Here is a 70,283-nt window from a genome sequence, read left to right on the forward strand (position 1 = left end):
CAGGAGACTTTCCTGCAAAGCGCCAGAGGCTAACTTCGCAGGCCCCATGGGCGAGGTGGGTGAGCCGGGACAGCGCGTAGACAGCACATAGGACTGCGCTCGCTCAATCCTTACGCTCCAGGGAGAGGCTCCGGGGCTATTTTGCTATTCCTGGCCAGTGTAACAGACGCATGTCCTTCCTCTTCCCAGTGCCTCCTTCTACTTTGAGAAAACACTTCTCCCCCAAGGGCAGTAGCCTATCCTTCCCCCATTTTCTTTCCTTGTTTGTTTTAAAATACTTTAAAAACACTTAAAATCTTTTTTTAAATTTAATTAGTATTTTTATTTTTACAAATTTCACAAAAGAAAAATAAACATTGAAAATAACTATACAAATTCAAATTGGTATTTTAATTTTTTTATATTTTATTTAATTGATAAAGAGTGAGAAGAGGGAGACAGAGAGAGGGAGAGAGAGAGAGGGAGAGAATGGGCACAAAATGTTTTATTTATTTGTTTGTTTATTTATTTTTGATTTTTCGAGGTCAGGTCTCACTCTAGCCCAGGCTGAACTGGACCTCACTGTGTAGCCTCAGGGTGGCCTCGAACTCATGGCGATCCTTCTACCTCTGCCTCCCAAGTGATGGGATTAAAGTCATGTGCCACCACGCCCAGCTACTTACTTATTTATGAAAGAGAGAGAGGGAGAGAGGGAGAGAATAGGTGCCTCTAGCAATTGCAAACTCCAGACACATGCGCCACCATGTGCATCTGCCTTACATGGGTCCTGGGGAATTGAACCTGGCTCCTTAGGCTTTGCAGGCAAGCATCTTAAGCCATGTCTCCAGCCTTAAAATACTGTTTTAAATATATTTTACTTACTTAATTGAGAGAGAGACAGGGAGGCACATAGAGCATGAGAACAGGCACGCCAGGACCTCTAGCCAGTGCAAATGAACTCCAGACACATGTGCCGTCTTGTACAGCTGGCTTACAAGGGTAGTGGGGAATCAAACCTAGTCCCTTAGGCTTCACGGGCAAGCACTTTAACCGCTAAGCCAACTACCCAGCCTCCACCCTCCCATTTTCAAATGTGTAAGATATGTGGAGCTGACTTTCCATGACCTACTTGGCCCAAGCCCGTCCGGGTGTTATGCCTTCCCCGTGCCTCACCTATGGTTGGCTTCTCAGGAATAGACCTCTGACTCACTGTGCATGGGTGAGAGTCAGGGTCTTTGTTCAACACTTGAAGGAAGAGACTATCTTTTTTCCTACGAGACGATACTTCTAGACTCCTGCAGCCATTTGGCTTCCTGAAGAGCCAGTTCTGACACTGCCTGTGGGCCACTGTGTGGAACCGGAGGTGGAAGGTCAAGAAACGCTGGGCGATACCTTCTCTCTGGAAGCATCACCTGAGCCACCAGATCAAGCCTCAAGGGAAGCCTGAATGTTTTTTGCATGATTTATTGTGAGCTGACAAATTCCCGTTATGACAAGCTATTTGACCACGGTTTCCCACCACTCACAACCCCTACCCCTAAAAGATATATCAGCTTTCGCTGAGCCAGGGCAGACCCTCACTCAGCACATTGAGAGGGTTCTGTAGGCTTGGGATGGTCTGTGGTCACTGGTTTGTTAGAGCCTCCAGCAGCCCAGCCTCCAACATGTCTTACTTCCCAGGACAGCCTGAAGGCAGACCTTCCTGAGACATCCCAAGGGCACTGGGGTTTGCCTCCACTCAGGGAAGGACTTTGACATTGGGTCGGGAAGCCCAGATTCTCCGTCTTGTGAACTCTGCAGTGCTCTGCAGCGGAAACATCTGGGCGCTGGGCTGGCCCCTGCGTGCACGCCGCTCAGACTGCAGTAAGTCACGACAGCACGTCGAGCGGTTTATTGCTCGTATGAATTATGGATATGGCCTGAGCCATGCACTTCTCATTATTTTTTTTTCCCTACTGCAATTAAGCCACAAATCATGCTTGAGAAATGGGAGGGTGACCGAATTAGTCAGGATTCGTTCATAATAGGCTGACCCTGGAAAAGCCATCCGGGAAGGGTCAGATGTTGGCCAGGTCCCGGGAGCCCAGGGCCAGGAGACGAATATGTCGCCTTACCTGGGTTTCCAACTAATGGCCTTCGGTGCATCTGAGAGGTTCGCCCTGCCTGTCCTCAGTTAACCCGCTCGGTGCCTGCGTGAGTGGACTCAGCAAGCCCTGTGGGGGAGGACAGGGGCCCACAGCACCGGCAGTTGAGCAACGAATCCTGTGAGCAAGTGCACTAGAGGAGGAGCATTATTTTGGGGTTTGAAGACACTTTGTACTACTGGAACCTCTACATGGGAAAATTCCAGGAGTGGAGGGGAGAGGGAGGAGGAAGTAGAAGAGGAAGAGGAGGAAATAAGAAGAGGAAGGAGGGAGAGGAAGGTGATGGTAGGAGTGGAGGGGATGAAGAGAGGAGGGCAGTACGTCGCTATACTTACTCTATTTTATCAGCACTGGCCATTGTTAATTTCTTACTGTGTCTCCTTTATAAGTCCAACTTCCTCATGGGTGTCGATAGGGAAAAATCGGTATATACAGCATCAGGCCTTATCCAAGGTTTCGACATCCACTGGGGATTTTGGAATGTGTCCCCTTCAGATGATGTGGGACTATTGTGGATGTTGATGTTACCTTTTGATCAGAATATAATGCGCGTATAGGAAAGGCTCAGAGCTTGATGGATTTTCAGGCTGCATAGCGGGTACCCCGACCAAGCGAGGATTTGCTGCTGTACAGAGGTTTAAAGGCCCCAACTCCCACCCTGGAAACTCACAGGCAGCCAGAGGAAAAGATGTAGAGAAAACTCATCACAGCTATGTTGAAGTCAGGATGCAGGTATGCTGCTGTGCCGATGGGACACGCCCGGCTTACGTATCCTGCTGCTCCTAGACCACAGTGTGTGTGTGTTTGTGTGTGTGTGTGTGTGTGTGTGTGTGTGTGTGTGTGTGTGTTGGGGGATTCTGTCGTGGTCATGTAAGAAAATACAGCTGCCGTGTCCTATCTGGCTGGTAGCCCGTGTTCAGTAAATGTAGTACTGCCATCATCATCATTATTATTCCATTTCTCCTCTTCTTTTTCCTCCTCCTCCTCCTCCTGCACTTGGAAGGTCAGCGGTGGATGACGGATAAAGACAGCGCTGGGCGTGGGGTGACACCATACAGCAGCCCATGGAAGCCCATGACATTACCAGGCCCCTCACACCGTCCCTTAGAAAGCCTTTGGGTCCTCGAGTCAAGTCAGCTCCCTTGTGTGGCATTCAAGTCCTACATTTAGTCTCTCTTATATCTTTACCCTTAGCTCCACCTGCCCCTCCAGGGAGGGTCTCACTCTAACCCAGGCTAGAATTCACTCTGTAGTCTCAGGGTGGCCTGAACTCACGGCGATCCTCCGACCTCTGCCTCCCAACTCAACTGCTGGGACTAAAGGCGAGCACCACCACGCCCGGCTTACCCTTAGCTTTCTTTATGTTCTCACCCTGGCCCTCAGAACCCTAGATTGCAAGCAGCAGGACTCCCTCCAGTTAGTGTAGAGAGAAAAGGCAACCTTAAAAGATCATTAGCACTGTTTAGAACCTTGGGGGAAGCCAGGGGTCCTGGTTTGCAGGCTCATGAAAGACCGCCACTGAAGTGAGACAGCAAGCTGGTGCTGACCTTGCTGGTCACCGTGTCACCACTGGAGCTGGTACCACCCTGGACAAGCTCAAGTCTGCGGGTTGAGTTTACAAGCCATCTCTCTCCTCATGACATGGCTGTGTACGATTGGTTGATTCAAGGTCATACGATGATGTCCTAGCTTCAAAGGAGGCTAGGAAAGAGTTGCTGGTGTCCTCCATGGAAAGGCTAGGATTCCTGAGAGAAAATTCTTAAATAATGAAGGGGTTCCAAGCTCACTGGGGACTTACAGAGCACCACACACGCCCTCTGTGCTCACTTGGTCCTTCACAGTTCTGGAAGTTTCTGACAGCTCTTCCCTGCCCTGGCTCCTCTATGGCCTGTCTCTGCTTCCTGGTCAGCTCCAGTCTCTCTTCCTGCTTCCGCCTCCTGACCCACTTTATGCCTCATTCCTCTGTACATATGTCCACCACAGACCCACAGCAGCCAATTGCGCCAGTCTGTTCCTAGGTCTTCCTTTCCCTTGACTGGCCACAGGTCAGCTGTTTCATCTCAGAAGCTAGCATGTGTTCAGTGAGTGGACACACAGGCGGGGCTGGGAGAGGAGTGGATGACAGAATTCACACACCCTAGATGTTCAAAGCTTGCTGGGTCTAGAAGCCCAAGGCCCGTCAAGAAACCCACATCTGGAGCTGGAGAGATGGCTTAGCGGTTAAGCGCTTGCCTGTGAAGCCTAAGGACCCATGTTCAAGGCTTGACTCCCCAGGACCTACATTAGCCAGATGCACAAGGGGGTGCACACATCTGGAGTTCGTTTGCAGTGGCTGGAGACCCCGGCATACCCATTCTCTCTCTATCTATCTGCCTCTTTCTCTCTCTCTCTGTCACTCTCAAATAAATAAATAAATAAATAAAAAGAAACCCACACCTGTCACTCTCATTTTCTTTTCAATCGCTGCCCCCCCCCAAGAAAACAGCATGCCAAAAGGTCTTCCATCCAGAGCTGCACTTTTGGACCCACCGCAGAAGGGGGTGACCCCGTAAACAATGGGGGCTGGCTCCCCCCTCCGACGGAAGGCGACCCTGCTTCTCAGACTAGGCACGCTTGGAGGCAGCAGGTCGGGGCTCCTCGGCCTCCTGTGAAGTCATCCACGCCGGCGGCGGGCCCGTGTGGGAATTTGGCACCGGGTGGGTAATTAGAAGTGAGGCCTGGGATGTTTCCATTACGAGCCAAGAGCGCTTTCCACCGTGTCATTTCGCTAATCAGCATCGTCTTCACATTTAATGACAGATGACAGTGTTTACACGAAGGAGAGAGCGAGCCGAGGCATATGGGACCCACTCGCCCCGCCGGCCCGCTCGCCCGGGCTGCTGCCCCGCCTCCCTCGCCTTCGCTCATGAGTGGGCGGCGCTGGGTGAGAATTTGGACCCCAAAGGCAGCAAGGGTCAGGTGAGGGGTCAGGATCAGAGAATGGAGGCGTGGGGGACGGGTGGAGGGTGCGTGCACGCGCACATAGATGGGCGGAGTGTGCGTGCACGCGCACGTAGACAGGTGGAGTGTGCGTGCACGCGCACGTAGACACGATTGTCTGTTACTGCTTAAGTGATGCTTTCTTCACACTGATTTCATTTTCTTTTCATTTTTTTTTTTTTTTTTTTCCTGAGGTAAGGTCTCACTCTAGCCCAGGCTGACCTGAAATTCGCTATTTAGTCTCAGGGCGGCCTCGAATTTATGGCAATTCTCCTATCTCTGCCTCCCAAGTGCTGAGATTAAAGGCGTGCGCCTCCACGCCCGGCTCTTCACACTCGTTGCAAATGTAGTCCCTGATCCAAAGGGAAAGGGAAGCACGAGGACCTGAGTTCTGGTCCCCAGAGTCCGTATGAGCTGGGTGTGGTAGCAGGTGCCTGTAATCCCAGCAGGATGAGGGGAGCCCTCAGGGCCTTCTGTGGGATCTGTGAACCTGAGTCTCAGTAGGGAGCTCTGTTTCAAAAAAAAAAAAAAAAAAAAAAAAAAGAGGTGTTAGACACCTCTGTCACACCCTCCAAGGCTCAGGGACCACAGTGAAGAGGTGTAAAAAACTGTGAGAGTTAAAGGTAAAGAGGGAATGCTTTGCAGTCCTGTCTTCCAAATGCAAAGTGACCTCACAGGGGCTGATGCTACCCACATAACACCTGCTCAACAGGAGGGGAAAATGACAACAAAACAGAAGTTGGAAAGAGGAAGGGATTCAATGGAGGGGATTCATTCCAGATGGAGACAAGAGAGAGTGTTGGGAGGGGATTATGATCATGGAATGTTGTCTATATGGATGGAGGGTGTCAATAAAAAGTTTTTAAGGGGGCTGGAGAGATGGCTTAGTGGTTAAGGTGCTTGCCTGCAAAGGACCTAGGTTCAATCCCCCAGGACCCACGTTAGCCAGAAGCACATGGTGGCGCATGTGTCTGGAGTTTGTTTGCAGTGGCTAGAGGCCCTAGCACATCCATTCTCTTTTGCTCTGACTCTTCCTCTCTATCTCTCAAATAAATATATAAAATTTTAAGCCGGGCATGGTGGCACATGCTTTTAATCCTAGCACTGGAAAGGCAGAGGTAGGAGGATCGCTGAGAGTTTGAGGCCACCCTGACACTACATAGTGAATTCCAGGTAAGCCTGAGCTAGATTGAGACCCTACTTCAAAAAACCAAAATAAATAAATAAAATAATTTTTTTTAAATGAGGTGGAGTGCTGGGTGTGGTGGCACACACCTTTAATCCCAGCACATGGAAGGCAGAGGTAGGAGGATCACTGTGAGTTTGAGGCCATCCTGAGACTACATAGTGAATTCCAGGTTAGTCTGGGCTAGAGCAAGACCCTACCTCCAAAAAATAAAAAAAAAAAAAAATGCAGTGGAGAGCAACTGAGGACACCTGAGGTCAACATCTGACCTGCACACCCCCATGCATTCTTGCATACACATATGAACGTGTACACACACACACACATACACACACATACACACATACACACACATACACACACACACACATACATACACACACACACACACACACACACACACTGTGGATCCCTCCCATGCCCTGCCCTCAGTCTCTACTCTTCCCCTCTAACTACCCTCATCCCTCTTTCAGTGGCTGGACCAGATGCCTCTGCACACAGAAGTGCTCTGGATGCTCCCTTCTGCTTGCCTCGGGGTCCCAGAGACACACCTCTCTCCGCCTTCCTTGGGACCCGCGTACTGATATCACTGGCTGCCATGCAAGGAAAAGCTGCTTCAGCCTACTCGATGTTCCGGGAGGAGCTGGTCTCTAGGGCCGAGGCCACTGCCGTCTTTCCTGACAGCCCTTCCTCACCCATGCTAAGCGCTCCTCCAACTGCCCCATGGGCCAGGGGAGGAAGGGGAAAGCAGAGGGCTATGGGAAGGTTTCCCTTGAGAAGCACTGTGGTCTAATTTTGGTGGTTTCTTTTTTTTAAATATATATATTTAAATATTTTATTTATTTAATCGAGAGAGAGAGAGAGAGAGAGAGAGAGAGGCAGAGAAAGAGAATGGGCACTCCAACGGTGGCCACTCTATCAGCCACCTCTGCTGGTCCTGACCATTCATGGCATGTGATCCACCTTTAGTCTCAGCCTTGAATTCTGCCAGCCAGACTCACTGTGGGGCATCTGGCCCCTTCAGGTGCCCTATGGACAAAGCTCCTTCCAGGATGATCCAGGCCAGCTCCTAGGATACAGTGGACTTGGTTTGTAGGGCCAACACATTCACACTGCACCTGCCTTAAGTCCCAAGCAGCCCCCTTACTGCCCACCTGTGTTCCTCTGCTTCTGGCTGGCTGGACCCCTCTCAGCTTCAGCTTTCACATTCCATAGGTGTGGGACTGGCACCTGCCAGCCAGTTCACCCATGGACACTGTGGGACACACCTTGAGTAAGAGGCAGGGTTATTCCTTCATGAGGGAGAACTCTCCCTAAAAATTTCCCTCTCTGCCTGTTCTGTCTGGCTGCTGGGCATGGGTTGGAGGACGCCAGCCAGGGTTCCTCCCACTGTCTCTGCAGAGGAGAGTTGCCTGAGATATGTGGATCTTCATTTTGGCCTGCCAGCCTCGGGGAACTACCAGGCAGTGACTCATGTGCTGTCTGTGTAGAAGTCAGAGCGGCTGTTTGTCCTTCCATCTCTGGCTTCGGCATGGCAGCCTTCCCCAACCATGCTCACTATTAGCAGTGTAGTCTCCAGGCCCTTCTTTTTTCTTTTATTTATTTTTTTTCCAAATATTTATTTATTTATTCATTTATTTATTTATGAGAGAGAGAAAGAGAGAGAGAGAGTGAGTGAGCACCAGGGCCTCTAGCCACTACAAACAAACACCAGGCGTGTGTGCCCCTTGTGCATCTGGCTAATGGGGGTCCTTGGGAATTGAACCTGGGTCCTTTGGCTTTGCAGGAAAACATCTTAACTGATAAGCCATCTTCTCTAGCCCTCCCTCCCTGCCCTTCTTGATGGCTGTGAACCTGGAGCATGGCCCAGAGCAGTTCATTTTATTCCTGTTTTACAAAGGAGAGTGATGGTTGGAGAATCAAGGAATTTCCATGAGATCTTACACCCAGGCCACTCAAAGTCTTGACCTAAACTCTGATCTCCTGACATCCACACTCACTGACAGAGGTGCCTGTGGGGCTTCTTGGCACCACATCATGGCTCTGTTTTCCATGGGATTCCAAGTGGATCTAGGACGAGACTCTCGCATGAGTGAATTATAAGTGATACCAGCCAGTATCTTTGCTAGGTTTCCTTAGCTGGTGGCTTCACTCATTCACCGTGCTGGGTGTGGTGGGACATACCTGAATCCCAGCACTTGAGAGGTAGGAGTAGGAAGACCAGGAGTTCAAGGACACCCTTAGTTATATAGTTTGAGATAAGCCCAGACTATGGGAGACTATCTGAAAAAACAAAAACCAAACAAAAGACAAAAGTAATTCCCATTTAATTGCATGCCAGTGGGAAGGTGCTGAGTGAGGCCCTGGGAGCTGCAGGTGAATCAAGCCCAGTCTTCATCTTTAGGAGGTTGGTGGTTTGAATGTATGGCCCTGCAGACTCACCCTGACCTCGTAACTGACTGTCCAGCAGCCCAGCTGGAGGAGGTGCCACTGGGGCAGGTGTTGGAGTGCATCCCTAAGGTGCGTTCCGAGCAGTCAGAGCGCTGGCTGTTTGATGGTGTCTCTCTGCACGGATCTATGGAAGTGAGCTAGTGTCTTCCACCATTGATGGTGTTCCCCTGGAATTTGTAATCCTGAGATAAACTCTGTCCTCCTATAAGCTGCTTTTGGTTGGGTGTTTGTCCAGCATAGCAAAGCTGACTGCAACAGGGGACACTGTGTGACTCAATCTGCCCAAGTCCCATGAAGTAGGAAGCTGGTCTCTGTTATGCCCAGTTCTCGGCACCCCCAGTGACCACCAAGGACAACCAAACACGTATGCAAGGCAAGGAGCTTTTAATTCAGGCTTAAGCTTGTTCTCTTGACTTCACCAACGCAGTGGATCCATACAAGAGCACAGAATAATGGGAGGGAAGGGTTTTTATAGGGATTTGAACATAGAAAAAGGGGATGGGCACATGGATTTGAACATAGAAGAAGGTGATGGGTACATGATTGGTTGATTTAAACAGTGTACTCTTCTGGTTGGCCTAGGATTTTGGCGGGTAAGGTTGGCGGCCTAGAGCTAGGGGAATTGAATTTATCTTATGGCATAATCAGTTTCCAGTAACTGTTAAACCCACCCTTAGATCTTGCCAGAAAACAGAAACTTAGGCCTACTGAGGACTCTGAAGCCTGTCATGGTGTCCATCTGGTTCCTGAGTCCTTCAGTCTCCCAGCCTTGTAGGTAGGAAGGCTGAGGTCTGGGTAGGTCAAGTCTGAGCCAGAGCCACCAAGGGGAAAGGGAGCTGCTCCCCCGCCTCCCTCTGAGAACCCCGGAGCTCGCAGTTCCACTGTGGAGGTGGCTTAGCCTGGGTAAGGTTGTTCTGCCCTAACCTGATGAACACACCCTCACAGAGAGAGACCGGAGCACTGAGTCATCTTGACAGGGACAGTTCAGCCCTCAGCCTTGGGCATGAGAAACAGAAATGTCGCAGTTCAGTGGTTTCTCCATAGGGGGGAAAATTATTTTTCTTATTTATTTGAGAGAGAGAAAGAAAGAAGTAGATAGAGAATGGACATGCTGGGGCCTCCAGCCACTGCAAACAAACTCCAGACACATGCATCACCTTGTGCATATGGCTTATGTGGGTCTTGGGGTCTCAAACCTGGTCCTTTGGCTTTGTAGGCAAGCACTTTAACTGCTAAGCCATCTCTCCAGCCCTGTTTTGCCCTTCTTATTGAATAATTCTGCTATTCTAAGTTTTTCCTTTTGTTTTCTTTTTTCTTTTTCTTTTTCTTTTTCTTTCTTTCTTTTTTTTTTTTTTTGATGTTTTCAAGGCAAAGTTTCACTGTAGCCCAGGCTGACCTGGAATTTACTCTGTAGTCACAGGCTGGCCTCAAACTCACAGAAATCCTTCTACCTCTGTTTCCCATGTGCTGGGATTAAAGATGTGCATCACCACCCAGCCAGGCTGGTTTTAAACATACTTTTATATTTCTCTGCAATGTTTTACACTTTTCTTCCTAAGGATTTTTTCCATTATCTTTTCAGTCATCCTTAGAGATCTTACATTTTTTTATTGTTATTAAAGAAGGAATTTTCCCCCCTTATGTCTTATTTATTATACTGGTGAGTAAAAAAAGTCTATTGACTTTGGCATACTCAGCATAGATCTGGCTACGTTATTGGACTCTCATTATTTTTTTAAAATAGTTTTCATATTATTCTCCTGGGCTTTCTTGATATATCTTAATGTTTGAAAGTCACATGATTTCATCTCTCCTCTTCTAGCTCTTATCTCTGCTTTATACACAAGTGTATTACATGGGAATCCAAGAGTAATATGACCCAATACATCTAGTCCCTGGTATCTTTTTCCTGTCCCATTTTAATGACAGTGTCTGTGACACTCCTCCATGAAATGTGAGATTAAGTTTGATGCATTGCTTTTCTCAATTTTCTAAAATAAATTTAAATTGAGAATGAATATACTAAATCTTATTAACTGCCTTGGTGACATTTGTGAAAAATTTTTGAATACATTTTATTATATTAATAGTTGAGTTACTATCTAAGATTCTCTGCTTAGTCCTGGAGATGTTGTTATAAATAAATTTGATATTTTGGTTTGTTAAAGCTTACCTGTTATTTCATTCATATTTTACACAAATGAGGTGTGTGTGTATGTGTGTGTGTGTGTGTGTGTGTGTGTGTGTGTGCATGCGCACACCCAGAGGTCTCTATGTGTAGGTGATAACATTTACAAGCTCAGGGTGATACTATAAAGAGAGGTACTGTGGGAAGAGCATAATGACCCTGGTTCTTTCCCCCAGGACCCATGTAAAGCCAAATGCACTAAGAGGAACATGCATGTGGAGTTTGCTTGAGGCCCTGGAGCATCCATTCTCTCTGTCTGTCTCTCTTGTCTCTATCTTTCTCTGCTAGCAAACAAATGAAGAATCAAAATAATATAATTTTTTTAAAAGTATGATCTTATAAATATGACTGGCAGTAAGTGAAATATTTAAGGAAAATGGAGTCAAATCATTACAGGACTGATAATCTGACTGCTCTGATGATGAGCAGTCAATGTTTGGCTTCATAACATAATACATGAACACAAAATTCTTAAATTACTTTATTTTGCAAACATACTTTATTCCTTCACATCAGGAAAAATCTGCAATTATGCTACTATAATAAATGTTATTACATGATATTTTCCATTGATAGTAATGAGTTAAATAATTAATAAAATATGATAGAATTCAAAATACTGTACATAAAGCATATATTTCCACAAAAATGTAAATTAATGTTTTATATATACATATGTACATATTTGTTGTGGTCTGAATGTAAACTCCACCCCCCCCTTCCGTAGGCTCCTGTGTTTGAACACTTGTGTGGTCCTTAGCTGATGGTGTTCTTTGGGAAGGTTGTGGATCCTTTAGGAGGTAGAGCCTTGCCGGAGGAAGGGAGTCACTGGAGGCGGGCCTTGAGGTCTTGTAGTCCATCATCCCTTCCTATTTCCTATTTCCTGACTATGGATACGGTGTGGCTAAATGACCTTTTGCTTCTGCCTTCATGGTTTCTCAGACATGCCCAACTGTCTCCCCTCCAACTGTAAGCCAAAAGAAATCCTGTCCTTTCTTAACTAAGCTGCTTCTGGTCACAGAAATGAGTAAAGTAACTGATACAGTATTTTTTAAAGCATATTTTTCTTCTAAAATATTTAAAATCTGTTTCAGTTAAGGTTTGCATTGCTGGCAGAAATCACCCAACCAAGAGTAGGTTTTGGGAAAAAAGGGTTTATTTTTGGCTTACAGACTCAAGGGGAAGCTTCATGATGGCAGGGGGAAATGATGGCATGAGCAGAGGGTGGACAATAGGAACAGGAGAGTGTGCCAAACCCTGGCATGGGGAAACTGGTTGTAATGCCCATAAGCCCACCCCCAACAATACACTCCCTCCAAGAGGCCTTAATTCCCAAATCTCCACCAGCTGGGAACTTAGCATTCAGAACACCTAAGTTTATGGAGGGCACCCAAATCAAACCACCACAAAATCTTTTATTATATTTTATTTTTATTGAGAACATTAATAAATGAGCATATGGCAAATTGGTTATGTTCCCCTCAGGTTATACTCTCATGTCTCCTCTCTCCCTCTTCTGTTCCTCTGAGGGGCCTCCTTAGTGTGGTTTATTGGTACTCACTGGGGAGTCATGAATGCACCAGTCAGTCTCTGGTGGTGGGGGTGGACAGTGCCTCAGAGTACACCTTTCCAACCTTTTTTGGGGGGTGGGGGTTCGATGTAGGGTCTCACTCTAGCCCAGGCTGACCTGAAATTCACTCTGTTCTCAGGGTGGCCTCAAACTCATGGCAATCCTCCCACCTCTGTCTCCAGAGTGCTGGGATTAAAGGTGTGCGCCACCACGCATGGCTGCTGCTGCTGCTGCTTCTCCTCCACCTCCTCCTCCTCCTTCTCCTTCTTCTTTTTTAAAAAAGAACTATTTATTGGGCTGGAGTCATGGCTTAGCAGTTAAGGCACTTGCCTGTGAAGCCTAAGGACTCAGAATCAGCTCCCCAGAATCCAGGTAAGCCAGATGCACAAGGTGATGCATGCACACGTCACACATGAGTGCAAAGTGGCACACATGTCTGGAGTTCGATTGCAGTGGTCAGAGGCCATAGTATGCCAATTCTCTCTCACACACATACACACACTCTTGTTCTCTCTCTCATAAAAACTATTTATTAACAACTTCTATAATTATAGACAATATATCATTTTCATAATCTGCTCCCAATTCCCTCTCTACAGAATTCCTTCTTTTTTCCAACTAGTCTCTCTTCTACTTTGATGCCATAATTTGTTTCCCCTCCTATTATGCAGATCTTGTGTAGGTAGTGTCAGCCACTATGAGGTCATGAATATCAAGGCCATTTTGTGTGTAGATGACATAATTGTAAACAGTCCTCTCTTTAGTTTGGCTCTTATATTCTTTCTGCCTCCTCCTCCACGAAGTCCCCTGAGCCTTGGAGAGCACATTGTAAGTCTTCTTTACTGTTGAGCTCTTGGCAGCCTCTGATTTTCTGCTTTGATGGGTTTTGAGTTTCTTCCCCATGCACCGCCATCTCCCTGGAGGAAATGCTCAGGCAGGCAGTGAGGGAAGCTCATACTGAATCTGCCACTTCCTCTGTAATGTTTCTTGGGAATTGGCAGATGAGATAGAGATGGCTTCCTAGTGCTATATTTCTCTTTTTGCAAGGTAGGGTCTCGATTTAGCCCAGACTGATCTGGAATTTACCAGGTAGTCCCAGGCTGGCCTCAAACTCACAGTAATCCTCCTATCTCTGCCTCCTGAGTGCTGGGATTTGCCACCACTCCTGGCTTTTTCTTATTTTTGACTATGTTTTTCTTCTAACCTATTTTAAATCTTTTATTAAGTGAAGAGATGCAAATTATGAGTAATGTAAAGCTTAAGATCAGAATACTGAAACTATGTAGAACTTAGTTATTGATAAATGTAATTACTTTGTAAGTATCTTCATCAGGGTAAAGCCACCTGCAGTAGCTACACAGCTGCCAGCGTTAGGACTCTGTCCTGTGCCTCATGCGTAGTTTATACAAACTTAGCTGACTTTTCATATTGAAAAATATTCCTGAGCTGTTTTGCGCAATTGTTTGGGAATGCTGTGTGGTTGTGACTACCTTCAGAAGCACACAGTGTAACACAAGGGCAGGGAGAGAGATGTTTGTACTTCCAGAATGCATACACCATTGAGCAAGACTCTTGTGTTCTTGATACAAGAAAGACTGGCAAGTCAATATATTTGGCTTTCTTCTTACCCAAGCGTGCATTCCTTCCCAGACTCTGAAGCAGGGTCTATCTCCAAAATCAACAGAACAGCAACCTACACTCCTTCCTGGCATCTGGACTCACTTATCTTCTGCTCAGATGACAAGGACAAGAGATGTGGAGGAACCTTCCTGTTTCCACAAGGCCTGGACAGTGTTAGAGGAACGAATGTGTAAGGCGGTGCTGACCAATTCCCAAAGCCCCTGACTCTCAGGGATGCCCACCTGTGTGTGTGCACATACAAGTAGTACATATGTGTAAGTTTCTTTGATGTTTAACTTTCACATGGATTAGCAACATCCATAATGTGTGTGTGTATGTTGGGTGGGGGGGAGCAAGGGAGAGAGAGAGACAGGCCAGCATTACAAAATGTCCATGACTAGTGAACCTAGAAGGATACCTGACTGTTAATTGTGCTATCTTTAAAGACACTTGAGAGAGAAAGAGACAAGAGAAAGAGAGAGCAAGAGAGAGAGAAGATGGTCGCACCAAGGCTGCTAGCCACTGCCAATGAACTCCAGATGCATGTGCCACCTTGTGCATCTGGCTTTCTGTAGGTCCTGGGGAATCGAACCTGGGTCCTTTGGCTTGCGGACAAGTGCCTTAACCACTAAGCCATCTCTCCAGCCCCTACTGTGCTATCTTTTAACTTTTCTACATACTTGACATTTTTCAAACTAACAAAGAAGGGGTACTTTACTTCTTTCTTTCCTTTTATTTGCAGAAGGCTAGAAACTTCTCATTTGATTTCAACAATTTCATGAAGAGCACTGAATCTCTAAGCAGTGATTGGGTCCTGGGCCCTGTTTAGGGTGCCACTGGGATTGGAAGTTTTCTAAGTGCAAACGTTGGAAGACGAGGGGGAAGAGCCTGGTTATTCATGAGACAGGAGGGACAGGGGCCTGAGTGCAGCCAGGCAGGGGGAGTGAGCCAGGATGCCCTGCAGCGCCCCGTGCTGTTACAGGAAGACAAGTCCAGCATTCTGTAGGTACAGAGGACGTGGCCAAGGGCAAGACGCTCAAGCCCCTGAGGGCGTCACTTGAAGGCAGGTCACCCATTGGCTGTCACCAAATCCAGGAGGCAGCCATGAGCATGGGCAGGCCAGGAAAGAAAAAAGATGTTTTTTTTAAAAAAAACTATTTTATTTATTCATTTATTTGAAAGAGAGAGAGAGAATGAGAGAGAGGCAGATAGAGAAAAAGAGAAAATGGGCGCACCAGGGCCTTTAGCCTCTGCAAACGAACTCCAGACGTGTGCACCCCCTTGTGCATCTGGCTTATGTGGGTCCTGGGGAATCAAACCGGGGTCCTTTGGCTTCACAGGCAAATGCCTTAACTGCTAAGCCATTTCACCAGTTCTTTTTTTCTGGGAGGTTCTGAGGTAGGGTCTCATGCTAGCTCAGGCTGACTTGGAATTCACTATGTAGTCTCAGAGTGGCCTTGAACTCTCAGGGATCCTCCTACCTCTGCCTCCTGAGCACTGGGATTAAAGGCAAGCGCCATCACACCCGGCTTGGAATCATTTCTTTAATCTGACATAGATGTCCTGTCTTGGGTAAGGAGACCTTCGTTCATGTCTCCCCAGAAAGCAATTACCAAAATTCAGCCATTTTTTTTCATTTACAAAAATAGTGATTTCATAGAGTTTAGTCTAGTAGTATAGCTTTATTCTTTTCAATAAAGCACATTATTGTATTTCCAATGCAATATTGTCGAATAATTCCCAGAGCTGTGTTGTAAATTTTCTAATTTGGGGGTTGTAAACATATTCACCAAGGCCTTAGAGGCCCACATTGCTTCAAATACACATGCCTGTCTACAGGGCTCCCCTCACTTGGGGCTCAGGGGCCTTGTGGCTGGGCCTTAGCAATTGGTTTCTGCTAGCCACAAATGGGAGCCATTACCTGTAACTTGGTCAGCCTTGGCAGTGGCTCTCACAGGCTGGGGCTTAGGTGATGAGCTATGCCAGGTGGCGGGAAGCCAGAGCTTCAAAGGGCAGGAGGAGGGCCCTGCAGAGGCCTTGGAAGGACAGGACAGCCTGTCTCATGACCACGGCTTCTTTCGCAGAGGGCTCTGGGTCCTGGGAACTTCAGAGTGACATTGTTTCCCCACTGTTCTGGGGAGTGCCATGGACATGGGGTTGCTATGGGCACAGGATGTCCTTGGCTTGCCATTTTTCTATTTATTGTTCCATTTCCTCTTAAATTTCCCTGTCAACATGCAACATCAAATAAGAACTGGAAAAGGAAATGTGTCTCTGCATGAAAGTTTTGCACCGCTGGGCAGACGGAGCCCCGTAGCCACGCAGGGGGCGGTGTCAGCTCGTGGTGCTGTGACGCTCGCCGGGTTTGCTGCACTTTGGAGTCACTGAAGGAGATGGTGATGAGAAGAAGGTGGGCGTCCTTTCTTGTAGCTCACTCCAGTATATGGGAGGAGGCAACTGTTAAGTACTAGGCCTCAGGGGGCAGTACAGATGAGAGATACCAAAAAAAAGCAGTGAAGGTAGCCGGGGCTGGGGAGATGGCCCAGTGGTTAGGAGCTCTCGCCGCTTAAGCCTGAAGGCCGGGGAGGGCCCGAGACCACTGGAATTTGATGCCCCCATGTAAAAGGCGGGTGTGGCCATGCACATCCGTAATGTCAGTCCACAGGGCGTGGGGAAGGAGAGACCTAAGAACCACTGGCTCACGGGGGCTCGTTGGCTGAAAACGGCAGTTCCGTGTTGAGGGAGAGACCTCATCTCGAGGAAGCCCACAGTGGAAAGGTCGAGAACGGCACCCTACATTCTCCTCTGGCTTCTGCGCACACGTGCACTGCACGCACATCTTTATACACGCATGCACACATCCCCCACACATATTCTACACACATGCAAAAAAGCAGCCGTAGATTATGCAGCCTACTGGGCTCTCAGCACGGTGTGACCCACTCTTTTTCTCTCTGGTCTCATTTAACACACAGTCCTTTTGAGTCGTAGGCGCAGAAGATGCGGGACTTTAAGACATCCAGTCTGATACCTGCTCTTGAATAAGTCTCTCATATTGGTCTGCAGCATTTGAAGGGCCTTGGTTCTGAGATAGAGGCACACAGAGGACATTCAGCGTGCTACGCAGGTAATGCCATAAACTACCCACTAAGAATGCAGTTTAGAGGCTGGAGAGATGCTTAGCAGTTAAGGTGCTTGCGTGCAAAGCTTAAGGATCCAGGTTTGATCCCCCAGGACCCACATAAGACAGATGCATAAGGAGGTGCGTCTGGAGTGTTTGTAGTGGTTAGAGGCCCTGGCGCTCCCATTGTTCCTCTGTTTCTCTCTCTCTCTCTCTCAAGTAAATAAATAAAGGGAAACAAAGTTAATTTTTCTTTTACTTAGGAAGCGAGATTTTATTTTTGGTAAAATGCTACATATCATATAGCCAAGAAAGAGAAGGATAGTGAGAGAGGGAGGGAGGGAGAGAGAACATTCGCTGCAGATGAAACAGTGGCTCTCTGGCTCTGCTTCTGGCTGCCTCAGTTCAGTGTTTCCTTAGGGAAACTGAGGCAAGGCGAGCCTGTCGGCAACCATTTCTTCTCCCTGGCAGTGGGAGCTTCTGTGTCATGACTGCTTCTTCAGTTTGTGGCCCACGGTCCGCTCGTGCAGGCACGGGGCTCTTCGGGGCGACACGGGAGGGTCGTGATTCATTTTAGATGCACGTGTCCTGGCAAAGAATGGGCTTTCCCAGCGAGGGCCAACGGCGTGTAGGGGAGCAGAGCCGCACAGCCGGGTGTGCTCATTCTGGAATGAGCCTTGGGAACCGCAGGGGCGGCGGCGAGAGGAGCGACCCTTCCCGGGCGGGGCAGGGGAGGGGAGGCTGGCCGCTGTGCTCCATTCCCGGTGATCCACGGCCCAGCGCCCAACACACAGGCAGGCACGGGAGGACCGTGCTGTCCCCGCGGAGGCCTTCTATGTCGACCCCCTGGGACGTGCGGGCTCCGCTCTGGACCTCCGCGTCCTAGAGCCCCTTCGCCCACGGACCCTGCTCTGGAAGGGCGCGACGCAGGCCCGGGCGGCGGCCCCGTCTTCTCTTCCCGCGTGCAGCGTTTGCGAGCGGGCGGGCGCGTGCGCGCCACGCGAGACTGCGCGTGCGCAGGTCGGCGGATGACGTCAGGGGTCGCCCTCCACGTGGGTGACCTAGGCAGGTGCAGGCTGGTTGAGCTAGTCTGGCAGCCAGCCTGCCCCAGTGCCGCCCGGTGTCTGCCTCCCCAGCCCTGGGGCCACGGGCAGGCTGCCAGGTCCACCCGGCGGGTATGCGGGTTCGCGGATCCAAACTCGCCTCCTCGGGCTCCCACACCAAGGCCGTTGCGGACTGAGTCACCGCCCCGCCCTGCCCTGCCCTGCCCTGCCCTGCCCTGCCCTGCCGTGCCCTGCCCCGCCCCGCCGCGCCCAAGCCTCTCAGGTGCCCACTGTGCGGCGTCATCCTTGTCAAGTATCCCAGGTGGAGTCTGTCCTCAAGCAATGAGTGATTTAGGAGCACAGAAAATTCCCTGCTGGGGCAGAGGCTGCTCTGGGCTTCTGGGAGCAGTTTTTACGGGAGCTTCCCTTCCAGCTGAGGGCATGGAAAATCTATCTGCCCTCTTGGAGCAACTGGATGGCGCTAGTCAGAAAACAAACAAGCGGGACCCCGTGACAGAAATGGAATCGGAGTTGACCTTCTAAGCATTTTTTTGCTGTTGTTGTTTTTGTTGATCTTACTGTTTTCTGAAGGAATGTCTTCTCTTTCAGAAATACGTGAAATTCAATGCAGCAGGAAATTATGGTCAATTGCCTTGAACCTTGTTGGTATGAGATTTCAGATATATCTAGGGTTACATAATTGTTTCCAATACTTGGAGACACATAAACACATAATTTCATTGTTTAATGCACCCTAGCTGGGGTCTTGTGCCAGAGCTGGCTACATTCTGAGAGTTTCTGGTTTTCCTTCTTTCTTTTTCCTTTCTTTCTTTCTTTTCTTTCTTTTCTTTTCTTTTTTTTTTTTTTAACTGTGAGTTCTGCTTGTTTTTGGGAAAAGGTCTCACCGTGTAGCCCTGACTGGCTTGGTGGTAGTTACGTAGCGCAGGCTGACTTCAAGCTTAGGCAGCAGCGCTCCCGTCTCAGCCGCCTAAGCACGGCCGTTACAGGCACGTGCCACGATATCCGGCTTAAAATTGTGTTTTAAATAGGTTAACCCTTTCTCCACACCTTTCTCAGACACCAAAGTCCCTTCCCCAAGGCAAACATAAGTAGCTTGAATTTGTTACTACCTTCCTACAATTCTGCCCTGGTGCTTTCCATGCATGTTACATGTATTTTATATGTTTTTTAAAAGGATCTTTCCCTATAGATCACAAAGGGCTCTTTAATCACTTCTGTTGTCATTAGCTTCACTAGGTGCATGACCACCATCTATGAAAGCAGCCGTCCTTAGAGATTAATGATATCCCTATTGATCTTCTCTTTTCTTAGTTTCCAACGACACTGCAGTGAACAGCTTACTGTAGCACGTGCCATTTCTGACCTGAAAAGTAGACCTACGGTGAACCCCAAGATATAGAATTCAGGTCAAAGGGCATGCACACCTTTGTTTGGAGAGATTTTTTAAAACCCTTTAACAGAGTCTGTTTCAAAAGAAAAGGATGAGATTCCTTCTTGCCCACACTTCATATCAACATTTAAAAATTATTTAACAGGGCTAGAGAGATGGCTTAGCAGTTAAGGTTACTTGCCTACTGTTGCAGTCCGGTTCGCATTGCTGGTAGAAATCACCCAACCAAGAGTAGCTTCTGGGAAAAAGAGGTTTATTTTGGCTTACAGGCTCGAGGGGAAGCTTCACGATGGCAGGGGAAAACGATGGCATGAGCAGAGGGTGGACATCACCCCCTGGCCAACTTAAGGTGGAACACAGCAACAGGAGGGTGTGCGAAACACTGGCAAGGGGAAACTGGCTATAAAGCCCATAAGCCCGCCCCCAACAATACGCTCCCTCCAGGAGGCATTAATTCCCAAATATCCATCAGCTGGGAACCTAGCATTCAGAACACCTAAGTTTATGGGGGACACCTGAATCAAACCACCACATTCCGCCCCTGGCCCCCATAAACTGATATCCATACATGATGTAAAATACAATGCTTTCAGTCTTACTTTAAAAGTCCCCATAGTTTTTATCAATCTCAATGATGTTCACTTATCCCCATAATTCAAGATCTTTTAACTGAGCCATAATACCAAAACATAACCTCAAAAAAACCCAGAATGGCACAGAATAAATATTCACACTGCAAAAGATGGCATTGGGCATAGCAAATAAACATTCAACCAATACAAGATTTAAAATAACTAGGGCAAACATCAAACTCTATAGCTGCAACTCCAGCCAGTGACAAATCTTCAAGTCCGATAATTCTAACCAGCAACAAGTCTCTGGCATTCCAATTCCACCCCTCCAGCTAGGCTACTCACAGTCCTGGAAAACTTCATCGGGGCCGGCAGCTCCTCGGCAGCCATCTCACGGTCCCGGCATCGCCACTGGGTCTCCACTGCAAGCCACGGTTCATCCTCATGGCCCCATGGGGTCTCTATGCAGGCAACCAGCAAACCTGCTTCACACTGCCCATGGCCATTTCCAAAATACAAGACCGTGTTGCAAACTCAATGACCCTCTTTCCAGCATTTCTTATACTCCACAATACCAGGTAGGGTGCCAATTTGTTAATCCAGGGGGGATTAAAGCAGACTTTGAAGAACAGGACACTCCTTGAGCACTCAGACCCCTTCAAAAGAGTTGACATTCTTCTTGTTGCCCCAGCGCAGGTCAGCTAGCCCAGTCTCAAAGGTTGTAATCTCTCAGTTGCAGCTGAACAGGCAGCAGTTCACCCAAAGATGTTCCTGTCTGTGCCATATCCCTCTGCACACACCAGTTCATTTCTATGCTAAGCAACCCTGCACAACTTCTCAGGACATGGGCACAAGAGCAAGCTTCTCACACAAACTGCTAGCCCAGTCCAGGCACAGCTCTTTCTCACCCTCATAAGCCAAACCTCACAGTCCATAGTTCTTACTGCCTTCAGGTCTTTCAGCTCTGACCAGGATAGACCACCAAGCTGTACTTACAGCACTGCAAGGCATCTCTTAGGCCAAGGTTTCAACTCCTTCCATATTCCTCTTGAAATTCAGCTACAAAAGGCTGAAGCCACGTAGTCAGGTGTCTAACAGCAACCCCACTCCTGGTACCACTTTACTGTTGCAGTCCGGTTCGCATTGCTGGTAGAAATCACCCAACCAAGAGTAGCTTCTGGGAAAAAGAGGTTTATTTTGGCTTACAGGCTCGAGGGGAAGCTTCACGATGGCAGGGGAAAACGATGGCATGAGCAGAGGGTGGACATCACCCCCTGGCCAACTTAAGGTGGAACACAGCAACAGGAGGGTGTGCCAAACACTGGCAAGGGGAAACTGGCTATAAAGCCCATAAGCCCGCCCCCAACAATACACTCCCTCCAGGAGGCATTAATTCCCAAATATCCATCAGCTGGGAACCTAGCATTCAGAACACCTAAGTTTATGGGGGACACCTGAATCAAACCACCACACCTACATAGCAAAGGACCCAGGTTCGATTCCCCAGTACCCACATAAAGCCAGATGCACAAGGTGGCACACGTGTCTGGAGTTTGTTTGCCGTGGCTGAAGGCCCTGGCAAACCATTCTTATCTGCCTCTCTCTCTCTCTCTTTCTATCTCTTTACCCCTCTCTCAAATAATAAATAAGTAAGTAAATTAAATTTTTAAAAAAGACCTTTAAATTTTTTTGACAGGGGCTGGGGTGATGGCTCAGTGGATGAAGCGTTTGCTACACCAGCGTGAGTGCCTCAGTTCTGATCCTAGGGCCCACGTAAAAGCCCAGCACTGTGGTGTGTATCTGCAATCCCAGTACACCTGTGGGTGAGAAGGGAGGCAGATGGGGAGGATCCATTGGAAGTCACCCTGATGAATAGAGAGGTGACAAACAAGTGACCCTGCCTCAAGTGAGGTGGAAGGTGAGGACAGACACCAGAAACTTGCCTCCTGATCTCCCCATGTTTGCTGTGGAATGTGCATGCCCACCCCCCACACTCCTAAAATAATTGACCAACAGATGAAACAGGCTTTCATTTATACCTTTGATTTATATGTCTCTCTGTCTCTTGGTTTATTTTTTGAGGTAGGGTCTCGCTCTAGCTCAGTCTGACCTGGAATTCACTATGGAGTCTCAGGGTGGCCTCAAACTCATGGTGATCCTCCTACCTCTGCCTCCCAAGTGCTGGGATTAAGGCGTGCGCCACAATGCCCGGCTCCTGTATTTTTTTTTTTTTTGACCCGTCTTTCATTAAAACCATACAGACAGAAGTAAGGTCTCTCATGGAACCCAGAGCTCACTGACTCTTGCTGGTTTGTCTTCAGGGTCTGTCTGTCTCTGCTTCCCGAGTGCCGGGATTACAGGCGTGTGTCACCACACATGGCATTAACGTAGGTGCTGGGGATCTGAATTCAGGTTCTCATGCTTGCATGGAAAGCACTTGACCAACTGATCCATCACCCCAGCTCTGGCTTCAGGTTTTATTCTTGGTTATAAAGGCATTCCATACTCCAAGGCTTTAAATCATTCTCTCATGACTTCCTCTAGTGGTCTTAGTTTCATGGTTTTTAATTTTTTAATTGGGGATTTTTTTTTTTCCAGGCAAGTCCAACAGACTGGGCTTTTAAATTTTTTTATGAGAGAGAGAGAGAATTGGTATGCCAGGGCCTCCAGCCACTGTAATCAAACTCCAGATGCGTGCGCCCCCTTGTGGGCATGTGTGACCTTGAGTGCTTGCATCACCTTTGTGCTTACATGTAACCTGGAGAGTCGAATATTGGTCCTTAGGCCTTGCAGGCAAGCGCCTTAACCTCTAAGTCATCTCTCCAGCTCTTAATTGGGGATTTTAATACATGAACATTAGTTTTGTTTTTAACATTAATTTCTTTGATGACTGTATGATTCATCCTGGTGTGGGCTGGGATGTTAGGACCAGCCAGTGTGTACAGTAACAACCAAGGACCCCTTTCCTCTGTCTGTAGTCAAAAGTGGCAAAGGTTAATTCCTTGCTCATGTTGCATGCCTACGGTTGAGGGCTCAAGGACCCCAGTGGACAGAGCATGTCACAGAGAGCACTGCTAGCCATTGGCAGAGACACAGAGAGAGCAACACCGTCCCCTCCCCTGGTTCCAAATGCTCTCTTGGAGACAGACACACTTCTCTTCACATTTCCTTGATGGAAGACATGTTCAAGAAGCTCTTATGATTACTTCAAGAATTACTGATTCAGCTTCTTTTTATTTATTTATTTTTGTTTACTTTTATTTATTTATTTGAGAGCGACAGACAGAGAGAGAAAGAGGCAGAGAGAGAGAGAGAGAGAGAGAGAGAGAGAGAGAGAGAGAGAGAGGAGAGTGGGCGCACCAGGGCTTCTAGCCACTGCAAACGAACTCCAGACATGTGCGCCCCCTTGTGCACCTGGCTAATGTGGGTCCTGGGGAATCGAGCCTTGATCGGGGTCCTTAGGCCTCACAGACAAGCACTTAACCGCTAAGCCATCTCTCCAGCCCTGATTCAGCTTCTTTATTTTTACTATTTTGTTTTCCAAGGTAGGGTCTCATTCTAGCCCAGGCTGACCTGAAATTCACTATGTAGTCTCAGGGTGGCCTCAAACTCATGACAATCCTCCTACCTCTGCCTCCCAAGTACTGGGATTAAGGCTTACACCACAAGGCCCGGCTCCTGTATTTTTTTTTTGACCCGTCTTTCATTAAAACTGTACAGTTTTAATGTAGTCATGTATGCAACATAACATTTCAGAAGATGAGCACCCACACCTTCTGACATTTAATTGCTGGTCTTCGCTTATGTAAGTACGCTCTGTGGCATTCCCATGGTGATGGAAACTCTTCAGGAAGTGTATCTCAGAACACATCCTGATGTTAAAGCGACACATGACAGCCACACCTCGGGACTCCAGTAACCAGCCAGCCCCTCCAATGAGCAGGTGGACACCAGGGTGTGCAGACAGCTAGCTAGATTGGAGTGCTTTGCAGTTGCCTGCCCAAGCACCAGACAGCAACATCGAGGGCAGTTTGGTGGGATGTCCTCCAGCAGGCCTCAGGCTCCTGCTCTCACCTCCCCATCACTGCCTGCAAGGAAACGTCTAGATTCCCGGAGCTGCAGGGCTGGCTGCCCATGCAGGGGCCAGCTGCAGGCTGCCTCTGGAAACAAGTTCTTCTGCTGTGCTTTGGGACCTAGGAAATTTCTCTCCAGTCTCCCTGCTGCCACCCTCTGCCACCTGCCTGGGTTGTGCTTTCCCTCTGGCCCCAGCATGCTGATGCTGTGTGTGTGTGTGTGTGTGTGTGTGTGTGTGTGTGTGTGTACATGTGTGCGTGTGTGCATGTGTACAGACATGTAGGGCTTGGTCTCACCATTGCCCAGCTCCCCTCTCTGCTCCTAATGTTGAAGTGGCTCACCTGTGCGCACCATCCACCTCCGTTTGAGACAAGTTCTCTCACTGGCCTGGAGCTAGACTAGGCTGATTGGCCAGCAAGCTCCAAGGATCTGCTTGCCTCCATCTCCCCAGTGCTGGAATTACAAGTGCAAGTCCCCAGGTGTTGATGCTTGCAAGGCAAGCTGTTACTGACTGTCTCCCCAACCCTGCGCGAGCTCATTTTAAAATGAGGCACGATGCACACACACGCGGTGCTCTTATGAGTCATGCTCCTATGGGTTCTCAAGAGAGACGAGCTCATGAGCTAGGACACAGGCAATGTGATTCTGCAGCACCAGCTCCCTGGCACGAGAGGCAGTGGTCAGTCTCATGACCACAGGAGCTAGTGCCAGGCCCGTGCCACTGTCGTTGCCTCAATATCTCTCATTTCACTGCCAGGCAGAGAAAGCAATGTCAACAGGGTGGCAAGGACCCTTGCGTGATGGCTCGGTCCTCGTGTCCGTGTCTCCTGCCCTGCTCTGAGTCAGTCAGCGGGTGGGGAGGCATTATCCCAGGGGATTCACGACCCGCCCCAGGAAAAGCAAGCTGCCTGTCTCTGTGTGGAACGTGAGCACCAGGAAGGGCCGGCTGAATTCGGTGCCTGCGAGGCCCGGGCAGCAGGGTCTGCGCGAGGCCCCGCGGTGAGCTGGATACCCGTGGCCTCCGAGCCTTCCTCGTCTAGAGACATCACGGCCCTGTGAGTGACCTGTAAAGAAAATTCTGGAATCATCAGTCTACCCTGCAGCCATGACCAACCCGACTTTTACATTTGTACAAATGGTCTTTGTATTTCCCTCTATAACTCCATGCAATCTCTGAACTTAGCCAGTCAGTCATCTTTCTAACTTCCCTTTGAAAAATTCACTCATCTATCCATCTTTTTTTAAAATTTTTATTTATTTATTTATTTATTTTTTATTTATTTATTTGAGAGCGACAGACACAGAGAGAAAGACAGATAGAGGGAGAGAGAGAGAATGGGCACGCCAGGGCTTCCAGCCTCTGCATACGAACTCCAGACGCGTGCACCCCCTTGTGCATCTGGCTAACATGGGACCTGGGGAACTGAGCCTCGAACTGGGGTCCATAGGCTTCACAGGCAAGCGTTTAACCGCTAAGCCATCTCTCCAGCCCTATCCATCTTTTTTTAATTGAGAAGTTTTTTTTTTTTTTTTTTTTTTGGTTTTTTGAGGTAGGGTCTTGCTCTAGCTCAGGCTGACCTGGAATTCACTATGGAGTCTCAGGGTGGCCTCAAACTCACTGTGATTCTCCTACCTCTGCATGAGCCACCACACCCGGCTAGAGAATTTTTAAAAATATTTAATTAATTAAATAATTAATTAATTAATTTGAGAGTGAGAGAGTGAATGTACCAGGGCCTCTAGCCACTGCAAATGAACTCCAAACACAAGCGCCAACTTGTGTGTCTGGCTTACATGGGTCCTGGGGAATGGAACCTGGGTCCTTAGGCTTCATGGGTAAGTGCCTTAACCACTAAGCCATCCCTCCAGCCCAAGCTATCCATCTTAAATATACATGTTCCTCTTTTTTAAATTTATTTTTATTTTATTTATTTATTTATTAGAGACCAAGAAAGGGAGAGAGAGAGATAGAGTGAGAATGGGCTCGCCAGGGCCTCTAGCCACTACAAACTCCAGACACATGTGCCACCATGTGCATCTGGCTTATGTGGGACCTGGAGAATCAAACCTGGGTCCTTAGGCTTTGCAGACAAGCACCTTAACTGCTAAGCCATCTCTCCAGTTCCTTGTTCCTCTTTTATAAGTCTACTTACCCATCTCTTTATCCAGCCAGCCAGCAAACCATAATCCACCTGCTGACTTTCCAACCAACTGCCTACGCATGCCTGCACCTGCCTATCACTTTTGTGTCCATAGACCCATCCATCTCCCCCTCACGCCTCCGTTACCCACCCACGCGTCCGTTATCCACCCACCCACCCACCCATCTCCCCCTCACGCGTCCGTTACCCACCCACCCACCCACCCATCTCCCCCTCACACGTCCGTTACCCACCCACCCACCCATCCATCTTCCCCTCACGTGTCCATTACCCACCCACCCATCTCCACATCTACCCTATTTCAGGTTTTCATGGGTTACTTCTGCATTATGCTAGTTATATTTTGAGTCTTACACCAGCATTTCTCTGTCTATTTCTTCATGCATCCACCCACCCAAGCACTATTTACTGATACTTCCATTTACTTCATTTTGATAAGTTATCCATCACTCATTCACTCATAAATACTCTCAGTAAAAGTATGTAGAGAGAGTGCCCATGACATGCGAGTCACTGAGCTAGGCACAGCTGGGTCCACAAGTGTGGACCACAATGACCCTCAGGGAGCTCTGTGTTTGACAGGAAAGAAAAGACTAAAGATTAAGGGGTTGCTTACTGGGAAAGGCTGGTTTCTGCCTCCAGTGCAGCGGTCGGGGGTGAGGACCAAGGAAGCTTCCCAGAAGAGGTAATGCACATTTACACAGGACCTTGAGGGATGTGTAGAATTTGTTTATTTCAAGACAGGTAAGGACGTTCAAGGCAGCTTTTGAAGGCTGGAGAGATGACTTAGCAATTAAGGCACTTGCCTGAGAAGCCTAAGGACTCACATTCAACCGTCCAGGTCCCATGTAAGCCAGACAGACAAGGTGACACAAGTACGCAATGTCTCGCATGAGCACAAGGTGGCGCATGCCTCTGGAGTTTGATGGCACGTGGCTGGAGGCCCTGGTGCACCAATTCTCTCTATGAAGCTCTTGCTCTCATGCATTAAAAAAAGAAAAGAAAAAGGCCAGTCTGTTGGGCTTGCCTCAAAAATAAAAAAGTAAAACAATGAAAATAAGCAGCTTTTGAATGTTCAAGCGGGGAGGGGAAAGCTACTGGAGACATAGGCCTCCTTGGGAGTCCACGCAGCTGAGTAAGGACAATAGGGGACAGGGCTGGACCAGCTAAGAGCACATGGCAGAGGGTTGGAATGTCATACAGAGGAAACAGACTCCATGTCATAGTTGGTGGGAAGATTTGAAGGTCGTGTTTCCATGGGAACCATGAGTCCAGCATTTAAGAGGAGTGAGAGGTCCAGGAGGACAGCTCAATGAGACCTGGCTACTGGGCCCAGCCTCAGCTCTTGGGCACGATGGTGGCAGCAGTGCTTGCAGATGAGTGCGTATTAGAGACCCACCCTCCTATGAGCTCATGGGCGGGGAGCCCAGCGAACCCCAAATCCTCAGCGCAGAAGGCCAAGCATTGTGAAGATGAGAGCTGGAACCACCACCTCGTGCAAGCAGACATGCCGCCCCCCAGGGGCCGCGCGGGCTGCTGGCGACAAGCGTGGGCTTGGGAGTTACTCTTGCTTGGACTCTGGGTTCTGATCCCGGCCTCCTCCCCTGGTCTCAGCTGAGCACAGCACAGTCACCTGGCTGGCCTTCCACTTGCATCCCTCCATGGCTCATTGTCCTTCTCTAACATGGTGGGCCACAGCACAGTGCTCTTCTGCTCAGAAACCTTCCTGTAGCCCCTGTGACTTACTCTGGTCCAGCCTCTGCGGCTGTGGTGGGCTTGTCCAGGCCAGAGGGCCTTTGCATGTGCTAAGCCCTGGGCCCCAAACTGTCTTTCTTTGTAGCTACGTAGCTTGTTCCCCTCAGGTCGTCTAGTTTCCTTCAAAGCCACATTCCCATCAAGACCTGCTGAGACCAGTGTTCCTGGGACACTCCTGTCCCTCTCTCCAGGCTGTCCTTCTCTCAGTGGGCTGTCTCCCAACATAATACATGTCTGCTTATTTGTCGTTCGTCCCCTCCTGTCACGTCCTTAGGTGATGACTTTGTTCTGCTCACTGCTCTGCCCTGTGCCTGATCTCTCTCCCTCTCTCTCTCTCTCTCTTTCTCCCTTACAGCATCACTATCTCCAGTGTTGAGTGTGGACAATCACCCAGCCCAGTGTTACCGGGACCTGGCTATGATCTGGAGCAAGTTCCCTCACACAGGGTCTAGGCTCAAATATTAGGAAGTTCAGGAAGGGCTAGTGAGGGTGACACAGCTCTCAACAGGATGCATGGTGCAGGTAAGGCACAGCCAGGACCCAGGTGAACCTCAGGGTCCACGTCCCTTCCCGCAGCCCTGCTGCTGCTCTGGGAAGGGTGCAGGTGACGGGGAGGCACCTAGTGCTCTTCAAGGAAAGGAACACAGGGCACAGCGCCAAATTACCTGACGTGGGCTCAGATCCTGGTGTGACGCTAACTAGCAGTGGTAAGGGAATAACCTTCATAGCCTCACTGTCCTCCAAGGGGACATCTCAGGTTGAGGTTCCACTGTAGTAAGAGCTGGGACGTTTGAGACACCATGAGGACTGTGCCTTCACAAACAGGTTAGGGTCAGTAAGCACAGGAGGGGTTCCTTATCGGGGAGAGTGGGTTAATTATCAGGGAGTGGGTGAGTTGTCACAGGAGTGGTTAGTTACCATGACAGAAGGTTAGTTACCATTGGAGAGGGCGAGTGATCGTAGGAGCGGATTAGTTAGCATTACCGTGGGTGTGGGTTAGTTACCACAGGAGTGGGCTCCCACTTAAAAGGATGAGTTTGGCCTAATTTTCTCTCTCCTTGTCTTGCATGCACCCACTTGCTCTTCCACCATGTTGTGGCATTGCAAGAAGGCCCTCACTCCATGTAGCCCCTCCATCTGGACTTCCCAGACTCCAGAGCCATGGGCTGAATGACTGCCGTGGCTTAGACATCGCCCTGACTGCGGTATTCTGCTGTAGGGGCAAGAAACAAACCAAGACACCTCTCAATTTCCTCATGTGGACAGTGGAGCCTACAGCTTTCCCTCCCCAGTCCACTGGGACGTGCTGGCCCATCTGGGAGGGGCCAAGAGGTGTGGCTCTGCCCTCCTCCAGCCTCCATTTCCTCCTGTGACTCTGCTGCCCCAGAGCACTTGGTCCACGTTCTTTCATCCTCTCTACTTTGTGACAGATGTGCCTGGCACATGTGCCTTGTCTAGATCTTTCTAAAGCACAAATGTTCTCATGTTATTCTCCACATCCAACACTCTTAGGAAACACAATTCATGAGGCCAAGGGCAGAGTCCTGAGTGGTCAGATCTGCTACCAGGGAAGTACATGCAGATCCCTGAGGCATTTCTACCACCATTCCCACCCCAGTTCCTGCCAGGCTGTCCCTCCTGTGGCATCCCAGCCCCTTTGTTGTTGTTTTCAAGGTAGGGTCTCACTCTAGCCCAGGCTGACCTGGAAATTCAGCATGTAGTCTCAAGCTGGCCTTGAACTCACAGTGATCCTCCTACCTCTGCCTCCCGAGCGTTGGCATTAAAGGACTGTGCCACCACGCCCGGCTCCAGTCCCTTCTTTACACAGCTTGTCCTCCTGCTGCGGAGTAGACCTGGCCTCCCCATCAGACCTCCTGGACAGGTACCACTGAATGTGATACGCTTACATTGGATCACTTCCTTCATTCTCGCCATCCCCCAGGCAGGAATGGCAACTTGTTCGTAGGGGAGCCCATGTCTTCTCGTGGCCTGTGTGCACCTGCCGTGATGTAAGGCGAGTGTGGAGAACGAGTAGACACTCACTGAGGCCACCGCTACCAGCATCCTCTGTCCGCAAGGAGCCGGGCCCAGGCAGGCCCAGTGTTCGCCAAGGGACACTGAGAAGCGAGTGTCCTGTCATAGGCCCGTCATCCCAGCTGCTCCCAGGCTGAGGCAGGAGGATCACAGGCTCGAGGCCTGCCTGGGCTACAGGGTCATTCCAAGGCCAGTCTGGGCAATTTCGTCTTGCCTCAAAATAAAAACATTTTGTAAAAAAGGCTGGGTTTGTAGCTTAGTGGCAGAGGACTTGCCTAGCAGGTTCCACAAAAAAGAAACCAAGAGAGTGGAAAAGGAGGAGGGAAGGAGAAAAAGAAGGAGAGAAAGACACACACACACACACACACACACACAGAGAGAGAGAGAGAGAGAGAGAGAGAGAGGGAGAGAGAGAGGGAGAGAGAGGGGGAGGGAGGGAGATACATTGTCCTAACTCCAATTCCATTCCCTACTTACTTTAGAGACATTCAGCGCAGTCTGCCCCAGAAAGCCTCCTCCAACGGGCACCTGTGGGAGGGGCGTCTCCAGTCTGAAGGTGCTGGAAATAGAAAATTTGGGAAATAGAAGTCCAGTTCTCTGTGGAGAGACAAAATGGTTTGCTGTGGAGATGCAGGAAGGACTGCGTATTTTACATGTGGTTCCTGCCCGATCCCAGCTTCTCCAGCCTGAGTCTCTCCCCTCTCTTTCCAGGTCTGGGCCTCCCTCTCCCTTCCAGTCCCATCTCCCAGGGGACAGAGGGACACGGCTTCTACAACGCCCTGCGTCCCCACTCAGCCTCGGCCCGGGGCCCCCTTGGCCTCTCACTGCTGCTGGCCTGGAACTCCGCCCCTGCCACTTTTCCGTCCCCACTCTGCTTCCCAGCCTGCCCTCCATCCTCGCTCCTAGAACTCACTGAGCCCCGCTGCAGCCAGGCTGCCCCCCTCGCAAGCCGCCCCCCCATGTGCCGCCTCCACCCCCTGGCTGTACTCTCTCTCTCTGGGTTTGTCCGGCTGAGCCTCGGCTGCCTGCTCTGGGTAAGCGGGGTGCGGGTTCAGCATCCTGCCACATGCTATGAGAACACGGCAGGCTTTCTGTGTCCCTAGGATTCACCGTCCTTCCACTGCACGTCTGCACCAGAGCTTGGGTCAGACCAGCTTCTGGACTCGATCTAGTGAACCTTCTCCCACACCAAGCTGATGTCTTCAGGGAGGCCGGCCATCAGCGGTGAGGAGGGGGCCGGGGCTTGGCAGTGGCAGCGCTCTGACAATGTGGCCCTCCCTGGAGGATGCAGTGTTCTAGGAGTGACAGCCCTGAGGGCGTAACAGCGCCCTAGGAAGTAACCCCATGCAGGTTGCCAAGGAGCCGACTCAGGGGATCAAGTACTCGCCAGGGCAAGCATGTGTCCCCGAGTTCAGATCCCCAGGCCTCTTGCAAAGCCAGACCCTGGAGCACTACCATCTGTAACCCCGAAGTATCGATGGCCAGAACGGAGACATAGACGGGACTTTTCTGGAAGCTCATAGGCCAGGTAACCTGGCAAACAGTGTGGTGAACACTAAGAGACCCTGCCTCAAACAAGGTTACAATGTGAGGACCGAGACCAGAAGTTGTCCTCTGACCTCCTTATTCCTTCTGTGGCAACGTGCCCCACTCTGACCCATACATACACACACCAAAAATAATAATAATAAGGCAATGTAGACAGTGTATTCGGGGCCGGGCAACAAAGCCATGGTGTAAGTCAGTGCCCTGAAGGCACGACAGTGTTCTGGGAGTGGGAATTGACAAAGCCACATGCGTGACAAGTGACAAGGCCCTAAGGCCGTGAGCGTGTAGGAAGGGCAGCAGTGTGGTAGGTGGTAGTGGAACCCTGGAAGTGACAGTGGCCTGGGGACTGAGCCAGAAGATGAGGACCTGCCTCGGGGGCTCTGCTGGCAGCAGACTACCTTGTCCTGAGGAGACTGTCCCGTTTGAGGAGGGTCTCATGCAGCAGCGCGTCCTCCAGCCGCTCCAGGCGGCCCCGCCTGCGGAAGACGAAGTAGGTGGCGTTGCTCCCCGCGTGGCCCGTGTGCAGCACTGTGCAGGGCAGCTCCGGGTCGTGCAGGAGGCGGTGGCGGCCCTTCTGTCTCACCATAGGGACTGCACGGCCCTGTGCTCATCCACAAAGAACTCCCTCAGGCTGGTGGCGTGTGGGTCAAAGGGCTGTGCCCACTTGGCTGAGGGGAAGCAAATTGCCAATGTCACACTTGCAGAGCACAGAGTCCCCAGGTCATGGAGGTGGGAGTCCCAGAGCCCACACCTGGATGCCCAGCCAGGTGCTCCTCCTCACTCTTCCTTGTCACCTGGGTGACCTGGGGGCTGAGCCCTTGCCATCCTGGGAATCTGTCTCATTGCTCTGGGTGACCTGGGGGCTGAGCCCTTGCCATCCTGGGAATCTGTCTCATTGCTCTGCAGTGGGGGTGCTAGGGGTACAGGAAAGTCCTTGAACTCCGAACCCTAGGTTTGTTTCTAACTTTGTAGCATTTTTTACTTTAGTTATTAATTTGAGAGAGAGCAAGAGGCAGATAGAAAGAGAGAATGAGCATGCCAGGGCTTCTAGCCACTGCAAATGAACTCCAGATGTATGTGCCACCTTGTACATCTGGCTTACATGGGTACTAGTGAATCAAACCTGGGTCCTGAGGCTTCGCAGGCAAGAAAACTTTTCTCATTTTGGTTTTTTGAGGCAGGGTCTCTCTCTAGCCCAGACTGGCCTGAAAATTCACTATATAGTCTCAGAGTGGCCTCAAACTCATGGTGATTCTTCTACCTCTGCCTCCCAAGTGTTGGGATTAAAGGCATGAGCCACCACGCCCGGCTTTTGTTTCTAATTTTATAACATTCGTTTTTTTTTTAAATTTTTTTGTTCATTTTTATTTATTTATTTGAGAGTGACAGAGAGAGAAAGAGGCAGATAGAGTGAGATTGAGAATGGGCGCGCCAGGGCTTCCAGCCACTGCAAACGAACTCCAGACGCGTGCGCCCCCTTGTGCATCTGGCTAACATGGGTCCTGGAGAATCGAGCCTCGAGCCGGGGTCCTTAGGCTTCACAGGCAAGTGCTTAACCGCTAAGCCATCTCTCCAGCCCTTGTTTCAAATTTTAATTAAAGAATTGAGTACAATTAGATTGAGAAGGATAATTATTAAATTGTTATATTTATTGAGGGAAGGACAGAGACAAGGAAAGGCGCCCAGTGTCTAGTGATCCCATGGAAGGCCTGGGAAAACTGTGGAAAGAAAAGAGAGAAAAGAAAGTTCAAAGAGCTCCTGTCATGTGGGGAGCTGGGGGTGAAGGTGGGGGCAAAGAGCCCGTGTGGAGAGTAAGGGCTAGACCAGGGACACTCACCAGCATCTGGAAGTTTCCAAGGGATCAGGCAGCTTAGAGAGCATGCCTTCCCCTCGCAAAGGTATTTCCAGCCTTTTCAGCTGTTCTTTGTCACCTGGGTGGCCTGGGGGCTGAGCCCTTGCCCTCCTGAGCATCTGTCTCATTGTTCTCAAGGCGACCGATACAGTGAGGCCCTGGTCTAATGCCGTAGCAGTACTAAACACCTCAGGACTGCTGATCTGTGTGGAGAGGGGCTCTTCCCCCAGAGGCCCTAGCGCTGAAGGCCTACTTGCCAGGGTGGTGCTGTGGGAGGTGGTGGAACCTTTAAAAAGTGGGGCCCAAAGAGAGGTCTTCAGGTCACTGGGGACATGCCCTAAGCAGAGAATATGTGTCTCTTCCTTCTCTTTTTTTTTGTTTCCTGGCTATGAGGTGAGCCATTTTCTTTACCACATGATACCTTCTGTAGGCCCAAAGCATACTCTAAGCCAGGGGGTCCCTGAAGTCCAAACTGCAAGGCCCAACAGACCTTTCCTCTTTGCAAGTGAATTGACTCAGGTACTTTGATGCTGTGACAGGAAGTGCCGACACCCTCTCTCAGCCCCTTCACCTCTCTAGAAAGTGGTTAAATTTTAAGAAAAACCAGGTTACTGTGACATTAGCTGCTCTGTAGAGAAGAAAAGATTTGAGGCAAGGCTCGCCAAGCCTCCATTTTTCTCAGCTCTCCAAAGGATAGAATAGTATCCATTGGGGTTTGATAAGAATTAAATATGTGGGGGCTGAGGAGAGACTCCGAGGTTAAAGGCGCTTGCTTGTAAAGCCCGCCAGCCCAGGGCTCTAACACCATGTAAAGCCAGCCTCCAGAGAACCCGGCAAACGCACCCACTGCTGTCTTCCCTCAAACGGCCACTAGGGGGCCGGAGGCGCTGACTGCTCATCCTAATCCAGGCAGGCGCAAAAGGGGAAGCAGGCAGCCTCGCAGCTCTGCCAGGAAACAGTCATGGTTTCTGCTTTCTGCCCTGTTACCCGACACCTGTTGGCTTCAGGACCAGGCTCATGCCATGCATCCATCCCAGCCCTGCCAGGGGAAGGGCGCGCATTCTCTGTAATTCAGGGTGCGTATAGAGTGAAGATCACAGCCCCTCTCTAGCAGATTCACCTGTGTGTGTGTTTTGGGGGTTTAGGAGAGGAAGGAGAGCTCGTCCAAATGCAGAGGCTTGGCCTTGCGCTTCCCCATCCACAGCACCAGAATCTCCCAGAGCAGGGGTGGGATACCTGTATTTCAAACAAACTCTGCCAGGAGCGCACACTGAAGTCCGCGCAGCCTTCTTCGTGAACACACCTGGCGCTGGGCAGGTGGCTCCGAGATGAAGTGCCTCGCAAGTGTGAAGACGCCCACCACCAGGCCCTCAGCACCCGGTGGCCGCCCACCTGCAACCCCAGCACTCCAGAAGCAGGAACAGAAACAACAGGCGATCCCTGGGGCGAGCTGGCTTGCTTGACTAGCGGAACTGTGAGCTCGGGCCTCACGTGAGAGACCCCACGTCGGGCCTGCACCTTGCACGCGCACACACTCACGTACGTCTGCATACACGGTCATGTGAATATGCATAGTCACACAAGCACCCACCTACACATTCAAACAAGCAAACAGGGCCTGGAGAGATGGCTTAGCACTTAAGGCTCTTGCCTGTGAAGCCTAAGGACTCAAGTTCGACTCCCAGGCACCCAGCTAAGCAAGTTGCACAAGGTGATGCGTCTGGAGTTCGTTTACAGTGGCTAGAGGCCCTGGCACACCAATTCTCTCTCTGTCACAACTTAAGAAAGGGAAACACTCTACAGCATTAGAATGTGGTAGGTGACGAGTTTCCTGTCACTGGAGGTGTGTAAGCATAAGCCACGAAGACGCAGTGGACAGTCACTGAGAACTAAGCCAACAGAGGAGCCTCCTGTTTGTTGCAGGAAGTGGGGCTGGGTACAAACGGAGCCCAGCTTCCAGAAGGAGCTCGTGTTGGCTACCCTCAGCCCTCTTACCTCTGAGGAACATGTGATTTAGCAGAATCACTGTAGTTTCACTCCGGAGGTCGTCCCTGGCCCCAAGCCTCCCCTGGGTCTGCTTCTGTAAGTACTCAGCAGTGCGCTTCTGGGCTTCCTCCATGTTCTGGGGAGCTCCCAGGCTCAGGCCGCTGAATATGTGCTGGTCGATGTTAAGGACGAGCTGGGGGTTGTGCTCTGGGAGCCGGAGCAGCAGATCAAGGAAGCCTTCCTGGACCTCCACCTCGGGCAGCACGGTGAGGTTGGAACCCAGGCCCTCGAGAACCAGGGCTCTGCTGGCTTCCGGGACTCTGAGGGCAAGTGTGGCCAAGGCCAGGGAGACACTGGCTGGAGAGAAGAGAATGTTCTCTCCTGGGGGCGCAGGGCCAACTGTCTGTAGAGGCTGAAGGCAAAATCTATGTTGCTCACGGAGACTTTGTGGCGGGCAGGGCTGGCCTGGGAGGCATGTCCTGGGGCTCAGGGTCCATGGCATCCAAAGTTCCTTGGTCAACCAGGGCCAGAGAGTAAGCCCCAAGTATGAGTACACAGACTAGCAGCCCCCACCAAGGGGCCCCCATTCTCCAGAGACCTTGATCTGAAAGCGGCTGCCCTGGAAGACAACAATGACAATGATAATAATAATTAAAATAATAATGACACATGGGCTTCATGAGTGCCAATACTTCCCAGGTGCCTCCCCTCATAGCTTCACCACAGCCCAAGGAAAAGATGTGGCTCCTGCACCCCCATTCCTCAGCTAGGGAAATGGAGGCCTAGCAAGGTTAAGTAATGGAGCCAAAGCCGAGTAGGAGGTAGGGAAGGCAGAGTTGGGACTCACACCTAATCCATGGGCTCAAGGGAGTAAAGTGGATCTCCAAGAGAGGCACAGGCTAACCCATTTGAACAAAGCGCACACATCTTCTGCACCAGATGGGAGCAGCCTGAAGTCACCATGCTTCTGGGGACCCTCTGGGCCACTAGGGTAACTCCAGCCTGCTCTAGGCCTAACCTGGGTTGAAAGTCTTAGGTGGTTAAGCCCCCACAATCTTTTCTGTGGCCTGGGGGAGGCTCCCTCTGTCACCCCTGTTTCCTCTCACACACATGGATGCTCTCATCTGATAGCTCTCAGCACCCCATCCAGTGGACCCTCCTCTGAACCTGGCCTCACGGGATCCCTGACTTTGGGTGGCCCACTCAGGCCATCTGAGCCCCATACTCACTCCTGGGCTTGACTTACAGCACACTTGCTTAGAAAAGGGGTACAGGAGGGACTTTGAGGGGCAGAGAGGCATAGGGGAGCCCTGGGCTCCGTGACTTCGGCAAATTGCTTTGCCTTCTGGCCTTGGCTTCATGCTGTGGGACTGTGCGGAGGACCCATGCTACAAGGTTCTAGAAATCCAAAGCCTGATGCCCTAAGGGGAATAGACACAGACCTAGGACTTGGCATGGGCGGACCCTTCCAGTTGTCAGGTGCTATTGTCCCAGGGGACCTAAATCTCCCCTCCCCCCGTAGTTCTGTAGTTCTGACACTTAAGCCCCGTGTTACCAGCTCTACTTAGGGAGCCATTACATCAGGGTCCCTTTGAAAGGTACATTAGATTCCTCCACTCTGCCCGAGACCTCCAGCGGCCCCATCACAGCCAAGAGGAATCCTACACTCCTCATTACAGAATATGGCAAGAAGTCTGCTATGACCGGCCCCCTGCCAACCTTCCTGACCACTCTTCTCCCTGTCCCTTCCCTCTCTCCCTTTGCCCCAACTGCCTGGCCTTGCTGTTCTATTTTTTTTGTTGTTGTTTATTTTTATTTATTTATTTGAGAGCAACAGACAGTGAGAGAGAGGGAGAGGAGAGAGAGGAGGCACCAGGGCCTCCAGCCACTGCAAACAAACTCCAGATGAATGCATCCCCTTGTGCATCTGGCTAACGTGGGTTCTGGGGAATTGAGCCTCAAACCGGGGTCCTTAGACTTCACAGGCAAGCGCTTAACCGCTAAGCCACCTCTCCAGCCCATTGCCGTTCTATTTAAAAACATATTTTACTTATTTATTTGAGAAAGAGAAAGGGAGATAGAGAGAATGGGTGCTTCAGGACCTCCAGCCACTGCAAATGAACTCCAGACGTATGCGCCCCCTTGTGCATCTGCTTTTATATGGGTCCTGGGGAGCCAAACTAAGATCCTTAGGCTTTGCAGGCAAACTCCTTAACCATTGAGCAATCTCTCCAGCCATTGCCCTGCTATTCTAGAATGTACCAAGCTTCTTTCTCAGGATCTTAGCACTACCGTCAGCTGCCTGGGCCCACCTTCTCCGGCCCTTTCCACAGCTCAGTTCTCTATTCACTCAGTGCGGCCCTGCCTCCATCCTCATGCCTTCCTGGGCATGTCAAGAATGGCACGCCATTGTGGTCTGGCTTTCCCAGTTTCTAGTTCTCAGCAGAGTGGACATGTAGCGGCTGTGTCACACACCAGCCTTTTGAGGGACTACATGCGCCCTACGCTTGGGTCCCCCACCTTCTCAAATCACAGACGTCTCTGGGCCTGGCCCATCCCCAGCTCCTGTTGTGACAGGTCACTTCCCAACCCCGCTGCCTCCTCCGCTCTGAGTCCGGGTTAATTATTGGCAGAATTGGTCATCATTCCACCCCCTGGCCTGCCACCAATTTTCTGGGTGACCTTGGGCAGTCTGGACTTTTCTGAACTCACGTCAGGCATCTGCGAAGGAGGAGCTAAGAAGGAGCCTGCGGAAAAGGCTGTGTCACAGAGCTTCCTCCATACTGAGAGCGAACCCGTCCGCACCGGCGCCTGGCTTGGTAATTGGCCTTGTGGACATACTGGCGTGCGGAGAACATTATGCCTTCATTCTCGTTCTCACTGACATTCACTCAAGCACTCGTGCATGCATTCATTTACTGCTGTGCATCAGGACGTGGTCTGTGTGCCTATGGGCTTGAGCTGGGTGGGCTGGCTCCAGGGGCTTGGGGCCAGGGGGACAGATGAACCTGAGGTTCTGAAAGAGCGCTGTGCGTACTGCATGGTCAGGCTGGCAACAAGCCGGTCTCCAGTGGCATCCTGCCCGCTGCTCATATTCTCCAGCTGGTGCTCCATTGTGCCCTGTTGGCAAGGGTATGCTAGGAGCCGTTGGTGGCTGAGGCGTTTTTTTCAGGTCCCCAAACCATAGAGCTTTTGAGCTGAAAGGACCCCATGTCTTATGCAGCCAGTAACCCCGAGACCTGGGGCGAGGCTGCTCAGTCACCTTCTGACTCACTAAGCACCCGTCAACAGCCAGGACACGAGGGACCAGCAGCTTGTGCCCTGTGGCAGGAGCCTGCCAGCTGTACCACAGGCAGAGGCTCAGAGACATGGATGACCATTGCTCAGGGAGGACAGGGCGAAGGCAGGTGCCCTGTGAGAAGGGCAGCGGAGGCACGGAGGGTAGAGAGCTTGAAGAAGGCTTCCTGGAGGTGGCCTTTCTCCACCAAGACTGGAAAAGAGCAGGAAAGGGGGCCGGGGCTTCAGCGAAGACAGACTTACGCCTGAGGTCACAGGCAGAGTAAGGCAGCTCCACTGCCCCTCTGCCTATTCATGTGGCTCTTGGAGCATGAGTGATGCATTCTCTCTCTCTCCCTCCCTCCCTCTCTCTCTCTCTTTCTTTCTCTCTCTTTCTCTCTCTCTCTCTCTCTCTCTCTCTCTCTCTCTCTCTCTGTGTGTGTGTGTGTGTGTGTGTGTGTGTGTGTGTGTGTGTGTGTGATAGGGTGACTCATAGCATATTCAACAAGCTGGCTGGGCAGTCCGGCCCCACACTCACCGGTGGTGAATGATTTCCACGACCCTTAGAAGGACCTGGGGTGACTCGGCAGGTCCGTGTGGCCCCAACCCAGGTTTGTCCCAGCGGGGAGGATGGTGGCAGGCTGGACTTTGGGGATGTACAGACTGGAGGCCACACCTGCTCAGTGTCCACCCACAGCACGGAGCTGCAGACAACACTGCACGTGCCAGAGACAGCTGGGGAACATGGGAGCTTGGCATGAGATGGGTTTCCTGGGGTAAAAAGCTCAATGCCACCTCTTACTTGCTGCCTAATTCTCTCTCAAGCCTCAGTTTTCTTCTCTGCCCTCCTTTCTGCTCCAGGCAGCCGGGAGGGTTAACCCTAAGGACACATCACATTCTGAACCATTAGGAAACATATGCTCCACCTTCTAACACACATGACTGACACCTGCCGCCCATCCCGGGAACATAGCATTGCCTGAGTCTCCACTCTTGACTTCAGAGAGCTTGCTTGCTGGAGACCTTTGAAAGTATCCTAATGGCTTAAGCACCGGTGCTTAAGAGCTCTGGTGTTTTTTTGGCTTGTCGAGGTAGGGTCTCACCCTAGCCCAGGCTGACCCGGAGTTCACTATGTAATCTCAGGGTGGCCTCGAACACATGGCAATCCTCCTATCATCTCTGCCTCCCAAGTGCTGGGATTAAAGGCGTGCACCACCATGCCCGGCTCTGCTCTGGAGTTTTTAACACTGTAATGCTAAGTTACAATCTAATGGCTCTGTCTCTAGAACTTTCCGCTTGGATGCAGTCTGGGCAGACAGAACAGCTAATGCATACTGTACTCCGTGCAGAACCCTCCCAGTGGAGTGCCTGGGCCTTGCTGAGCCAGCTTGCAAACAGGGAGGCGTGAGCCGCGCGGGAGGCCGTCTGCGCCAGGTGTCCTGCTCCCCGCTACCCTTGTGTGGGTTTGCTTTTACTTGGCTCATCCACGCCACAGCCATGCCTCACAGTCTCGCTGAGGAGCCTCAGCTCTGGCTCTGGGGGTTGCTCTGTGGGTGAACAGGGACTACAGAGACAGGCATCGAGATTAACATATGAATGAAGTCAGTCAGAGGCCTTGGCAATCCATCCTCACCTGGGCCACATGTCACAATAGAGCATGCTGGGAAAAACATCCCTTGATATACGAACATGGGAGAATTCAGCAAACAATAGAGCAAGCTGGAAAAAAGGTCCCCCCCCTCACCTCGCGACCTGTTGTATGTGGCTACCCAGCTTTTTATGTGGGTTCTGAGGAGTTGAACTTGGTGATCTCTGGCTCTGGAGGCTTTAAGCAGCAAGTGCTCATCACTGCTGAGCCATTTCTCCAGTCCCCACTCCGATGCGTGTGTGTGTGTGTGTGTGTGTGTGTGTGTGTGTGTGTGTGCGCGCGCGCTCATGCATGGTGTATGGAGGCCACAGAACAATCTTAGGTGCTACTTGTCAGGCACCACCCACTTTTCTTTCTTTGGACAGAGTCCCTCATTGGCCTAGAGCTCACCTGCTAGGCTAGACTGCCTGGACAGCAAGCTCTGGGGCTGCTCCTGTCTCTGCGCCTCAGTTCTGGGAACACAAGCTAGCCACCATGCCCAGCTTTTTCACATAGGTCCTAGGGGATTGAACACAAGCCATGCTTAGAAGGCAAGAAGTCCCTAAACTCTTCTTTAAAAAAGTCATTTATTTATTTACAAGGAGTGAGAACAAGAAAGAGAGAGGATGATTGGGCATGCCAGGGCCTCTTGCAACTGCGAACAAACTCTTTTTGTTTGTTTGTTTGTTTTGGGACTTAGGATTTTGAGCATTCTTCTCTAGAATCTTTCCAGTAGATTTGATGTAATACATTCCACGATGCGACACAGCTGCCAGAGATGAGAATTTCTGATGGAGACAGGTTTCTCATTCAGGTGAAGGCATCTGAAAGCCTCAGTTGAGATGCTATTTTTTCTTCAGGTGGTTCAAGAATGCCCTGTTTTCAGCTCATCCTGGCCTTCATCTGCGCGCACTGGTCGGGAGTCCTTCAGGATGCAGCCGGTGAGCCAGGCCCTGCAGACAAATGCCTGATGCGCGCGCTGCTTGTGCATGGGACTTTACTGGGTACTGGAACCAAACCTGGCCACCGGGCTTCTCAAGCTCGAGCCTTTAACTGCTGAGCCATCTCTCCATCCCCCGGCCCACCCCGCCTTTGAGTGTCTTCTGATGCATAAAGCCTGCCTCACTCGAGGCCCAAAGAAATAGAATGAGCAGGTCGTGAATGGAAACCTCCCTAACTATGACTGAGAATCAATCTTCGTTCCCAAGTCTCTGGCCTCACGTATTTTGGCATAGTGACATAAAGCTAACGAACCGCTATAAATTTTCCTCTCTGTATAATCGGTGACAGCGGCAGAAAACAGAGAGAGCCAGCTGGGTGGCAGCTCAGGAGACACCCGAGTTGGTCGGTGGTGGCTGTAAGGGCGAGAAGCAGGTCAGGACTTGTAGACCCCATGAGTTGTCAGTGGCATCTCCTTTGGGACCTCTGAATCTAGGTGGAGTCATTCTTAGAACAGTCTGTCATGGCTTTATTGTGGTGTGTGTGGGTCTGAACACACTGCCGTAAACATGCCCTGGACTCTGTGCAGGTCACAAGGAGGAGCCCATCTGGTTTGCGTAGCCTAGCAGTCTGCCTTGCGCTTCGTGATCTCAGGTTTGCATCTTTCTGGGAGTTGACAATTTCACTCAGAAGGGCGATGGTCTGGTCATTGGGACAGAATGGGCATCAGGAAGGGCATGAGACACAGTGGTCAGCAGGGTCCTTTCTGCAGACTACAAAGGCTGGCCACCAACAATCCCCTGTGCTGGACTCTGAGGTCCTGCTTGGAGGCCCTCACCCATTCTGTGCCTACCCCAGCTCCTGGCAGACGTCACACAGCAGACAACTTTACCACCTGCACTGGAAATCTTAAGTCACTAGAGGGAGGAGACCCATAACCTGCCAAGAAATTGGTCCGTGCCTGCTGCCTCGCAGGCTTGTCCCACATCCCACCGCAGAGGAAGCCTTGACCCCTTACCGTCCACCTGACCAGAGGTCATCCTGTCCCATCCTGGTCCAGGAAAGGAGTTCCCTCCAGCTGTCCTGCTGGTCATTGACTGTGGCCTCTAGGGGTGTGTGGGTGTCCAGAAATTTTGCAATTATTGTCCTAGCTGCTTGTCACCCAACCTTCAGAACCTTTCCGGCACCAGAGACCTCACTCAGAACTGTGGTATCTTCAGAGAACACAAGCTGACTCCAGAACAGCTCTCACTCCCACCGCTTCCTCTCTCTTCCCCCACGGGCTAGCTTCTAGAAAGTTCCCCTACATGCTTATCCTCTGATCACTCTTGAACCTCTTCATCCCCACAGAGGTCTTAACTCCTCTGACACTGCACTTGTCTGACCCCAGTGGTCTCAGACCACTGATCACGAGGATCCACTCATTCAGCTCTAGGTCACCCTTCAGTCACTTTGGTACGTCTTTGTACTAAAGATCACATCTCCCTGACCTCCTGATGGGCTTCTGTCCTCAGGGGCTGACCTTTCCTAGGGGCCCTCCAATGAGTGGGCGCCCTTCTCTTCTCACTCTGCCATCCTCATGAGAGGAGACATCGGCGCTCACTTTGCTGGGGAAGCGGCTCCAGGTGCGGCTCTCCAGCCCATGCTTTTCTGCTGACTTCAGGCCCAGCTGCTGCCTGAACCAGTTCCTGTGTGTCCTCAGGGATGGACTCAGAGACGTCCCAGCCTCAGTGTGCAGCTTCCTCCCCCAGGATGGGCCTCCGGGTGCGTCTCCCATCACAGAGCATTCGTCGGCCGCACCTGACCCAAATGCAGCTGGCCCACCTATGCTCCGTTCCGTTACCAAGCCCACCCAGCCTTGAGCCGAGCCGCCCCAACCTTCCTCTCCAACTGGGGCCTGATGCTCTCTGTAGTAGCCTTTAGTGATCATTCTCCATCTTGGGCACCAGTCAGCTGTCTGCTCTGCAGTCACAGTAACTTTCCCAAGGCACGCATCTACTCACGCTGAGTCACCACCTAAACTGTGCAAAGCTCCTCGTGGCTCGAAGGAGCCATCCCCAAATCCTCACCAGGAGCCAGGCCCTCAGCTAGCCAATGGCCCTCTGGCAGCTCCTCAGCTCTCTGGCCCAGAGTGACCCACATTCTCTGAGACTCATAAAAATGTTCCATTGCTCTTTTCCTGCAAGAAACATTATCTCTAATCATCTGACCCCTATCCCATCCTCTTCTGCTTTTGGGTGTTTGTGTTCATTTGTTTTCCAGGTAGGATCTCACTGTATCTAGCCCAGGTTGACTTGGAACTCACTCTGTAGTTCCAGACTGGCCTTGAACTCACAGGGATCCTCCTATCTCTGCCTTCCAAGTGCTCAGATTAAAAGTGTGGGCCACCAGGCCCGGCTCATGCTCTTCTTATCTCAGAGGCCACAGTGTGACCCCCACTTGATCATAGTTGGATGCTTTCTAGAAACCTTGTCTGACCACCCACTTGCCTGTCGCACTGTAAATCCCAGGAAGCCCAGCGCTACGGAAGTCTCAGGAGCAGAACTGCTGTGAGCTTAGGGTCACTCCTCTAACAAGAAGGGAGTGGACTAACAGCCATGTGACCAGCTAGGTGGTCACAGGGAAATGACTGAGCCTCTTTGTGCCTCAGTTTCCCCACCCATAAATGGGATTCATAAGAGCATATAGGTCACAGGTCATCATAGGGATCACAGGGGTTTTCTGAGGCCAAGGTCCTCACAAATGTCTGGCATAGCAGTCCCACTATTGAGAACCTGAGTGACAATTGCCGCTGTCCCTGTTGTCCCTTGGAGGCCACACACTCACCCACAGGAGCTGAGTGAACACTGCCTGGCCACTTTCGGGTTTTTTTTCAAGTGTATTTTATTTATTTATTTGAGACAGAAAAAGGCAGAGGGAGGGGGCAGGGAGAGAATGGGCCACTGCAAACGAACTCAGATACATGTACCCCCTTGTGCATCTGGCTTACGTGGGTCCTGGAGAGTCGAACCGGGATCCTTTGGCTTTGCAGCCATGTGCCTTAACCAGTAAGCCATTCCTGCAGTCCTGCCTGGCCACTTTCTGCCAGAACTTTCAGTTCTGTGTTTATTGCTCGTTTGCTCCCCACTCTGTGTTTTGGGTGCTATGGGAGTTGCCATGCAACATCCTGCCCACTTTAGGGTGGGGCTGGGGGGCAGCAGGGCTCCAAGCAGTCGGCCCTACGCAGCGGCGGGGTGAGGGCTCTGGAGGCTGCGGCAGATGCAGTAGACAGAACCGGGACCTGGGTCTAGGGCAGGGCAACGGCAGCTTGAACTGGACCGTAGGTGGCCCCAGACACAGAATGAGCCTCCGAGCAGCAGAGCCCTCTCGTGGTGGGCCGAGGTCCAGGTATGTTGGGCCGTGAGCTTGTGTGGTCTTGGCAAGGTTGCTCAAGCTGAGAGCCGTGGGCCCAGGGCCTGGGGTGGGACTGAGCCTGGTGGCAGGGCAGGAGCCGGCTTTGGGGCACAGGCAGATGCAAAGTAGCCAGGCAGTCAGAGAGAGGGATACAGGGAACAGGAAGTCGGGGCCCAGGAAGCAGGGCTCATTCTGTTAGGGGCCTGTGACTGTGGGATCTGAATGCCACTGTCCAAAAGATGAGAAGCAGGGCCACCCCACAGACGGCAGCCAGGCTGCATGCCGAGACCCACACGTGAGCTCCACCAATGGCTCCCAAGCGAGGCGCCCGTCCCTCAGCAGGGAGCCCTAGGCTTGCTTGGGGTTGGCGACTTTGGCCATAAAGAGGATACTGTTGGAGTTTCTGTCCACCATAACCATGACGAAGGGCTTGTTGAAACTTAAGATCATCGGGTCGAATCTCCCAGACATGAGGACAAATTTGACACCTGTGGCAGCGGCTGCCTCTGTGCCTACCTCAGTCACATCCAGTACGGCCTTGTGGACCACCTGTGGGACACGAGAGCGTCACTCACTGGAGACTGGGACAGGAAGGACGGGCTAACGTAGAACTGACACCGACTGTTCCTCCCATGAGCCCTGTCAGCCGGCTTTGCATAAACCCTTTACTCAAAGCATGAGCGGTTTGTCCAGTCACGGAGGTAAAGATGGGGCACCCAGCTCTGGGTCCTCTATGTTTCAATCACAAGCCCGCATTGCCCTCAAGTCCCCTATGGCTTGGAGGAAGAGTGTGGGCAATGCCAGGCACTGTCCTGAAGGCTCCTCCTGTCAAGCCCCCCAGCAAAGCAGCCACCCCACTGCCAGCCAGCGAGCGCTTCAGGCTTGGGGAGCACAGCGACCCTGCATACGGCCGACTTGGCATCCCTGGACCACCACATGCCCTGGGGGCAGTCTTGAGCCCACGGCTCGGTGTGAGCACAGCACAGGAGACACTGGGGGACTGTCTCGTTCTGACTGCTGTGCTTCTGGAAGTGTGGTCCGAAGGCCCCAAGGCATCTCTCTTCCTCATAGCATAATTTCATCTCTAATGCCATGTGACTATTGGAGTTACCTTTACCATTACTCTCTAGCCAAGAACCATTTCCTCTACTTTACAGAAGAAACTGTGGAGCGTGGTATGGTCCTGCCGTGGTATGGTTCCTGCCGTGATATGATATCTGCCGTGGTGTGGTTCCTGTCGTGGTGTGGTACCTGCCGTGGTGTGGTTCCTGCCGTGGTGTGGTTCCTGCTGTGGTGTGGTACCTGCCGTGGTGTGGTACCTGCCATGGTGTGATACCTGCCATGGTGTGGTTCCTGCCGTGGTGTGGTTCCTGCCATGGTGTGGTACCTGCCGTGGTGTGGTACCTGCCGTGGTGTGGTACCTGCCGTGGTGTGATACCTGCCGTGGTGTGATACCTGCCGTGGTGTGATACCTGCCGTGGTATGGTTCCTGCCGTGGTGTGGTACCTGCCGTGGTGTGGTACCTGCCGTGGTGTGGTACCTGCCGTGGTGTGATACCTGCCGTGGTGTGGTACCTGCCGTGGTGTGGTACCTGCCGTGGTGTGGTTCCTGCCGTGGTGTGGTACCTGCCGTGGTGTGATACCTGCCGTGGTGTGGTACCTGCCGTTGTGTGATACCTGCCGTGGTGTGGTACCTGCCGTTGTGTGATACCTGCCGTGGTGTGATACCTGCTGTGGTGTGCTACCTGCCGTGGTATGCTACCTGCCGTGGTGTGGTTCCTGCCGTGGTATGCTACCTGCCGTGGTGTGGTTCCTGCTGTTGTCTGAGTCCAAGCCCAGCCTCTTCTCCATGATTATGTTACAGGGTGTCGAGGAGGAAGTAGCCACATGGCATATTTCAGCAGGAGAAGTGGGCTGTCACTCAGCACTCCTGTCCTTGGGGGATTCACAGGGATAGTTACTGGGCTGAGAAATGCAAACATATCCCTCATATCCAAGGTCCCACACATAGCCACCTGGCTTTCACCAGTCAGTTTAGGCACAGTGGAGTTCTCAGGCTCACCTGGGAGACATACAGGTCCCTGGCCCCTGTGATCCTGGACAGGTCAGCCTGGGTGGAGAAGACTTCTCTGATGCCCAGCTGGGGAAGGATGTGCTCCAGATTATAGTTGCTGGAAATGGAGAACTTGGGCAGGTAGAGTTCATCGATCATCCTACGGAGGGGGAGGGGAGGAGTGAACATGAACATCCTCATGCTCGGCTTTGACCGCTCCCCACCTTACACCTAGGCTTCCCGGCTCTTTTTCACGGCCAGATTCTCGCTGGAGAGAAGCCCTCTGGCCTCTTGATCTTGCTTCTCCTAGGTCGTGAATTATCTGTCCCTGTCTGTGAGCGTTCACACATGTCAGGCTATGTGCCATGGTAGGGCGGAACCCCAACAGGAACTCAGTCCCGCTTCCTGAAGCTTGCCGCTCTGCATTCCAACAGAGAGTCCATGTCATGTGAGGACATGGCGAGGGCAGCCTTGAGCGAGAGCCTCGCAGGAGGGAGAAGGTCTGGCGGAGGGAGGAAGAGGGCAGGAGGGACGTAGAGGAGCTTATGCGGCAGGTGGGCAGGCCCTTGTCCTCTGTGGGTTACAGAGTACCCCCGCAGCCCTGGCCCGTCCAACTCTCATCACCGCCCTGTAAGGATAAGGGCCGTGGCACAGATACGCTCTGTCCCTCATTAGGAGCCTGAGCCCTTGCGTCCCCACAGCAGAATGTGGCCTGGGAAACTGCTCTGCCTTGCTCCCTTCCTATTACACCAGCTCTGTTCCCAGTGTCTTTACTCTGAGTTTTAGCCAGAACTCCATTTCTCCTTCTCACAGTTCCCTCTCTGGTCCCTGCCACCCTGGGCTCTGCCTGCATTTTGTGTTAATTCTCTACTCATCCTTTCGTCTGGTCTTCATGGAGCAGCTGGGTGACGCTGCCACTCCCTCAGCCTCCCGAGAGCTCTCCTTCTCACTTGGAGGGGGAGGTCAAGGTTTCCTGGGGGGTTACATGGCTCTGCATGGCTTGCTCTACGTCTGGCCTCCCCAGCTCTCCTCTCCTCTACTCCACTCTTCCTTAAACACACCAGGCTCGCTCACTCTCGCTCTCGCTCTCTCTCTCTCCCTGTTTAGGGGCTTTGTTATGGCTCTCCTCTTGCAGAGAATACTTTTCCTCAATGTCTACAAGACGCCGTCCCTGCCTCTGTCATATTGACTCTCAAATATCACCTAATGACTGTTCTATTTAAAATCATAATTATCCCACTCCAGCTTTCCTGGCCCTTAATCTTGCTCCCCTACCCTTCCCCTCACCTTCTGACTTATTAAATACTGATCTATTATATTTTATGCCCCCCATTACAAAGTAAGGCCCACAAGGGAAGTCTAAATCAGGGTCTGGCACATAGTAGGTGCCTAATTCCATTCCACAAATGCTAAATGAGCAAACAGAGGGATGGATAATGAATGGACAAGATGACTAACCAGGGTGTAGCTGATTCTCAAAGCCATCTCCGCTCACCTTCAAAAGGCTAAGATGGGACTGGAGAGATGGCTTAGCAGTTAAGCGCTTGCCTGTGAAGCCTAGGGACCCCGGTTCAAGGCTCGATTCCCCAGGACCCATGTTAGCCAGATGCACAAAGGGGTGTACACGTCTGAAGTTTGTTTACAGTGGATGGAGGCTCTGGCACGCCCATTCTCTCTCTCTCTCTGCCTCTTTCTCTCTCTGTCTGTCACTCTCAAATAAAAACAAACAAACAAAAGGCTAAGACGGATGGGCTGGAGATATAGCTCAAAAGTTAAGACCTTTGCCTGCAAAACTTAACAACCTGAATTCAGTTTCCCAGTATCCATGTAAAGCCAGATGCACAAAGTAGTGCATGCAGCTGGAGTTCCTTTGCAGTGGTTTGAGGCCACGGCACACCCATTCTCTTTCACTTTTCTATCTGTATCTGCCTACAAATAAATAAATAAAAATATATAATAAAAAAAGCAGCTGGGCATGGTGGCACATGCGCTTACTCCCAGCACTCAGAAAACTGAGGTAGGAGGATGGCCATGAGTTTGAGGTGACTCTGAGACTACAAAGTGAATTCCAGGTCAGCCTGGGCTAGAGTGACACCCTACCTCGAAAAATCAAAACTGAAAAAAAAAAAAAACCCAAAAAAACAAAAGACTAAGATGGGAGAAGCTACTCCCGAGTGGAAGGGCTGGGGGAGGTTCACTGAACATCTCTCATGATTTAAAGCATGTTAGAAGCAGAGGAAACCCCAGCCCCTTGTTTTCTGTGAAATCATCCTAGGAACAAAAAGCTCAGGCCCAAAGCTACCAAAACACAGGCAAAATAGCTCCACTCCACCTGTCCCCCATGGGAGGCAGAGGGACACGGGGTGTCAGCGTGACAGCAGGAAGGGGAAGCCATGCCAGTTGGGGTTACCTGGGCTTCAGAGAGTCCTTCCAGCGCTTCAGGGTCTCTGGAACCAGGCTGGCCTCTAGCTGCTGCATTTGGTTAGGGAGGATGAGGAGGGCGCTGGCATTGCCCTGGTAATCCAGTTCCACCACGGAGCAGGACAGCTCCTCGTCCCAGAAGTAGGGCACAGTCAGGTCCTCAACCTTCATCATGGGCACCTTCACAGACTGCTTCCTGCTCAAGTAGAACTCGGACTCGAAGGTGTCGCGGGGGTCAAAGGGTGTCTTCCACTTGCCTACAGGTGAAACAAGCCATCAGACTGTAAGAGTGCCAGGGCCCTGCCTTAGCCCCATCCCTGCCCAGCAGTGAGTACTCAGCCCATCCACAACATCTCAGGGGAGGGGCCCCAAGGGGTAGGGGCCCTGGTCAGTTTGGATAAAACCTTGGCAAGTGGAAAAGTCACTGGGGTTTGGGAGAGACCCACAGACCTGGACTGTGGTGCTGTGAAACCCCAGCCTGGTCACTTGTGCTGAACAAGCACTGCACAGGGCTGGGGGGAGGGTAAGAGAGAGGATGGGGAGCGTGGGGGGACAGGCAAGGAGCCCTTGCTTTCTTAGGAGTTGCTAGTCATGGTATAGTACAGGGTGTGATCATACGAGCACCTCTCTGCACCCCAGATTCCCTCCATTCCCTAATCAATGACTCGAGTGGATACTGGGGTAATGAGACTGAGCTCCACCTGGGAGCTGGAGAAGGCGCCCCTCAGTGTGAACCGCCGGCGAGGCACGGAGGACGCATCATTCAGGAGTGGCTCACGGGTCTTGTGGCAACTTAGAATTGAGGTCCCAGACATCCTCTGGGTCCTCAGTTCACATGTGGGCCATGTCCACCTCTTGAGCTGCAACCTTCCAGCTCAGACTCATCTCACATTCTAAGCCTGTGTCCCCACCCCCAACCCAACCTGCAACAATTTCTTGGACTTGGGTCCAGCAGCTTGCGCATCGGTCTCTACTTTGCATCCTAGCTGAAACTCAGTGTCCCGAGGCCAGCGGAGAGAGCCCTGCCCTGCCATCGAATCCTTCCGGCCCTTTGTCACCCCCTCACCCCTGTTCCCACCTCCCCTAGCCCATGGTGACAGCCCTGCCCTTGTCTTCCTGATCTTTCCTTTCTGTGGCCGCATCGGTTTTCTGCCTACGTTCTCAGAGACTGCCCTCCTTCTGCTCCAGGCAGTCCCAGGTCCCAGTATGGCTCCAGATCCTGGCCATGTCATGACAAGGCCCAGGGACCCAGTCCCAATTTCTGGATTGTCCATATTGTTCCCTGGTCCGTCAGACAGGATGGTGCATGTGTGGGCTCTGGATGGGTCCCATCACCCCAGCATCACTTGGGTCAGTCTCCCATCTCTCTTGCCCCTTACACTGCCTGGCATGCCCAGGACTCAGTCATGGGAGGTCTGACCCTACGGGCCACCCAGGCTTGTGGTTTGACAAAGGCAAAAGTCTATGAAGCTGCTCTGGTGCCCCAGACTGCCATAAACGCTCAACATAGCTCAGTCCCTGCTTGGCTGGCACAGCCCTCACGCTGAAGGCTCCTCCTCCCAGTTCCTGCGGCTTCACATGTGCGTCTAGTTTCCAGCTGAGACGCTGCAGGGGACAGGACCCTGCCGGAAGCTTTCCTCTGGGCTCTTCCCGGGTGGAATTTGCGTCATTGTCATTTCAAGGTCGGAATAGCCAGGCTATTTGGGGGCCACCCTTGTCTTTCCTAGCCCCTTGGCCCCCCTCAGAGTTGGAGACCCCCACCCCAGCAAGGAGAGAACTCATCCAGTATGAGCAACTAGAAAATGCCAGGGAATGGGGAGATAGCTCAGTGGGTAACGCCCTTGCCTTCAGCATGAGGACCTGAGCTCAGTTTCCAGACCCACATGGAAATATCTGGCATGGTGGCACATCCTTGTAATCCCAGAGCTGAGGCGGTGGGGAGAGGTAAGTATCTGGGGACCCACTGGCCAGTCCATCTAGCCTATTAGGTGAGTTCCAGGCCAATGAGATACTGTGCCCCCCCCAAAAAAAAGGCAGAAAGGTGTTCCTGAGGAATGGGTTGTCCTCCAGGTTCCACATGTGTATGCCTGCACACACGCATGCACACATGTGGATACACACATATGCACACACAAATATACACACATGCATAAAAAACTGAAAGGAAACTTCCAGGATGCACAAGCACAGGGCCTCCAGCTGTGTCCTCCTTATGACATCTCTGGAGGGAAGAGGCTTAGCTCCTGCCCTCCCCAGCCCCCGCTAGAAGGTGAGCCCCTGCCTTTTGTTTGTTTGTTTGAGGCAAGCCCAACAGACTGGCCTTTTTCAAATGTGAGAGAACGAGAGAGAGAGAATTGGTGCACCAGGATCTCCAGCCAGTGCAATCGAACTCCAGACGTGCGTGCCACCTTGTGCACACGTGTGACCTTGTGTGCTTGTGCCACAGTGCCTCTGGCTGACGCAGGACCTGGAGAGTTGAACCTGGGTCCTTAGGTTTTGCAGGCAAGCACCTTAACCTCTAAGCCATCTCTCCAGCCTGTATTCTGTCTGCCACAGTGAAAAGCATCATTGTTATTAGAGAGTTTGTAGGGCTCACTGAACCTGTGTCCAGCACCCACGAAGTGTAATTCTGAAATCCTCATGGGAGAAGAAGGTAAGGCTGAGGCTGGTGCCCGTGTCTGCAGCTCTGGGCGCCTCCTCTCCAGTGGTTAGCCTCATGACACAAGTCACCAAATAGCACACAAACAACCCTGCAGGCCTTGTCTTTTCCCTCCCCCCCCCCAAACAAGCCAGTGCTCACCTTTGAAGAAGATGTAATTTACCAGCACCATGGCTGTCCTGGGGTCCAGGCCAGTGATCAGGTCTTTGATTTTCCCCTGAGTCTGCCTCTTCACGTAGTCATTGATGAGTTTCTTGGCCTTGGCAGGGTGCTGGAAGTTGGTGGTGAAGGCCTGGGCGTGGTACAGCGCCTGCGCACCTTCCTTGAACTTGGCCAGGACCTGCAGCTGCTCTTTGACGAACATGGCGTTGCCCATGCGAAGCTGCAGCTGGTCCCCCGGCTGGCTGAGCATGCGCAGGAGGTGTCTGAAGCCCCTGTGGATGTCGGCCTCAGGGGTCTCCGTGAGGTTGAACGTCAGGCCTTCTAGAATCTCCTCCAGGGTGCTGCTGTGTGCCCCCAGGGACAGGAAAGCCAAGGCGACTGAGACGCTAACTGGGGAGAAGACGATGTTTTTCTTCGGGTCCTTCGAAGCCACTTGCTTGTAGAGGCTGAAGGCAAAGTCAACATTTCTGGAGGCCAAGCTGACACTGTCCACACGTGTCCCGTTGTCTTGATCCTCCTCGGTCAGAGTCTCATTGCCCGGTGTGTCACTCGGGTGGCAGAGGACAACAGAGCAGAACCCGGCCACCAAGAGCCCGAGGGTCAGGAGAGGTGACATCCTCTCCACTCTCCACGCTGAAAAGCAAAGACCCTTTGAGTCGGGGAGGGCCACACGATGCCCTGGCTGGCTCCCTACTTCCTCCCACCAGTGCTGAACTCTGTCCCTGCTCCGTCACACCTTGTTGACTCTGTGATCGTCCACGGGCCGTGTTCTCCTGGCCACTCACCATGTCATATCCACCCTGGGCTTCCTTCCACCCTCGGAGGAAAGCTCTATAGTTGTGGCCGTTTTCCTAATGGGGAAATGGAGTCCAGAAAGGTAAAGGGATTTGCCCAAGGTAACACAGCAAACGAGAGGATGGGTGCATCTGTGTCCAATCAGAATGCCTTGTTTTCCTTTCCCTTGGCTGAAGGAATAGAAGGCAGGGCGCCCCTTCTTTTGTACCCCACCCCACCCTCCAGGCTGAACTCAGGAAAAGAGCTCGGGACCAGTCGGAAGCTGCCTGACCCTGGGTTGACCCTCTGGTGTGCGGTGCCTGGTGTGGGAAGGGAATTAGAAAAGCATGGAAAACGACCTGGAAAACGACCGTCCCAATCCTGCAAATAGTCATGTGAATATCAATGAGGAATGTGCTGTTCAGCTCCTGCCAGGGGGGCCGGTCCACCGTCAGCGGAGAAAGGCCTCCTTCCCGGTGGGGAGAAAGCCGGGGAGCTCTCAGGGTCCGAGGGCTGAACAGGGGATTTCAATTTAGCCTTGGAGATGGCGCTGTGGTAGCCAGCAGAGGACTGAACCCCCTGGGGCGTCAGCTGCCCTGTCTGCAGGGCGTTGGGTGGCTCAGGCGAGGGAAGGGGTGAGAGGCCTTTTTCACGTGCCCCAGAGCCATGGCCCAGGGCACTCAAAGCTTGTGACTCTAGCAGTCACTTTTGGCCTCTGCCCATTCTGTCCAAGTGCTCAGAGGAGGCGGGGGTCTGCTGGAGGAGTGGGCTGGGGGAGGAAGGGGAGAGGGAGGAGGGGTAGAGAGGGAGAGGCAAAAAGAGGTGGGAGGAAAGAGAGGCGAGGCAGAAGGTGAGACTGAGAACAGAGGGAGGAGTGTGGCAGAGTCTCAAAGCCCTAATCCTCTCCCATTATCCCCTCTCTCAACTGGCCAGAATTGTGGCTTCAAAGGTCTCATTTCCCCAAAAGGGCTAAAGGTGGTGAGGGGGGGTAATGGAGTCAGTCTGCTCCTTCTCAGACCACCATCCCACACCCTTGCAGAGGCCTTTCGCAGGACAGCTGACCCTCCCCCAGTGGGAGTATATATAAGGCTTCCCTCAAAATGCCCTCTCTCTTTTTCCCCAGCTTCTTGAACTAAAAGTGCATGTTCTGTGTCTCTGCCTATTCTCTCTCCCTCTGATTCTCTCCCAACACATACCTTTTCCTTCTATCTTTCTATTATTTATTTTAAAAATATTTATTTACTTATTTGCAATGGAGAGAGAGATGATGGGTGCACCAGGACCTCCTGCCACTGCAAATGAACTACAGCTGTATGCTCCACGTTGTGCATCTGGCTTTATATGGGCACTGGGGAATTGAACCTAGGCTATCAGGTTTGACAAGCAAGTACCTTGAAATGCTAGGCCATCTCCTCAGCCCTCCTATCTTGTTCTCCTGTTTTCTCTCTTTCTTTTTCCTTCCCTCTTTCACTCGCTGTCTCTCTCATCCCTCCTCTCTTGGTTTCAGAGCCCCCATCCCACATTCCCTTTCTTCTCCAGGCTGGAACACCATGTGCTGAGCCAACAGCACTGGCTCAGGTGGCAGCAGCCGCCTTGTCTAGGTCCAGAAACCTCAGACCAGCTCCCTCCGCTCCTAAACCGCCAGGGCTCTGAGCTGCTGCAAAATAAACGTCCTTAAAGAAAAGTGCAGTCTAGGCCCTCAAGCCCGAACTGGAACAGAGTGGGCAAAGCGGGCAGGGGAGGGGGCTGAGCTGCTTGTCACCAGGAGGGTGGGCTCCCTAGACGAGTCCAGGACCACAGTGTGGCTTGCTGGCCCCTCTTTGTTTACTCTCAGGCCATTTCTGTGGAAGAATGCTAGATGTTTCATGCCCAACTTATTTCCAGAGAAAAAAGGCTGGTCTGTTTCTCACGTGGGAAGGCTGGTTCTGTGGCTCAGATGTCATCTTTTTGTTTGTTTCGTTTTTTGGGGGGGAGGGGAAGGTCTCACTCTAGCGCAGGCTGACCTGGAATTCACTATGCAGCCTCAGAGTGGCCTCAAACTCACAGCGATCCTCCCACCTCTACCTGGGATTAAAGGCGTGCGCCACCACAGCCCAGCTTCAGCTGTCATCTTTGCCTGATGGGCCCAGTGGCTCAGCCCCTCTGTCTGCTCAGTAAGGGAGATAGGGTCCCTGTCCCTAAAGCCACTCCCATCAGCCTCTTTAATGCGCAGGGACTGTAACCTCTGAAACTTCTGGCCAAAGGACCCACTGCAACCATCCCATCTGCCCCTTGTTCTGGCCGCAGTCCCCAGGCTGGGCTCTCTGTGTCGCGCCAGGAGGGGCAGACAGAGCAGGCTCCGCTAACAGCCCTGTCCTGAAGTTGCTGTGGCACCTGCATGCTCCGCACTCAGACCCAAGGCCCCAGAAATGTCCCTGGACTCCAGCCTGGTGTCTTGAGCACAATTCCTGTCCCCTCCTTGTCCCTACATACCAAAGTTCCAGGCCACCACCAACCTTCCTGGGAAATTCTATTCCTCTGCTCCCAAAGGAAAGCTCAGGATTGGGGGTCGAGGGGGCAGTGTTTACCAGCAGAGCTAATGTGCAGCCGATGGCAAGGTCCTGATGTCCCCGGTTCCAGAGCTGCCCGTCTGCAGTGCTAGGCTTCCCCAGGGAATGCTAGTGCCTATTTATCCCAGCCAAGGACTCCTCCCCCTGCTTAGGAAACCCTGGCCAGACAAGTGGCACTCTGTGCTCAGACTGGAAATAGCCTGATAATAATTTCTGGTAATGTGGATTTAGTAATCCTACCGGAACAGGCTAGTGACAGGAAAATCCCTAACTGTGTTCTTCAGAACATCACTGCCTCTCTCAAACTCTCTCTCTCCTCACAAATAAGTAAGTTTCAAAAATATTTTTTATTTTTATTTATTTATTTATTTGACAGAGAAGGAAGGAATGAGAGAGAGAGCATGCCAGGGCCTCCAGCCACTGCAAATGTACTCTAGACATGTGCGCTCCCTTGTGCATCTAGCTGACGTGGGTCCTGGGGAATCAAACCTGGGTCCTTTGGCTTTGCAGGCAAGCATCTTAACTGCTAAGCAATCTCTCCAGCTATTTGTAAATATTTTATTTTTATGTATTTATTAAATAAATATTTTTTAAAAGGGAGATCTGGAGTTTGTTTGCAGAAGCTGAAGGCCCTTATGTGCCCATTCTCTCTCTCCCTCTCTCTCTCTGTCTTTCTCTTTCTCTCTCAAATAAATAAAAATATAAAATAAAATAAATTCTCTTTAAAAGTCACTTAAAAAATCTCTGTTCACAAGTGCTTTCTGTGTGATACGAATCTCCATGCACACCCAGATGTATTAATAAATACAGGCCTCAATTTTTTTCCAGAGCTCAGTTGGCATCTTATGCACTGGGTTGCCGCTGTGAGGAACTCTTCTCTCCCGAGAGGCACATGGAGAGAGGCATGTGGGACGGAGCTGTCGGGAACACCATCGGTGAGGAACCTGTGGTCCTGTCTGTCTGTCTGTGGGATTCCTAGGCACCGTTTGTCCTTGAGGAGCTTCTGCTGTGACTTTCACCCTGCCATGCCCCTGCCACTAGCGCACCCCTCAACTGGTTGCCCTCACCCCTCACCCGGCTGAGCCTCTCCTTTAGAGCCTCTCACCTAATCTCAGGCCTATCATGGACTCAAGGGGACGCTGTCCCCTTGACTTCTCTCAGTCAGTACCCCAGCCCAACTGGGAACCTCGTTAGCCAGACCTTGATCACGTAGCTATACCCAGTTGTAACGGAGGGCGTGCAATGCCTCTGTGTTCTGGCATGGACTAGCCACACTCCGACTAATGCTCTCTTACCATGGAGGAGAAGAGGACCCGGACACGGGCGGTGACTCTCCCAATGCTCCAGAGTGCCTTCAAGGAGCGTTGGCCATTATTTCCTTTATAGCTCAGTTGACTTCCAGAAACCCACCTTTGTAAGCACTGTAGAGGATGTTGTGGGGGGGATGCAGGCAGGTCCAAATGTCACCTGGTGCTGCAAGTGAATGCTCTAGGACCATGGGCCCCTCATAATCTCTGACTTTCTCCACTGCTCTGCTTTGTCCTGAGCATTGGTACGTGCCCTATGCTTTCTCTTTCTTTCCCTCTGGGGTTGTGTGTGTGTGTGTGTGTGTGTGTGTGTGTGTGTGTGTGTGATGTATACACATGTGGATGCAGATGCACATGTCCTATATGAATATGTGAAGAGACCAGAGGAAGATATCAAGTGTCCTTTTTGTTGTTGTTTATTTTTATTTATTTATTTGAGAGCAACAGATACAAAGAAAAAGAGGCAGAAAGAGAGAGAGAGAATGGGTGCACCAGGACCTCCAGCCACTGCAGACAAACTCCAGATGCATGCGCCCCCTTGTGCATCTGGCTTACATGGGTCCTGGGGAATCAAGCCTCGAACCGAGGTCCTTAGCCTTCACAGGCAAGCGCTTAACCACTAAGCCATCTCTCTAGCCCCTTGAGTGTCCTTCTTGATCACTCTTCTGACTTAAGAAACAATCTCTCACTGCACCTGGGGCTCCCCATTTTTCTGGTTAGACTGGCTGACCAGCAACCCCCAGTGATTGTCCTGTCTCCTCTGCCCTCAACCTGGGGGTTACAGCATGTGCGGTCATGCCCAGATTTTTACATGGGTGTTGGGGATCAACCTCAAGTCCCCCTGCTTGTGCAGCGAGTAGCCTTACCCACTGAGCCATCTCCCCAGACCCTCAAACCTTACTTTTTGTTCCATAAGTATCAGTGATAGCAGAATGCCATCTGTCACAGTGGTCTCCAGGTCCCTGCAAGGACATAGAATCACAGCACAGAAAAGGGAAGAAGAGTTTATTATTTACTTTCCTACTTACTGTGACAAAGATACCTGACAAGAGCACCTCGATAAAGGAAGGATCCATTTTGGCTCACAGTTTTAGGGTTCAGTCCACCACGGCAAGGAAAGCCAGGCAGCCAGTCACATTGCACCCTCATTCGGAAGCAGAGAGACGAAGGGTGTGCTCAGAGGTTTTATCCTTCTAGTTCAGTCTGAGATCCATCTAGGGAATGGTGCCACTATATTCAAGGTGGGTTAGTATTCCAATTAATTAACTAATTAATTAATCAATTCAATCTAGGAACTCCCTCATAGACATGACCAGAGAATTTTCTTCTAGGTGATTCTAGATTCTGTCTGATAGTAATCTACTCCATCTATTGTATGGCAAGCAACTATGGCCAGCTTTATCATAAGCAGTTGGGACAACTCCCTAGAGAAGGTATGGGGAGGGTAATCAGACCCCCACGGGAGACCGCAGGTGCCTCCATGCCAGCTGTGCACAATGACACGTGTGGTCTTATGGCCTTGGGGGAGATAGAGTGTGCAGAGGGCAAAAGATCAGGGAATGATAAAGTTCCATGAGGTGCTGTCTCTGTAAGCGAGTCTTAACCCCAAGGCTGAGAGAGGAGTGCAGGGGTAACTCCGATACAGTGAACCCCGCTGAAGGGCTACTCTGTGTCCCCATACTCCTGAACAGGGACAAGAAGCTTCTAGAAGCCACCACAGGGAAGTTGTCATTCAGGATGGGATGAGACTTCTTGGTGGTGGTGACTGCTCTGGTGATCCCATGCTCTGTAAGTAAGCCCTCATCCCAAGGTTGAGGGAGGAGCATCCAAGGAGGAATCTTGACACAGGAAGCCCCATCGAAGTGGTTGCTTTGGGGGTCCCCTGTTCCTATAAATAACCCCTCTCTATGCTCTGTAAGTACCTCCAATAAACTCATTGGTTCACCGAACTGATATCGGCACAATGGTGCTTTGGTCTGCCATCTGAGCCCTATCTAGGGTGAAGATGTGTGCTTGTTTCTCCCCAGGGGAAGTGCTTCCTGTGATGCTATCGCACAAAGATGATTTGGGGCCCTCCCAGAACCCCGTGGCCCTAAGGATATGGCCCAGACCTCTACCCGTGGTTGGGCTGCAGGGGGACTAGAGCTGCCTTTGACAGAGGCGTCAGCTCTCTAGGCAATAAGGGCAGCTCCGTGGTGGGTTATGTGGTGTCACAGAGCACAAGGACAGAAAAAGTCTGTCAATCACACTCAATGAGCACAGCCAGTTGACAAAAGTGACTGTGACGTGTGACCACATCCTGGACTGAGCGAGCAAGGCGTGGTCGGCTCCCTGGGCGAGCTGAGGGGCATGCACACGGCACGTAGGTCCTTCCCTGGTTTGGCACCCCTGTGAAAAGAATAACCAGTCTTGGGGCTGGAGAGGTGACTCAGCGGTTTCAGGTGCTTGCTTGCCAAGTTCAAAGGCCCAGGTTCGGTTCCCCAGAGCCAATGTAAAGCCAGATGCACAGAGTGGTGCATGCACCTGGAGTTCATTTGCAGATACGGAGAAGGGTAAACTACAAAAGAATTATCTTAAAAGAGAGTAGAACCAAGAGAGAAGAAAAGCTCTGAAGACAAGAGGGATTCTCCCCTCCCAGCTAGGCTCAGAGTGTCACAGGAATTAGGCATCCAACTAGGATGGACCGTGCTGCTGAGTTCAAATGTGCAAGATGGACCCTGACTGGCCAGTGGGCCCGGGAGGAGCATAGACTCAGGCTCATTGTCCCACAAGGATGGGAAAATAAGGAAGAATCTAGAAGCTGCTCCTGACCACCATCTTGGGTCAGACTGAAGTTCTAGTGTCACAGAGCAGGGTGGCCTCCGTCTTCTTTTGGGCGGGTTCCCAGCTGAAAGCTACGTTGCTCCTAATCCGTATCCACCTGGGGACCAGGAGGAATCCAAGCAAGAGTGCCCCACCGGCATGCCAAGAAGCACTACGAGGGACACAGTCCAGCTCCTCCCAGACAGGCGGGGGCTGGGCGGCCCTTGACCCCCTGGCTCCTTTGGCCTCGTAGTGCTGTCATGTCTCTGAGCGGGGCAGATGTGGGCTGGTCATTCCACCTTCCTGCACCTCTGTCATCTACGAGAGCTCCTTAAAGAATTCACAGAGGGAGAAATGAGAGCCACAAGGCCGGCATCTCAGAACTGTCCATGGAAGCCCAGCCTTCTCTGATCCAGCCGAGGATCTCTGGTCTGCTGAGACAAGAAAGAGGCCATTTTGCCCAACACCCAGGAAAAGGAAGGCATGGCAAAGGGAAGTGGCATCCAAATCCAAGCCAGGAATGCCCCTGCCCACGGGGGACAAAGCCAGGGGAGGCTGCGTTGAAGGGAATTTGCAAATCTTGCCTGGGCTCTGCCGCTGGTTTCTTGTCCAGCAACCACCAAAGCAGATCAGCCCATGGAGGTAGGGAAGCCCTGAGCGTGAACTTGGGTGTGGAATGCGCTGCCCTGTGGGGTCTGCCAGAGCCTGCACCTCCAGCCAACAACTCGACTTCAAGCTCGCAAGAAACCCTGAGCCAGAACCAAGCATTCAGCCCCTCTTGGATGACTGACCCCGTGAGATAAGAAATGTTTATTGTTCCAAGCTGTGTGGTTTTAGGTGACTTACTCTAACAGTCCCAGAACTGCCTCCTTCCTCTCTCTCTGTTCTCCCTCCTCCCACCTGACCTTCTCAATAGGACTGGGATTCTGGTATGGTAATTGAGTGGTAATTGAATACCTATGAGGTGAAAAGAGGGAATGCTACCTCCTCAAGGCCCCTTCCTTGTAGGCAGCTCTTCCCTCTTATTCCCAGAACCCTTAAAACTCCCTCTTTGGCTATAAGCATGATGGCCCAAGCTAATACTTTCAGCACTTGAGAGGCTGAGGTAGGAGGATTACTGTGAGTTTGAGGCCAGCCTGTTCTACAGAGTGAGTTCCAGGAGAGTCTGAGGTAGAGTAAGACTCTATCTCAAAAAACAAACAAACAAAAGAACAACCAAACCAAACCAAACAATCCTTTCTTCCCACCCTCCTATCTCTCTGGATCCAACCAGTTCCTCCTGGCATTCAATAAAAGTCTTGGGCCCAAGAAACAGTTTGTCTCTGGTTTTCTTCTGTCCCCAATTCACAACCTGACACATCCCACATCTCTAGGGGAGTGACAAAGCTTCTCATCTCCCCTTTGGCTCCCAGGACCCGAGGGAGGCGGTAAGGAGAGACATTTGAGGGCGGCAGAGGACAGCAGCCCATCTTGTCCCATAGCAGGTGTCACAGAGCTGACTTCTCTTCCAGTGGCAGCCCCCCTCCTGTACTTTTTTCTTGTTGTTGTTGTTTATTTGTTTTTCAAGGTAGGGTCTGACCTGGAATTCACTGTGCAGTCTCAGGGTGGCCTCAAACTCACGGCGATCCTCCTACCCTTGCCTCCCCGATGCTGGGATTAAAGGCGTGTGCCTCTCTGTTCTCTTGCAAACACCTTTCCTTCCTTCCTTCCTTCACCCGCTAGAGGCCCAGTGGCCATCTCAGTTGCTCTACACGTTTTTTTGTTGCACCCTCACAATTGCTGGCTGAGGCGGGTTCCGGATAACTCGTCTGTTGTACACCAGGAGACTGAAGCCCATGGAGGCACAGCAACCTCCCGAGGCCACACAGCAGAGCCAGGGTTCTGAACCCAGCACCCCACCTTGAATCACTCTTCCACCCTCTCCAGCAAACACAGCCCTGGCCCCTGCTAACTTGTGCCAGGCCTGGCTGTGAGGGTACAGTGACCCTAGAGCTGAAGGACCACTGGCTGAAGTTGTGCGAGGGCTCTGCCAGCCCGTGGAAGGACCCTGAGATTCGGGTTATGAAAAGCGTCGTTGGTCGCTTTGTGAGGATGCCACTAGGCCCCTCCCATTGGGGTGAGAGGCCTACCTGCTACGTTCCTTGTAGGGCATCTTCTACCACCTACTTATTATCTTAGATGTTGTGCTCTATGCGTCCCCGAGACCACCTGTTACCAGAGCTTAGGTCTGGGATTTTAAAAAAATACATTTAGTTATTTATAAATTGGAGAGAGAAAGAGGCAGATAGAGAGAATAGGCATGCCAGGGCCTCCAGCCACTGCAAATAAACTCTTGACACATGTGCCACCTTGTGTATCTGGCTTATACGGGTATTGGGGAATCGAACCTGGGTATTTAGGGCGCCTTAACCACTAAACTATCCTTGCAGCCCTGGGTTTGGGATCTTTATCGGTGGCTTCCTTAGCATCTCTTCCTAGTGACCCTCATGCCGAGCATGTGGCGTCTTTCCTGCTCCCACAGATGCCACATTCCTATCTTCCCTGACATCGCCCTCTCCACTCCTGCCTCTCTGCCACATGGGGAGAGCTCCTTTCTTCCCTGTTCCCAGAACAGCTCTCTCCTCTGCAGCTCTCCTGGGCACACCATCCGAGCCATTCTCATTGCTACAGGACATTGGGCTGATTTGGGCAGTGCTGGGGCCTTCCTCTGCTCTTGAGTGGGTAATGACTTGGGAGCTAAGGTGTTGGCTGCCAAGGTCACACAGAGCTCTCAATGAGTCAGTGACCTTCCCAGTTCTTGTCTGATGAATTTCGATAAATGAAACCCACAGACCACAGGAAGAAGTTGAGAAAGGTATCATTATAGAGCTTACAGAGATAGGGTTTCAGAGGAGGGAAGAATGGAGCACTCTTGCCCAAGAGGGCTCAGGAGCAGGGCTCCCAGGAAGTGGGAAAGTCCACCTAAAAACCCAGGTTGGGAGTTCACAGGATGGGGACTGACTGGTGTCTGGACGCCGTCAGCTTTTCGGGAAGGCAGTAAACCCTTTACACTCCCTTCTCCTCTAAGGAAGAGATACGACCAGAGGCGCCCATTCTCCTCCTCTGCTGAGGGTTTAGGGAGAGGAGAGAAGGGAGAGATAGATTCTCCCTCACAGGCTCAAGGACATTCCTCACTTTTACTTTGGGGCTCAGTCACCCCTAAACTATCTTACCACGTTCCTGTGGCAATGATGTCTGAACTTCCCTATTCTACACCTGCCCATGGTCACTAGAATGCCCTGAAGAATATGAGTCTTTGGGTGACTCATCTGTTTGAAGTCCTCTATTGACCTCCCAGGGACTAGAGAGGAACCCCAATCTCTACCCGAGTGGCCTGGCTCCACCCTCTCTGCAGCTCCCAGCTCCTCTCTGCCTCGCCCTGTCTCCTGGCACTGCCTCGAGCAGAGCCCATGTTCCCTCTGTGCGCTGGGGGAGGAGCGCCCGGGGCTGCAGGAGGGCATCTCGCTGTAGCGGGCTGCCCCATGGGCTTCAGCTCCCTCCGCGCGCTGCCCGTCAGCGGCTCTGCCTCCGAGACGGGCGCTCTGTGTCTGCCTTCAGTTGAAAATACTCATGGCTGCACATCGCGGAGCGGGCTGCCTCCTGGGTCTTTCTTTCCTTGTAGAACGGACGGATCCTCTCCCAGGCCCTTTCCCACTCTCTCTGTGGACCCTGTGAAATGGGGGGTTAGGGGTTCAGGAAAGTCTTTCAGCCCCAATCCCTGGGTTCGCATTTGCGTTGAACCAGAGAATTGGGAAAACCAAACTGAGAAAGATAATTATTATAGTTATTGAGGGAAGTACAGAACCAAGGGAAGGAAAATGAATACCCCCACGTGGTCTGAGGGTCCAAGTACTGGGTCTGGAAAAGCCATGGACAGAAAGTTAGAAAGGAAAGAAAAGAAATTAAAAAGAGCTCCTGCCATGCGGAGGGCAGGAGAGGGCAGGCAGCTTATGTGGGAGTAGGGTTCAGGGGGTTCTGAAACTCAGCAGGAGCTGGAGGTTTATGAGTGGTCAGGCAGCCCAGAGAGAGGCCAGCCCCTCACACACGTCTGTGTGTGACCTTACTGTGGTGTGTTCTATCCTCTGGTTCCGGTGAGTCAGAGAGACAGCTGATTGGTCTAAGCTAGGGGCTATCTCAGGAAGAGGCTAGTCATGATGCCAAGTTCAGGGGGTTGAGCTTGATCAACCACAATGTCAGGATTGGGAAAGGGAACCTCCCTCCCAGGAGGAGCCCAGGTTGTTTGTGGAAAAAGAGATCTCCTTTAGGCAAGGATAAGGAGTCAGCTCATCCTTTGGTCTCTGACAAGTGCAGATTGCAGAGGGCAGACCTTCCTGCCTTTTCAGCGGCCCGGTCACCCCAACTGACTAACAAAGCCATCTGACTCCCTCTTACCTGGCTTGCCCTCCTCTATGCAGGTAAGTATGGGCCACTGGGACAGCTGCTTCTTGTTCATTCCTGCTTCATACAGGTGGAGCTGTCAGATTTAGAAAACAAAGGAATCTCCAAATCCAGGACACATGCTTGCATGAAAACGTATCCACTGGTCTGGGAACACAGCTCAGGACAGCGCTTGCGGAGGAGGCTCTGGGTTGTACGTGGGATCCCTGTCCAAATGGTGGGTGCGGTGGACATGCTCACAATGCCAGTGCCGGGGAGGCGGAGACAGGAGGTGCCTTGAGGGTGTCCTAGCCTTTCCGGCTGGCCAGTCTGTCCTAATCACCGAGTTCCCTAGAGTGCTATCCCAGGTTGTTTGCTGGCCTCTACATGCATGCCACACACTTGCATGCACACCTTCACTTACAAGTGCACAAGTATACACACACACATGCACACACTGCATCCATTGTCTGAAGCTCACATTTTCACTGGCTGCACTGAGGTGGGCAGCTCCTGTGTGTAGGAGTTAGTTAGCCTCCTGAAGCCATGGCCTGAGGGCCTGAACAGCTGAGCCATTGGTGTAGGCAGGAGAGACTCCTGGGCTAGAGCTGGTGGCCTGGCTGGTTGTCCATTGTTTTTGTCACTTTTTTTTTGTTGCTGGGACAAAATACCTGATGAAAACCAGTCTAAGGGAAGAGGATTTATTTCATTGTTCCACTCCAGGTCACAGTCCATCCTGGCGGGGAGGGCGTGGCAGCAAGAGCTCGAGGCAGCTGCTCACATTCAGGCCACTGTGAGGAGGAAGAGTGATGAATATTGCTGCTCAGCCCGCTCTCTCCTTTACTACAGGCCAGGACCAGCCACCGTTGAGGTGGGTCTTCCCATCTTAACTAACATAATCAAGATAGTCCCTCACAGGCACTTCCAGAAGTTTAAACAACAACAATAACAACAAACCTAGTTAATTCCTCACAGGTCCTTTCAAAATGACAATGGCTATAAACCATCATGTCCACTGTGGTATGACAGATGACCACAGCTGTACAGCTGGCTGTTGCCACTGGGAGATTTATACTTTTTTTTTTGCTTTGTTTTGTTTTTTGTTTTTTTGTTTTTTATTGTAACACAGGCTGACCTGAAATTTGCTATGTAGTCTCAGGGTAGCCTCAAACTCATGATGATCCTCCTACCTCTGCCTCCCAAGTGTTGGGATTAAAGGCGTGACTACCACAGCCTGCTTGAAAGATTTATATGTTTTGATTTTGTAGTTATGGGCTGGAAAAACTCTCAGGAATCAAAGCTTCTCTGGGCCTGAGTACCCAAGGGCTTTGGGTGTCACCTTGGGTACCAGGATGGGTGGGCAGCGCTGTATCAAACAATGTGGCAAATTGTCCTTCAGGTCTGGGTGACAGGGTGATCTGAGCCATTTCCCCAGGTCAGAGGCTGGTACCTTAGTGCTGGGCTTGAGGCCTTCAGCACTGTAAACAAATCAGTTTTGCTCAAGCCCTGCTGGCCACAGTACTTTTCCACAGCATCCCAGGAGGCGAATGGGTGGCTAAGAACGACGGTTTTAGGGGGACAGTGTGCCGCACGTGCAGGTGCCCTACACTCACCCTTGCTTAGCTCCCCACGTGGATAAGGTCTGTCCTGAGAACAATCTGTGGCGCCTTGGAGAAGGAGGTGTGAGCAGCTGCAGCTCCCGACAAAGTGGGAGGTTCAGCTGGTGTGCAAATGGGGCGCAAGGGGCAGGAAGGGGCCAGGGACACTTGGTGTGGTGTGGATGGAGTCACAATACAGTGGCGACGAAGGGGACCATGGGTAACCCTGGCCCTGTGACTGGAGCCCCGAGCTGCTATCTTGGCCAACTCCTTTCTGGTCCCCTAGCTCCCTCCTCTGGTCCAGGCGAGCATCTGTGGTCCGCTCTGCGCCTCGCCCTCTGCCACGCCCTCTATCCCACACCCCCTGTCCCACACCCTCTGGGCCACACCCTGTGCCACACCCCCTGCACCACGCCCCCTGCGCCTCGCCCCCTGCGCCTCGCCCTGCGTCACACCCTCTGCGCCAAACCCTGCGCCACACCCTCTGTGCCACACCCTCTGCAACAGACCTGCCAGCTGGTCCCTCTGTCTGGGAGTCCTCTGCCTGTTTCAAACCGGCTGTCTGATATCAAAGTCGCACTCCACCTGGAATTCACCATGTAGTCTCGGATTGTCATCTCATAGCGATCCTCCTACCTCTGCCTCCTGAGTGCTGGGATTAAAGGCGTGCACCACCACACCTGGTCACTCATTTGCTCTTACATGTGTCTAATACCCTCTTTGAGAAAGAGAGAGAGAGAGAGCCAAAGAGAGAGAGAGAGAGAGAGAGCACATGTTGGCTTAGTAGGAAGGGAGGGAACTCATCTGCATTAGTCCAGGATGCTCCAGCTGGGACTCTCCTGGACCAGGCCTTCATCTCACCTCCACAGCAGAGCCCAGGGCTGAGGGAGCCTGTGGGTCACATTCCCCATCTGTCATGTAAAACGTCCCCACAGGCTCATGTGTTTGAACACTTGGTTCCCAGCTGGTGGTTCTGTTCTCAGAGGTTGTGGAACTTTAGGGGGGGGATCCAGCCGGAAGTTTTTCTCTGAGGGGTGGGGATAGGCCTTGGTGTTCATAGCCCAGCCTCATGTCATATTCTTTCTCCACTTCCTGATCTGCTCAGACAGGAGCGTGCAGCCTCGTGCTCCTGCGGCTACAGCTGACAGCTGTCCTGCCGGGGTGCCTTCCCTGCCATCGTGGGCATCAAGCCGTGACCCAAACAAGCCCTTCCTCCCTTAAGTGGCATTTAGTCACAGCGATGAGCAAAGTGACTACTACACCATGTATCCTGGCTCCACGTCGTGAGCTATGTGACTGGGAAACCACCCAACCTCAGAAAGCTTTGCTTCTTCCGTCTATAAAGTGGGGATAATGGTGGTGTTTTGGCCTCATGCAGTCCTGTGATGGGCGACGTGTCCAGCTTCAAGTTGGAAAATGGCTAGTGTGGCGTATTTCAATGTGCAATATCCCATATAGCCTCATGTATTTTGAATATTTGGTCCTCAGCTGGTGGCAATTTGGGAGATGGAGTCTTGCCAGAGGAGGAGTGCTCCTGGGGGTGGGCCTTGAGGGTTATTAGCCCTGCTTGCCAGTGCTAGCCAGCTCACTCTCCTGCAGCTTTCTTTCTGCAGCTGCTGGGGCAAGATGTGATGCCCAGCCTCTGCTCTGCCCTGCTTTCTCCACTGTGATGAAATGTCCCCCAGAAAGTGCAGGTTGAATAAGCCTTTTCCTTTGGTGAGCTGCTTCTGGTCAAGTGTTTTGTCCCAGAAACAATAAGGTAACTGCAACAGACTCAATCTTTGCATGATGCTTTATTATTACTATTGCCAACATAAAATTCTGAAGGTTAGTTTATGACTGATATGCTACTGCTTGCAACAGAACTCCACTGTCCCACGCCAGCCAGCTCTGTGAGATGACAACCTTATCCACGACATGGTGACTTCCTGCATCGGGACACTTCCACTCTGATGCCCGCATGACTATCCACAGACTGCGGAGGCCATCCATGATAGGTATGGAACAGCCCAGCATTTGTAACGGTATCATGGGTCCTCAGATGGGCTCTGTGCCCCGTCCTTTGCTGTGTACATGGAGAAGCAAAGGCCCCAGAGAGGGGCAATGTTATGCCAGTGTCCCATAACTGAGGAGGGCTGGCAGAATAGCCTCATGCCAGTGTTCTGTTCAAGTGTAATAAAACCACATGACAGTTACTGACAGGTGGGGGACAAGATTTAAACATGTGTTTCCTGGTAACCTTCATCTCCTGGGACCACTCTGCTAGAGAGCTTTGTCACACGGCACTGAGCACTGATGGCTTGGAGTGTGGGCCTGACTATGCTACGAACATGCTGTGGGTTCTTGGGCAAGTTAACCAGTTTCTCTAGGCCTCACTAATGTGAATCACTAATGAAAGGTGAGGGCAAGAACATGTGACCTCCCAGGTTGTCCAAGACACCCATGCCTTGCAGCTGTGTGAGGGGAACCAGTCATCAGTATATTGATCTTCTTATCTGTGACATCTTCTATGTCACCTAAACATGCACAAATCACTAGCTACCAACAGATATCTGGAGAGGTGGTGGAGCACGTGTGGCTCCCTAAGAAGTCAGTAGAAGGGCCACCTCAGGGGTGGACCACTTTGCTTAGGAACAAGATGTTACTGCTCTTTATGATGACTATCAGAAAAGGCCGGTTGAAGATCACCTTTGGAACAGTCGGTCGGGCAGATTTGAACATGAACATGACCCCCGTGGCTGCAGCTGCTCTGGTTCCTGCCTCGTCCACCTCCATCACAGCCTTGTGTATCATCTGCAGGGAGACACCCAGGGGCCCCAGGGAGACATCAGGCCTCAGCCAGATGCCCAGGGGCTGGTGGACCTTCCAGGGATATGGCAAAGCACCTGCCTATGAGTTCCGACACAGAAGCATTCATCACCCAGGAATGGAACCCCTGAGGATACCCTGTACCGGGCACTGTGCCCAGCTGTGACTTCACATGCAACAATCACTGAGTGCTCATGAAAACTCAGAATGGTGTTTGGCTTGCTGACATTGCAGACTATAGAAAGGAGACTGAGAAACTCAAGAGCTCTTTTGGGGTCATGCAGCTGAGAAGGCTGAGGTGTGACCGCTCAGTACGGGAGCCCTTCCCCCAGGCCAAGAGGACGGTATGGGTCCATTGTAAGAAGTCACATGATGTGATTGACTTGTCTTTGAGGTCAAGGGTTCAGCCACCCCTGCTGCTGAGGCCACTTGTGCAGGCAAGGGTGTCTCGTTCTTATGCAGAGTTCTCTCCCACTTCCACCCCGCGTCCTCCTTTAGCTAAATGGGAGACAGCCCCGTTGTAAGAAGTCACATGACGTGGTTGAATGAGATGAGTTAGGACAGGAGAGGATAGAACACAATGGGATGGAACAGGAGGGAATGTGATTGGATGAAATGGGATGGGTGGGACGAGGAGGAAGGGCCTGAACAGCACTGGAGGGACTTAGATGAGATGGGGCAGTGTATGCTGGAGTGGAATAGGATGGGACCGATGGGGCAGAATGAGGTTGGTGAGTGAGATATATGGGACAGGGTGGGATCACACGGGGTGGAACGGGGTGGAACAGAGAGGATAGGCTATTACAGGATGGCACAGGAGGGGTGGGATAAGATGGATGGCACGGATTGGCACAGGACGGGATGGGATCCAGTGGGGCAGGGTGGGTGAGATGGTAGTTTTTGAATGCAGGTGCTTAGGCACTTTTGGACCTACCTCAGACAGCTGGATGTTGGGGTAGGTGGTGATGCCAGACAGATCTGCATGGGATGTGAAGACATCCCTGATCCCCAGCGCAGGGAGGATTTTCTCCAGCTGATAGGAGCCCTCAATGGAGAACTTGGGGATGTACAGCTTAAGCTGCCTGCAGAAAGCATGGCGGGGTGTCTTAGCACGGAGTTGTCTAGCCACCCATAGCCGCCACCCAGTGGCCTCATAGGCTTCTTTCTCAGGCCTTTGTCTCTGCTGGAGTTCCCCTTACTCTGGACTTGGACATGGCCTGCTCTCTCTGGGTCACCCCAGGAAGCCCAGCTTCCATCCCCCCTCCCTCCACCTGGGCCACGTCCCAGGTCTTGGACCTCATGGGACGTCTTTGATTCGGAGGCAGCTCATTGGCTGGGTGGATTCCTCCCACCAGCACTGTGTGGGCCTCCCTGGGTCTGGGTGGCTGTGGTGGTTTGATTCAAGTGTCCCGCATAAACTTAGGTGTTCTGAATGCTATGTTTCCAGCTGATGGAGATTTGGGAATTAATGCTTCCTGAAGGGAGTGTATTGTTGGGGGCCGGCTTATGGGTGTTATAGCCAGTTTCTTCTTGCCAGTGCTTGGCACACTCTCCTGTTGCTATTGTCCACCTGATGTTGGCCAGGGGATGATGTCCACCCTCTGCTCATGTCATCATTTTCCCCTGCCATCGTAGAGCTTCCCCTCGAGCCTGTAAGCCAAAATAAACCTCTTTTTTTTTTCCCCAGAAGCTGCTCTGTTTTGGGTGATTTCTACCAGCAATGAGAACCTGACTGCCACAGTGGCATTAGGCTGTCCCTGGAGTTGCCTGAAGCCTACCTCTTTGTCAAGAGCTGAAGCCACTTCCTCAGCGTTTTCTGGCTCAG

General features: G+C 51.5%; 2 protein-coding genes and 1 pseudogene across 2 annotated transcripts in view; all 3 read right to left on the reverse strand.

The window, feature by feature from the left end:
- Positions 1–32,231: 32,231 nt before the first annotated feature.
- Positions 32,232–36,262, reverse strand: LOC101610169 (annotated as a pseudogene).
- An 8,190-nt stretch (positions 36,263–44,452) lies between these two features.
- On the reverse strand, positions 44,453–55,626 carry LOC101610461 (serine protease inhibitor A3N). Its single transcript, XM_004665615.2, has 5 exons — positions 55,546–55,626; positions 52,184–52,837; positions 49,373–49,640; positions 46,972–47,122; positions 44,453–45,459 (listed from the first exon to the last, which is right to left on the reverse strand). The coding sequence occupies exons 2-5, from the start codon at positions 52,818–52,820 to the stop codon at positions 45,259–45,261; spliced, it is 1,257 nt and encodes a 418-aa protein (XP_004665672.2). The 5' UTR covers positions 52,821–52,837; positions 55,546–55,626; the 3' UTR covers positions 44,453–45,258.
- An 11,821-nt stretch (positions 55,627–67,447) lies between these two features.
- Serpina5 (serpin family A member 5) overlaps positions 67,448–70,283 on the reverse strand; it is a 6,213-nt gene continuing 3,377 nt past the window's right edge. Inside the window, exons 2-4 of the mRNA XM_004665553.3 lie at positions 70,237–70,283; positions 69,393–69,540; positions 67,448–68,443 (exon numbers count right to left, since the gene is read on the reverse strand). The exon at positions 70,237–70,283 is cut by the window's right edge and continues 224 nt beyond it. Coding sequence (XP_004665610.2) covers positions 68,258–68,443; positions 69,393–69,540; positions 70,237–70,283 — 381 coding nt within the window. The 3' untranslated portion in view covers positions 67,448–68,257. The remainder of the gene's footprint in view (positions 68,444–69,392; positions 69,541–70,236) is intronic.

Source organism: Jaculus jaculus, chromosome 7, assembly GCF_020740685.1.
Source record: "Jaculus jaculus isolate mJacJac1 chromosome 7, mJacJac1.mat.Y.cur, whole genome shotgun sequence".
NCBI classification, from domain to species: domain Eukaryota; kingdom Metazoa; phylum Chordata; class Mammalia; order Rodentia; family Dipodidae; genus Jaculus; species Jaculus jaculus.

Coding starts and splice junctions, on each gene's coding strand:
- LOC101610461 (XM_004665615.2), bottom strand. CDS start 52,820: ATGTCACCTCTCCTGACCCTCGGGCTCTTGGTGGCCGGGTTCTGCTCT. Junction 47,123..49,372: donor AAGGACTCTCTGAAGCCCAG/GTAACCCCAACT, acceptor CCCCCTCCGTAG/GATGATCGATGAACTCTACC. Junction 45,460..46,971: donor GGGACCTGTATGTCTCCCAG/GTGAGCCTGAGA, acceptor CGTGTCCCACAG/GTGGTCCACAAGGCCGTACT.